The sequence below is a fragment of the Pinus tabuliformis genome, chromosome J (genome assembly GCF_031772625.1).
Source record: "Pinus tabuliformis cultivar Carrire ecotype Pingquan chromosome J, CPIR1, whole genome shotgun sequence".
In the NCBI taxonomy this organism is placed as follows: domain Eukaryota; kingdom Viridiplantae; phylum Streptophyta; class Pinopsida; order Pinales; family Pinaceae; genus Pinus; species Pinus tabuliformis.
The window spans coordinates 1,549,226,137-1,549,298,225 of NC_142295.1; positions in this window are offsets into that span (position 1 = coordinate 1,549,226,137).

The window sequence follows — 72,089 nt, forward strand, 5'->3', positions numbered from 1 at the left end:
AATAATAATAATAATAATATATATATATATATATATATATTAATTTAAAAAAATTACCCTAGTATATTATTATTAATAATATTATTCATTTTATTCATATATTAGAAAATTTACCCTGGACTAATATTATTAATAGTATTAATTTGAAATTAATATAATAATATTAACTTGGAGTTAATATAATAATATTGCAACTAAAAAATAAAATAAAATAATAATAATAATAATTAATATATATATATATATAATTAATTATTAATAAATAAATAAATAAATAAAATAGAATAAAATAAGAAAAAAGTTACCCTAGTCTATTATTAAATTATTAATATTTATTTGAGAAGTTAATAATTATGGTAATAAATTGAACCATGGTCTCTTTAATGATTATATTTTTGAATAATTTATCGAACCTTGACCCCTTCCCCCTAGGCCCTAGTCTAATCTAGCCATTAAGGGTCTTTTTAACTTTTGCTCGTTCATATAGCCATTGAAGGACTTGCATGTTCTATTTAACGGATCGCTCAGAATTATTCCTCAACTTGTCTTGATGATGAACCACACAAGTTGGTTCGAAACGCGTAGACAAATGATTCTCTATGTGATTTTGCTGAAATCATTCTTACAATCAAATATGGATGATAGAAGTCTAAACTCTTTAACATTACTTCAATTCAAACCTCTTCAAACACATGATATTTTATCATTTAAAGAGTTCAGGCTTCTGTGATCCATATCAAGTTTGTGAGAGATTCTTCGGCTAAAATCACATGGAATACCATTTGTCGACGTGTTTCGAACCAACTAGTGTGGTTCATCGTCAGGACAAGATGAAGAAACAGATCCAGCTAAGCATGTTAAATAGTACGAGCAGAGCCTCCAACGGCTAACTTGACCAACGGCTAGTTTGACTCAAGGACCGGGGTCAAAATTATTTAATAATATAGTTAGAATACCTAAGATCAATATCTTAAAAAAATATATAAAATATATATACATATATATATTTTTAATGGGTAAAAAATATTATAAAAATTATAAAAAAATTAGTATTTTATCCTATCATTTTGAAATGAGCATTTTATTTTATTAATATAAAGTACATGACATCTCCGAGCCAAGCACAGTCATTTCACTATTTGCCTCAAGTAGAATTGACTTGAGATTGCCTAAAATGTAATATTTATAGTCGTTGACAAAACTCAAGTCCGTATGGATGCTCTCATATATGATGCTAGTTGGCAAATTAGGTAAATGTGTGATGTTGACTTATGAGAAGCTTTCCCACTGGCAAAGTGGAATTGGACGTTCGATGAATTGGCAGACTGCAGGTCACTATTATAACCTTAGGTTAATATATTTTTATTTCTGATAAATAATTTTTAACCTGGATAAAAATAATCATGACATTCTATTTAATCAATTAAAAAATTTTAATAAATTTTTAAGAAAATAATATATATATATATATATATATATATTAAAAACATTATAAAACTCTAATAAAATGATTGAATTTATAGAAGTAATTAAAAGTCAAATAAATTTCACTGTAAATTAATAACAATTTATATGCCTTTGGCACGTATGACAATGAATTGATGCAATATCTATTTTTTAACCTAAGTTGTCATAAACATTAATAAAATTTAGTTATCTCAGATTTTATGTTTGTGTGATTCATGATATATTGTTCAAATTTTCTGGAAAAATCACATCGAGAACAAAAGGTCCACGCGTTGGGAACTCAAATCTAGATTCATCATCAAGACCAGGATGAGGGGAAAGACTACTTGACAGAAATATATAAATCTCATAGATGAAACTGTAAATTCCCAACGGTTAAATAAAACATGTGAATGTTACAAGATCAAAATCAAATCATTTAATTTTTATTTTTATTTTAGTCTAAATTATTTTGAATTTATAAATTTAAAAATAGATTCTAACAAATTTTATATTATAATTTATATATAAATATAATAATAATAATAATAATAATATTAATAAATTAATTTAATTAGATTCTAATTTTAATTATTAACCAATTTCATTTAAAAAAATAAAAAATAATATATATATATATATATATATATCTATATATATATATATATATAGATAGATATTATCATATATAAAATCAAGATATAAAAATATATTTATATATATCAAATAAATAAATAAAATGATAGATTTTACAAAAAAGTAAAAATAAATATGCTAACAAGGGAGAGAAGAAAGAGAAAGGACCTACGAGCTGTTTAACTTCCATCTATCGTCCCTAAAAATTGAGTAAGGCATGGTTGATATGACTTCAATAAAGTTTAATAATTAATATACTTTTAAAATAATTTGAACATAATTAATAGGAATAGACTTTGGTAAGTTTGTTATATTTTTAAATAAAGGTAAGGATTAGGGTGAGAAATTATGATGTTAAATTTTAGTAATTGGTATCAAAGTGAGATACATGTTTTTAATTAAGGTGTAGATAATGATCTCAGTATAATTAGTATAGGACTTTAGTATATTTAGTACGTAAAAGGTATAATTAATGTATAATAATTTTTAGATGGAAAAAAAGAGTTGAAAGTGTTTTTACATTTCACATAGTTGAGTTAATATTGTTTAGCATTTTTAAAAGAGGAAAAGGCTTTCATGAGTACAGAATAACTAAGGCAATGGCCAATAGAGTAGGTTTTCAAAAAATGTGTGATACGATGAAAATTTTTGAAAGGGGGTATTTTTAGGTTACAACATACTAGAAAATTACTAAAAGCAAAAAATGCAAAAGACATACGCAAAAAATGGCCAATTTTTTTTTATAGGCACTCCACTCTCTTTGTAACCCTTGTGCTACGTCCATAAGAATCATGCATGGGGCTAATCACACAAATAATATAACACATACACAACAAGATATCTATATCTTGCAACATAGCCATTATTCATTTTTCATATGTGGATTTTTTCGAATGTTGCTCAAAGAGTTGTTTGCTAGTAAATATCAATGGTCTTCCCTCTTGCATGAGTATGACTCTTATGCCTTTATAAAAGGCATCACAATCTAAAACAAAGATCATAGTGAAGTTTCATGAAGCGAATACTATGGTTATACACAACATTATTCAAATCCTAGAAGCTCTTATCTATATCTTCGTTCCAACTAAAAACATTATTTTTAAGGCGATTAGGGGAGCTACAATCTTACAATATTTATTAATGAAATTTTTATAGTAACTAGTGAGACCAAAAGAATCTTGTAAACTCTCAAGAGTTTTGGGATGTGACATGTCCTTCATTTCTTCAATTTTCTTTGAGCCCAAATGTACACCATCATGAATGATTTGTAAATTGTGATGGATATTCCACTGGATAGTTCATCACAACATATCTAATAAAATATATTTAAAAATCTTAGATCTACACTATTACAATTTTATGTCTCTTTAGATTTATAGGTATGTAGATTACTATTAATAGTGTATGTATGCGAATTAAATTTTTGTAGAAAATAGAGAACAGAAAATAAAATATTTCACACATGTTTCGCATAAGATATGACCTGGGAAATCCTTTTGGGAGAAAAACTCAGTTAGAAGGTGAGGCTGCTCTGCACTCTTTCATTGAATAAAAAATGTCTGTGAGTACAAATAAGTATGTCATGTGGTATGTGGGGTATTATAGTGCAAAAATCCTCTTTGTGTGCTCTATCTCCTTTCCCTCTCAGAGCTTTTACCAGCTATGGAATAAATGCACTCAAAAGAATGGAACCCCTTTTCCTCCTGAGAGCTCGGTTATAACACAACCTGATAGCCTATTAGTGGTTAGGTTTGACTACCTCAAATTTTAACTCATGTTACAATATAGACTCATCCATATTTATGTAGGAACAACATGAAATACAAATTTGAACAAAAACACAAAGCTATAGCAAAAATTGGACTGCAATTCATTAATAACAAAATAATGAAAATTGCTTACATGCAAAATGGAAATAAACTAGGTCGGGCGATGGTAGCTTATCTCTGAGAAGAGATGCGGCAGCTACATTCCTCTGAGCTATGCTACAATGAGGTCGAAAGGCCCTTTTATTATTGAGAAACAAGGGAAAACTACAAAAATACAAAAACCTAACCCTAGGAGATGAAGTGTCAAAAGTTTGTAGGCCCCGTTGGAGTTAGTTGGTACACCAACTTCCCAAAATCGTAACTTTGGCATATGATCTATGTTTGATGCATACAATACCTCGTTAGAAAGATCTATCCAAGGAATACAACTTTCAACGGCAAACCTTGCCACAAGATATTTATGTTCCTATGTTCCAAAAAAATGTCGTTTAGGGCCTCAAAATGACTCCAAAAGTTTAGGACCCGGAAAATTGCCAAAAATAGTAAATTGTGCTACAATTAAGTAAACTGAAAGATACAGTGTTGGGGGTCTAAGTGGAACAGGAAGGTGGTCGCCAAAATCCACTTGGATCAATGGTCCCCATTGTGTTCAGTGCCTCTATGAGGTGGGAAAATTTCTGTTGAACTTGGTACATGGTGAGCCACTTGCCCTAGTGCAAGAGTTGGCTAGCTTTGACAACTCGATACAGTTGGATTCTCTGTTTGTGAGTGTTGTTGATTTCTGTGTCCATGATCTGATTATATATGTCATGTTCAATGTAGTCCGAGTTGAGCTCTGTTGGTTTCAACTGCTCAACAATGTCTTATGTGTCCAATAATGGTGGAAAGTATGGCTGAAGGCGGTCCACATTGAATACGAGGTGCAAGCCAAGGAATGGGGGTATACTAGCTCAAAATTGTTGTCTTCCACAACCTTGGTGATGGTCAAAGGCCCATATCAAAGTGGTCGAATCTTACGATGAGCTCCAATGAGATGCTCTTTCTATATATGTAACCAAACATCATCGCGCACCTGAAACTTATAGGGCACACGGTGTTGATCATGTCATTGTTTGTATTTTGGCACTGAATTTCTCGAAGATGTCATGAACTTGTTGGAAGATGTGTTGAATGTGCTCAATAAACCTGGTGGATTTATCAGCTTCGGACTAAACATGGGCAGATTATTCCTATGTAGTTGCAAAAGTTAGAGCAACATCAAGGGGACATAATGTTGAAATCCCGGGCCCACTTCAAAGGGGTTGTCGCCAATCAATCTATGAAGAAATCTATTATAGTTGCGTTGCACATAGGGAAGGCTCTCATCCCATGTCCGCGGATTCTTAGAGTTGTACATGCGTAGTATGTGCACAATCATCTTTTTGACGACCTCTATCTAACCATCAGTTTGGGGGTGGAATGCAGTGGATTTGGTGAGCTTGGTGTCCAAAAATTACCAAGTGCTCATCCAAAATGTGCTTAGGAACCTGTTATCCTAATCTAATATAATGGTATGCAGGATCCCAAAATGTACCCACACTCGTTTAAAGAAGAGTTTGTCATTGGCATTTTTTGTGATAATCTTCTTACAGGAAACAAATATGGCCATGTTAGAAAATTTGTCGACGATGAAAAATATACAGCCATTGCCATGCTTGGTAGAAGGAAGGCTAGACATATAGTCCATGGAGATGGATTCCTAGGGCCAAATAGGAGTAGGCAGGAGTATACAAGCCTTGCTTCTTAATATTTGGATTAGTGATGGCACAGGCAGTGCAGGACCTGATGTATTTTTCAACATCCCATCGAATATTTTGAAAATAAAAACAATTTTGCAGTACAACCACAATTTTATCCACATTAAAGTGTCCAACGATCTAACGATAGTGTGCCTCCCAAATAAACTTGGAACTCTCGCTTGAAGGAACACAAAGGTGGCCCTGGTAGCATAATAATGCATCCTGGAGGTGCAAGTTTGGAAATTTCTTTCCATCCACAAGCATTTGATATGTGGTGGTAAACTCTACATCATTTTTATATAGTTGTGGCCATCCAGAGTTCTCGTGGCCATAAGAGTTGAGAATAATGGTTAGTGCTACAACTAGTGGCTGACTGAGGAAATATGCAACATGATTGGTGTTGCCCTTGTATTTAATATTCAAATGGAATTGTTTCAAATATGTGGACCACTTATGATGGCAATCATTCTGAAACTTCCCTTGGGTCTATATAAACTACATGGGTCAGTGATCTGTGTGGATGATCATCTCCTTCTCCAGAATGTAATGTTTCCATTGTTGGCAAGCTTGCACGATGGAATACATATCCTTATCATAGGTGGGGTATTTTCAAATTGTTTCAAAAAGTGTCTCACTGTGATAGGCCATTAGATGCCCTTGATGGGTGAGAAAAACACCAATAGCATGGTCAGAGGCATTTTGTCTCGATTTCAAATCGTGGTTGTAGGTCTAACAATGTGAGCACTGACTCAGAGCAGAGGCAATGCTTTATCTCAACAAATGCCTTTTGTTGGGACTTGGACCAAAAAAGTTTTCTTTCACTCTGCCCTTGGTAACTTGACTCAAAGGCCAAGTGATATGAGAGAATCCCAACACAAACCTCCAATAAAAATTGGCACAACCCAAAAAGTTATGAAGCTCTGTTAGAGTGGTCGAGGTTGGCCAATCTCAAATGACTTGGATCTTAGCCGAATCCACATGCATTCCTTGATCATCAATGATGTAACCCAGATATTAGACCTAGATCATGCTAAAGGTGCATTTCACCAAGTTGGCACATATTTTGTGTTGCCATAGGGTTTGAAGGACTTGTCGAATGTGTTGCAAGTGCTCTTCCCAACTCTTGTTGAATATGAGGATGTTGTCTAGATATACAACCATGAATGAGTTGGTAAAGGGTCACAATATGTCATCCATTAGCCTCATAAAAGTTGCAGGGGAATTTGTCAACCTAAAAGGCATGACCAACCACTTAAAAAGGTCCTCCTTGGATTTGAAGGTGGTCTTCCATACATCCATGGGTTATATTGTAACTTGGTGATAACTAGACTTTAAATTGATATTGTTGAAATACTTGGCCCCTTTTAGCTGGTCAATAAGGTCATCAATCCTTGGGATTGGATATCTATTCCTGACAATGATTTATTTAAGGCCCGATAATCAATGCAGAGTCTCTAGGTCCCATCCTTCTTTTGGACAACTATAATCGGGCACCCAAAAGGTGAGGAACTTGGTTAGATATGCCCTTTTTGCACCAACTCCTATATATGTCATTTGATTTCTTCATTTCTGTAATATAGTGGCAATATATCATCCCATTGGGTAGAGGTGCTTACGGAGTTAGATAGGTCAAATGCTTGACTTGACAGTGTGAAGGTACCCCTGTGGTAAAGGATAAGATGTACTTGTATTCTTCCACAAACTTATGCACTTGCTTCTGCCTCATGGTGGAACCCTTCACGAGGGCCATGGATGTGGCCATGATCTTCCCCTTACTTTAAGAACGAATAAAAAATTTCTTGGTTTAGCAAGATGATCTCATTGCATTGCTTAAAAGAGATCAAAGAGATGGTGAGGCCTCGACTCATACAAAACATGATAATTCCACAAGTATGGTTGGCCTAATAATATATCATAAACTTCAAGAGGGGCAACATCACACAATACCTCATCCGTGAATGGTTTGATGTTGTAGGGAAGTCAACATTGCTAGTTGAAACGAAAATATCATCCTTGGTGGAGCCACCTGATGGTGTATGGTTTTGGGTGTTGTGTGGTTGAGAGGCCCAACCGCTTAATGAACTCTTCTAAGATGAGGTTCTTTTGGCTCCTGTTGTCAACAATGAACTGTAGCGGAGACCCCTTCACACACATCTATCAGTGGAAGAGACACTCACCTTCCTCTGGATCTTCGGGATCAATATTTAGGGTCTTGGTGGTGGCAACGGTGGTGCAGGGCTCAAAATCAATATTTTTCTTCCCTTTTTTTATTCACTTTGTCGAGTTTTGACTTAGAGTTGAAACATGCATCTGACTTCGAAGCCTTCAGCTTGATCACTAGTGACTACATGGCTCGACACTCATGTTGTGAGGATCTCTTATGGAACTCACACAACTTTCCTGCATCATGTGTCACCCCACCTTGGATTTGTACTTTATTTTGCAATTTGGGGGCGCCTTGCCCTTGCTTCAGATTTGCATATCCAAAGTCTCAATTCTTCTATGTAAATTTTTGCTCGATCTTGACAATGTATCGATAGATGGCCCCAAGTGAGGAGATGTCCAGGAACTCCATCTCGATTCTCATTCTGTATGTATTTTTGTAGATAGTTGTAATACTTGAGTACTAGATGTTGTTCATAATCCTTGATACCCAACTTCATGCAAACTATATGAAAAATATTTGCGAACTCTAGCACGTTTTGGTCCCTTCCCTGCCATAGTGTGGTCCATTTTAGGTAGTTATCTTCATAGCTCCTGACAGGGTAATATTGTTCCTCGATGGTGTCTCAGAAAGAATTCCAAGTGGGCGTAGTTGAAAATAGTGAGGGTTCCCTCTCATCCCTCTACTCACAGTATGTTTCCCACCAATCCTTGACGCGCGGGGGGGGGGGGGGGCACTTTGAGGAGTTCAAAAGTAATTTTTTTATTATTGGAAAAATAATGAATCGAAAAATGTCCTTTCAACATATTTAACTATTTATCTACAACATATACATATATTTGGGCTTCAAATATGGGAATTTCAAAGATGAATTATACCTTAAAGGGAGTGGTGCCTCAAGGGTGGTTGTTGGATGAAGATGCATTTCCTATGTGCATCCGTCGAAGGATATGGGAAAAGTTATCCATAATCATGTTCCTTTGTCGCTCGAGGGGTTCTTCGAGCAATATTTAGAAAGTATATCCTACTCCCTTGTCTTTATTTTCTTCCTCCATGGGAGGTTGTTGGGGTCAGTGAGGCCGTTCTTGCAAATATTTAACTAGCTCAAGCCCTAACTCCTTATACCCTGACCTCCTTGGGGACATGCATAGAAAAATAGAGAAATAAAAGACCATTTTTATACCACTGATCCATATTTATGTAGGAACTAAATGAAATATAGATTTAAATAGAAACACAAAACTACAACGAAAACTGAACTTCAATTCATTAATAACAAAATACTAAAAATTGTTTACATGTAGAATGGAAATAAACTAGCTCAGGTGATGGTAGTTTATCTCTGAGAAGAGATGTGGTGGCTACATGCCTATGAACCATGTTACAATGAAGCTCAAATTTCCTCTTATTATTGAGAAACAATGGAAAACCCCAAACATCCAAAAACCTAACACTAGGAGATGAAGCGCTAAAAGTTTGTTGGCCCCTTTGGGCTTGGTTGGTACACCAACTTGCCAGGGTTGTAACTTTGGCATATGATCTTTGTTTTAAGCGTACGATGTATTGTTAGAAATATCTATATGAGTACTACAACTTTCAATTACAAAACCTGCCACAAACTGCGGGTTTGCCCATTTTCCAAAAAAATGTCATTGAGGGCCTCAAAACGACTATGAAGTTTAGGACCTGAAAAACTACCAAAAATAATAAATTGTGCTACAATTAAGGAAACTGAAAGAAAAAGTGTTATGGGTTCAAGTCAAATAGGATGGTTGCCACTAATATCCACCTAGCTAGAAGTTGAGGCTGCTCTGCTCTCTTTCTTTGAATAAAAAATGTCTACGAGTACAAAGAAGTATGCCATGTAGATTGTGGACTACTACGATGTACAAATCCTGTTTTTGTGCTCTATTTCATTTCCCTATCAACTCTTTTTCTTAGCTATGGAACAAATGCACTCAAAAGAATGGAACCTCTTTTCCTCTTAGTAGCCCAGTGATAACACAACGTGATAGCCTACTAGTGGTTAGGTTTGACTACTTCAACTCTTAACTAGAGTTACAATATACACTCTTCTAGAATATTCTACATCATAATCACGTGGCTATCCCATTTTTCTTTAATAATGGGGGTTGACTGTAGAAATTCCTTGTAGATTCAAACTACAAATTGTAATATGCTAAAACAATTGACTTGAATCTACTCTACTCATCAGTGTAAAAAATAAAAGATTGATGAAATCACGAAGCATAAAAGAGAAAGATTTTTTTTTTGATAGGTAAGCACCCATGGGAATTTGAACCAGCGACCTATCGCAAGGAGTGCCTTAACAGTGCACCCATTCACCGTCAATCCAAAGCCCCGTGGGCATAAAAGAGAAAGAATTTAATCACACATAACACAATAATTTTCCGGGAAAGCCATAACTAAAAACCCCTACTATATGTATATTGCATTAATCAGAAAATATGAGAATATTACAATTATTTTCTCAATCCAGAGCAACTTATGCACTATCTCTATCTATCTCACTACTTCCCAGACAAGCTCAAGCCAATACTTAGCAATTTTTCTGCCTGCCAAGCTCCTATTTCCTTGCATAGTTTCCTTGGGAATTAGCCCATATTTAATTGGAAAAATTACTCAATTATGAATTGCGCAATCCTTATAGCCCTTCCTCTGATTACATGCGCCACCTATAGAATTTAGATGATTATACAATTGATAGTACACTGTCCTTGAACTCCAAACTCAACTGGGTCTTTCTTTGATATGACATGGATGAGTTAATTATGAGTGAATATTCAATTTACTGGTTGATCACTACAGGTTACACCCCACCACTGGATCTCCCACTAATTCCTCCATAAGTTGGAACTAGTTTGGCTGAATTTAACTCTGTGAAATTGAATTAAATAATTACAACTCAAAATAAACCCAACCTAGGCTCCTAAAAAGTAGGGGATACTCTACATGAATCAAGTTAGACCCTCAACTCGAATTTACTGAGCCAACTAAGTCAAATTAACTTAGTTAACTATTACAACTTATCATGAGCTGTGGAATTACAATTTAATTCAAGGACATAATTAAATTAGGATTTTCTTGTTTCATTTTCAACACTCCCTCTCAACAATAAAGGGATTATCTGCTACGCTAATCCCACCTCTATGAAACTCGAATTTGCATCTTGACAATGCCTTTGTCAAAATATCTGTATCTTGTTATCGGGAAAACTAGTGTCTACTCAGAGCTGCTAGTCCCACTAAGACGGGTAGCTATCTTAGAAACAAACAGATTAAATTTACTTGTGCTTTCCTTTATGAGAGATAGATGAGAGAGAAGCATAGAGCACCAACCTTAGTCTTTTGCTAGTCTCCTTGCTTGTTTCCTCTCTCCTTTGATAGAGCTTTCACAACTCCTTCCTCACTTGTCTCGCTTCAAAGAACACCTGTAGAGCCAAGGTAGCAAAATACCATCAAAGCATAGAGATCTATAACCATAAATAACATAGGATTAGATGTACATTAACCATATAAATGCATACATAAACAAGATTAAGAGATATAAAAGCATATGGAGGAAAACTCAAATAGCTTTATTGATAGAAGTAGTAGAAGAGAGGATTACAACCAGGCTATTTGATCCAACATCATCCTCCCAGCATGAAAGCCCTCTTCACTTCATACAAAGCAAGATCACCCAACAATGTCTTGAAAGAGAAACCAACAACACTTCCTTGCAAATTACAAAATTCCAGCCTTTGGATCTCTTGCATGAGGGATCCATATATAGATGTTTATAGGGGAGTGAGTCAACTTCTGGGATTTTGATTAGTGTCATTTCACTGATAGTTCTTGGTTCCACTTGGAGATTTCAGATCTCTTACTCATCCTTGGGTGAATTCGGAGAGGCAAGTGTCATATGAGCAGTTTCTAGAAGATTCTCTAGGTTTCCACCTAGCACACTGCTTCTGCCATTTGTCCGCTCTCACTCATCGCACCCTACAGAAGGGCTTTCTAGTATGCATCTCACCCCCCGTGTGTAATAGGTGAAATGCATCGCACCCTATGCATGGAGCAGTTTGTATGGTCCTGTTTTGACAAGTTCTGAGTAGTTTTTCATGGAGAAATTCTGGGAGATGGTGTAATCATCTAACCTTGTTCCTTTAGGGTATGAAACAACACTTTTAGGGGTTTATAAGCCCTTGGTTTATGGAGATATGTGATTGGGGTTGTAGTGCCCAAATATGTCTATAATAGTTGCCCCCTAAATCATGAGGTTGTAAATCCTTTTGATGTCGGGTGAAATGCTTTATAATGAGGATCTGAGGTTTTTCAAACTAGAAGGTGACCTGAAATAAGATATAATACAATACATTATCTTCACAATATTTTCATGATCTAGCTAAGGCAGGTATTCCCATGCTCAGCTTTATAAATTCATATTCATGTACATAAGACAGACAATCGTCTGTGTGGCAGACTGATGATTCTGGTAGAGACATCATCCTTTAGTTTGGATGATTATCTGTGCAGCTGTGATGTACATTTGATGTCTTTATCTTCCTGAATATATCGCAGCCTGGATGGATGAAACTAGATTCGGTGTCTTCAATCTCATTCAATCTTCGCCCGAAGTACAAGTCGATCCATGTGAGAAGATGTTTTGATGTCGAACATTGAAAGACATTGCCTGATTATCAGCCAATGATGTAAGCTATTAACAGGCGCGAGAGGAATCTTCAATAATGATGATGACTCTCAAGGTAATGCAGTACAATTCACGTGGTTTGAATACATGAGTTGATGTCGAACACCATGTAAAATCTTTCGGTCGAAGGCCATTGATGTAAACCTGTCGCCGGAGTGAGAAACTTGCCATTGAGGCATGCAAGCTTCAAAGTACTAAAAGGGTTGTTCCTAAGTCAACTTCTTGGATAATGAGCTGATGTCGACAAGAAGTGACCCGTCGTAGGAGGGCCTTAATGAATCCCACATATATGACACGGAACAAAGCAAATGATTTTGTGGAGGTGAAAATGATCTGATGATACAAGGTTCAGGGTGGCAGTCATGAAAAATGGAAACTGAAGGTATTGCAGCGGATGAGACGTTAGCTAGGTTGGTGAATTCTCTGAGCGACTTCTCTTGAACATACCCGTGACATTGAAATGGATTGGTAGCATTAACCCCAAGGTGGATGGTATGGTGGACCAATGGTGATATGACCAGTGAACAGAATAACCCAACCCGACTCAATCATGGTGATGGAGTGAAAGTGACATGTTCAAGAGGGACCTGCTACCAATGAAGCTATTCAAGTTTTCTTCCCCTTTTTCCCCAGTAATTACTGACCAGTACCTCTTTATTTTTTTCAAGCTTAAGGAGGATAACATATGCTTTTTCTATAATTTGCCCTTCGGGCAAACCTGTCGCTATGTTTTAACGAGCCTAGAGATAGTGAAACTCGCTCTTGTCTACATGGACAAGTTTTTCGCTATTGTTTTAACGAGTTTAATGATAAAGATAACTTGGTCCTTTTTAATTTTAGAGAGTCTAAAAAGGGACATAAAGGCAACTCTAGTGGTCCTTTTTCGTAATATAATCCCTTAAGTCCAAAAAAGTGTAAAATAATATGAAAGGGATGACTTTTCAATAGTTTTAATGAGTCGAACAAGACAAGCGCTCGATATTTTTGTGTAATAATTCCTCAGGTCCAAAAAGATTAAAATCTAGAGGAGGGATGGCACTTCATATCACTTTAACAAGCTGGAGAGGCCAATTTCTCGGCAATTGGCCTCTCCAGCTTGTTAATTTTTTATTTTTATTTTTTATTTATTTATTTATTTTTTATATTTTTTTTTATCTGTATTTTATTTTATTTTTGTTTTTATTTATTTATTTATTTTTATTTTTATTTATTTTATTATTATTATTATTATTATTATTATTATTATTTATTTATACTCTTTAATTCTCTCATTTCTTATAACTTATTAGGTATTTTGGTACTAATTTTCTTTTAATTTTTAATAATCCCTCTAAATACTCACCCTTTCAATTATTTTTATATATTTTATGCATATAAGTTATTATAAGGTCCTTTATATAACTAATTTTCCAATTAATTTCTATCAACTTATACTTTTTAAATAATTTTCTAACTAACCTAGCATCCCTTTGGATATTACTTTATTTCATTCTAATATTATAATGCCCTTTATGTAACTAATTAACTTATAATTTTTAATAATTCTTTTAATAAAATTAATTTATATATTTATTCATTTTATTCATATATTATAAGGTCCTGGTTTTCCTTTAAATTCTAATTAACTTATTATTTTTATAATATTTTTTGAACTAATACCCATTAATTTTTTTTATATATTTATTGATCCCTGAGATTGCTAATTAAATTAATAAAATAATTTTGACCCCGGTCCTAGAGTCAAACTAGCCGTTGGTCAAGATAGCCGTTGGAGGCTCTGCTCAGACTATTTAACTTGCTAGGCTGGATCTGTTTCTTCAACTTGTCCTGACGATGAACCACACTAGTTGGTTCGAAACGCGTCGACAAATGGTTTTCCATGTGATTTATGCCGAAAAATCTCTCACAAACTTGATATGGATCACAGAAGCCTGAACTCTATAATATTTTCATATTTTATGAGTCAGATGAAAAGAGCTTAAAGGAGACTCATTTTTTGAGGAACAAGTGATTTTTTGGATAGCAACTGGTTCCAGGTAAAGTTTGGAACATTCAAATTACAGCAGTGTAAGGAGGGTGGCTAATAGAATCATTCGTCGTAGCTGTTCCTCAAAAGGGTAAACAATCAAATGGAGGAGTATAATCGGCTAAAAAAGAGTGGAAGTGATGGTAAGAACACGACCAAGGTTTAAAAGCTGATAGTCATGTGATAAAAATGGTTATTTACCGGAGGTAGGGTTCATTTTAATGAGCTTGAACTCTATGGAAACATTTGCTCATTGCTAGTTTATTTTTTAACGAGCTTGAACTTCGCGTAAAACTGCTCATGGCGAGGTTTATTTTCTAACGAGCTTGAACTTTGTGTAAAACTGCTCATGACAGTCGTATAATAAGGATGTCTCGTTAGTAGGTTCATTTTTTAGGGAGCTTTCCCCATGCTCTTTTTGCACGCAAGCTAGGAATGACCAACTACTGTCCTAAGGGTTAAAGAACTACTAAGGTTAGGTAGGATAGTCTCTCGGCGAGAAACAATCTCCTTTGCTTTGCCATTTCTGTTGGTCCTGGAAAAGGTGAATGGTGGATCAGACCAATCACCTAACTTAAGCAGTTGAAGTTAGTAAAAATATGGGGTTAGAGTTACACTGGCTGCTTTTCACTTACATACAAAAAGGTTTGCATGCCCCCAGGTATAAAGTAGAGTTTGCAGGTCACCATATGGAAGTTCTCGCATTAACGAGATTGTTCCATCCGCGTCGCAGATGAAACCTTCCTTGGCGATGTCCATCGAAATGGACAAAGGTGACTGTTGTTAGTCCCAATCACATAACCTTTAACGGGGGAATCTTTTTCCAGTCCAAATTAATTTTCCTAAATGGACAGGGGTATCAGAATAATCATATTCCTACACGGAAACCTATCTTATATTTGGGGTTTTCCTGCCGAAGCAGACCAGGGCGCATGCCTCCTGGTTTTCAATCACGATCACCGAATCACTCGCGATCATCAGGTGGACAGACTGGAGATTGATTAGACATTCCTTGTTCAAAAAGACCAGTTAGGGATGGCATTTGACTAATAGCTGTGTTTGAACCAGGGAATGAAAGCTGGTCAACTAGGTGGACCACTCTGCCTTCATGTGGAAAACACATCACTCGGAAGAGTGAGGAAACGATAGCTCCCATACTATAAATGTAGTCACGCCCAAGGAGTAGATTGTAATCTAGAGGTCCTTGGACTACCATCACGTTCAGATAAACGGTTTTCCTTCTCAAAGTTATAGGCAAATTTGGAAGGATCCCTAATGGTCGACTGGTTCCTTTGTTGAAGCCTGTCAGATTTCGAATCTCAGGCAGAAGCGATGGTGAACCAAGCGCTTTCCAAGCAGTTGAGGAAAGGATACTCACAAAAGCCCCTTCATCTATAATAGTACTAAACATGATCATTCTGTAAGCTTGTATTATGATTCGGAATGGTACATTAGATGGTAGGCGGGGTCTGCCTAGAAGATTCCAATTGAAGGAAATGACTAGATTTCTTGGAGGTGGGACCGAATAAACGGCCAGATACATCTCTAACGAACTTCCTTCCTGCGGTAAAGGAATGGGTAGATTGCCCCCATGTTCATTGAAGTCTGTGTTTATGAAAAGAATTTGAATGGTGTCGTTCTCATTCTCTTTAGTGACAGTATCATCTGAAGGTGGGTCCTCTGAAGACAAGATTGGGTCGACTGCCATCTCGACCTGTTGACTTTGGTCCGGTGTGGACTTAGAGGGTCTATCTTCAATGATAGGTGCTTCGACCAACAACAATGGTGTGTCAGTCAGATTTTCAACTAGTGATGGAGTCAGCAAGAGTTTCTTCTATCCAGGAGGAAGTCGCTGCAGTGATGCAGGATGGTTATCCAAGACTCTTTTAGCTTCGTCTAAGTGGGGACAACGGTGGAGGGCATGATCACCTTCACATAGTCTACAAGGGAATTTGGATCTTCCTTTTTGTCCATTGACTCCGTTTTCACTAGTTGATGGTGTGCTTTCAACATGATTGTTAGCGGTCGAAGACACCAGATTGTGCAAGTGGGGAGACCAGTCCCTCAAGATCCGTGGCATGCATGGAAAATCTTGATGATAATGGTCTCCCTTGCAAATGACACATGGAGATTTAGGTTTGGATTGTGCAGTGTGTGGATTTTCACCAGACGATGCATGGTTGCTCCTTTTCACCATTGGCTTCTTCTTCTTCTCCTTCCCTTTCTTCTTCTTCTCAGTTGCTTGGTTTTTAGTGTTACTAGCTTCACCAAGCGAAGAGGAAGAGGGAGAGGGAGAAACAAACAAAGTAGAAGGTGGGGGAGAAACTTCAGTATCATCTGGTTGATAATTTGATTACTGAGGAATTGTGGTGTTTTGAACGACAGAGGTCGAGAAAAGCCATACATGTAGGCCAATTGTGAGTCCTAGAAGGGACAACGTGGCCATGTGTGGAGCACCAACATCCCCCCAAGAGGAGAAGGGACTAGGATTTCCCCCAAGGGGAAATCCTTGATTGGTAGACTCCATTTCTCAACCTAAAGACCAACGAGGGAATAGTGACGTTATTTCAATTAAAATAAATTTTATGACGCTTTGACACAACTTGATTTTTCAATTTTTAAGAGTCGAGAAAAAGCTAAAGATGACTCTAGTCGCCTTTGATTTTTAATGAGCCTGAAGTGACAAGTGCTCAGATGGACCTTTTCTTTTAAGGAGTCTGAAAAGGAACGAAAGTGACTACTCTGGAAATCTAGACAGAGGGATTACCAAACCAATCACAAAACTGCAGAATACTTTTTATGGTACAGCAGTCAATCTTCTCGAATGCTGTGTTCAGTGCATTGTGATCGATAGGGTGGTAGACACGGCTTCCTAAGGATAAAGATTGTAGCCTATTGTAGTCTCCTAATATATACTCGACAGTATGTGGGAGGACAAGTCCATACTGGCACTTGTCGTCTCAAAGAGGAGGAATCACCCAACCTACGATGAAAGTGATAGTTACCAAGCTTTACGATGTTGGAATACGTCTCTAGCCTAGACTTCTAAATGTTGTACTTTAGGTTCCAAAGCGTGTTTATGTTAATTGAGGTTTATTTTACAATTGATCCTTCTTAAGAAGTTTGCCTTTAAGGTTCACCGCGTGATGTAGATATACAATTCCTAAATATGCAATCTAAGATGATAAACAATCATTTATTTTCTTTTTGCAATGAAAATCCTAGCTACTAAGGAAAGAGAAATGAAATTCTTTCAACATAGAGCAGAGAGCACACACTAGATGCACTTTTCCTAAATCAACTTCAGCATGCAGTCTTAATGAAAATGCACATGCATGTATTGTTTTTCAGTTTCCTTAATGTGAAAATGAAAAAAAGAAAACAAAGTATAGATCTGAACTATCTTCTTTCAAAGCAACAGTACTAACAATTTTCTTTTCAAAAAACGAAAGTAAAGCCAAGACGACACTTTGTGATTTCGAATTCAAAATTTCTTTCAACACTTGAAATACTAATGATTCAAATCAAATACAATGGAAAAAGTGTAATCGACTGTCTAAAAGAGGAATTCTTTGTAATACTCTTTTTCTTGATTGAAAATGACACTTGTGACACTTTCAAATCAAAAGACAACAATTAGATTAAGCTACTATTTGCACAAGAGAACTATAAATGACAAAAAATACATAAAAAAAATTCAAAATTCTTTATCGAAGGTGGCTGAGTAATGCAAAGGAAGATGGTTTCAATAGAGATATACTGATCACAGACAACAAAAATACTGAATAAAGCTGAAGACAATGAAGAAAAAACCAAAATCTGGAGGCAGAAACAACCTCATCTGATCATCGCACCTGTAACATAAGGAAATAGGGATGCATCTCACCTACAACACACGAGAGGTGCGATGCATCCAGACTACCAAGAAGAGACAGTGCGATGGTCCAGGGACGAGACTGAGCTTGATTTTTGCTCACAGTTTGCAGCTAAGCTCATGGATTTAGGCTGAGCTAATGATTGTCAGTAAACACAAGGTATAGGGGCTGATCTAATGAGGTTATTTGAGCTACCACTAGGGCACTTAGGATGTTTGCAAGCAAGATGTTTAGTCCATAAACCAACCCAGAGATTGACTGAAGCAGCGTTGATCTACTTTGCAGTTGCATAGCAAAAGTAGTTCGAAGGCTAGCTAGCTTAACTTTAGGCTCTGTCTATGGCTTATAAAGCAAACAACAGTAACGAAACAAACAAACTATTCGCTCCCCAGTGGAGTCGCCATTTTGTTATTAGGAAAACTAGTGTCTATTCAAAACTGCTAGTCCCACTGAGACGGGTAGCTATCTTAGAAACAAACAGATTAAAGTTACTTGTGTTTTACTTTATGAGAGATAGATGAGAGAGAAGCATAGAGCACCAACCTTAGTCTTTCGCTAGTCTCCTTGCTTGTTTCCTCTCTATTTTAATAGAGATTTCGCCACTCCTTCCTCACTTGTCCCACTTCAAAGAACACCTGTAGAGCCAAGGCAGCAAAATACCATCAAAGCATAGAGATCTATAACCATAAATAGTGTAGGATCAGATGTACATTAACCATATAAATGCATACATAAACAAGATTCAGAGATATACAAGCATATGGAGGAAAACTCAAATAGATTTATTGATAGAAGTAGTAGAAGAGAGGATTACAACCAGGCTATCTGATCCAGCATCATCCTCCCAGCATGAAAACTCTCTTCACCTCATACAAAGCAAAATCACCCAACAATGTCTTCGAAGAGAAACCAACAACACTTTCTTGCAAATTACATAATTCCAGCCTTTGGATCTCTTGGATGAGGGATCCATATATAGATTTTTATAGGGGAGTGAGTCAGCTTCTAGGATTTTGATTAGTGTCATTTCAGTGATAGTTCTTGGTTCCACTTGGAGATTTCAGATCTCTTACTCATCCCTGGGCGAATTCAGAGAGGCAAGTGTCATATGAGCAGTTTCTAGAAGATTCTCTGGGTTTCCACCTAACACACTGCTTTTGCCATTTGTCTGTTCTCGCTCATCGCACCCTACGGAAGGGCTTTCCAGTATGCATCGTACCCCCCATGTGTAATAGGTGAGATGCATCGCACCCTATGCATGGAGCAGTCTGTATGGTCCTGTTTTGACCAGTTCTGAGTAGTTTTTCATGGAGAACTTCTGGGAGATGATGTAATCAGCTGACCTTGTTTCTTTAGGGTATGAAACAACACTTTTAGGGGTTTAGAAGCCCTTGGTTTATGGACATATGTGATTGAGGTTGTAGTGCCCAAATATGTCTATAACACATCTTTCTCCTCTATAGGAATGTACACCAACATGATTCTCCTTTGCACACAATCTCGTAGATGTTGATATGCTTGGATTGATCATGAAAAATTGGATACTCATAGAGTTTCATACAACTTTGATTGTCACAATAAACCATTTTAGGATCCATCTGTTGACCAAATAACCCATCATATCTTTCTCATCCATATAGCTTCACAAGTTGCTTGACTACCAACCTTGTACTTTACTTTTGTTGAACTGAGTGCAACTGATCTCTACTTCTTGTTGTACTAAGAAACTGTTGTTGGCCCAATACTAAAGATTCTCCCTGTTGTGCTCTTCCCGTCGAATGGACTCCCTGTCCAATCTACATTTGTGAAGCCTTAAAGCTTCACTCCCTTTGTCTGTTTGTACCAAAGACCAAACTAAGTGGTGCCTCTAAGGTATCTCAACACATGTTTAGCTTCCTTTCAATAAATTTTGGTTGGTTTAACCAATGATGACTTGACTAATCTGGTTAACTACAAAACACATGTCCGGTTGTGTGTTCACCAAATACATAAGTGAACCCACAAGCTGTCTATAAATAGTAGTCTCCACTACTTCAGCTAAAGTAGCATCTTCCTTCCTCTAATTACCGACTAAAGGAGTCTCCATGGGTTTTCTGCGCTCCATGTGGAACTTCTTCAGTATCTCGTTGGCATACTTTCCCTGAGAGACAAACAATTCTGATCTCCTTGTCATACTTCCATACCAAGAAAGTAATGCATGAGCCCTAGGTCCTTCATCTCGAATTCTCTTGCAAGATCCTCTTTGTAAGATTTTATCATCTTCTCATCAATTGTTAGAATCAAATCATCGACATATAATACAATAATCAACAATTTAACTTCAACCACAACATGGTAAAGGTTCACAACTGCTTCACTTTTGGTGAATCCCAACCTGGTGAAATAGTTGGCAATACTGGTGTACTAAGCACGAGGTGTTTGTTTTAGTCCATACAACGCTCACTTGAGCCTCCACACATGCGTCTCTTTGTTGAAGGTCTCAAAACCTTCCAAATGCTCAATATACACCTCTTCATCAATCATACCATTGAGGAATATCATCTTCACATCCATCGGATGTGTCTTCCGTCCCATCTGCGCTGGAAATGCTAGAATATATCTGATTGAAGAGTACCTTACTACTGGAGCAAAGGTCTCATCGTAATCAATTCCCTCCACCTGAGAGAACCCTCTGGCCGTAAATTTGGCCTTGTGTTTCTCCGCACTCCCATTTGTTGCTTGCTTTACCTTGTAAAGCCATATAGAACTCACCACTAACTTGTTTGTTGGTCTTGGGAACACTTCCCAAACATTGTTTCTGATAATGGAGTCATACTCCTCAACCATGGCATCAACCCATACTGGTTGCTAAACTACTTCCTTAAATGAGGATGGATCAACCTCTACACTCTCGCTTATCATATCCATGTATCTAGTGTACTGATCTAGTGACCTCCTCTACCTGCGTTGTGATGTGGGTGCTCCCACATTCTCTCTAGCATCATGCATCAATCTGTCAGCCTCTCTGGTGCACTTCCTTCCATCTCTAGAAGTCTCTTCATGAGTGGGTGCTTCCACTCTCTGCTCCTCTACATGTGGTTGCTCCACATCACCTTGAGTTTCCTCCTTTAGAGTTAAAATCTCCTCATCTGCATGTAACTGAAGCTCCCTCTCAAGGGAACATCTCATGGCCTTCTCTTCATCTAACTTCACATCTCTATGAACCACTGTCATCCTGTTGGATGGCAGATACACTTGATAGTTGTGAGGTGTATAATTGTACCCCATAAATATTCCCAATGTAGTTGTTGGCTCTAGATTTTTCCATTCATCCTTGGTAACATGACAGTAGACTAATGAACCAAATATCCTAAAGTGTGCGACATCTGGTTTCTTACCTGAAAATTCTTCTTCTAGTCTACTCATCCTGAGAATTCAATGCGGGATTCTGTTCGGCAAATAAATAGTTGTGTTGCATGCTTCAACCCACAAGTGCAACGGTAGGCCCTAATCATGTATAATCTCCCATGAAGCTCCCACAATACTTATGTTCTTCCTTTCAGCCACCCCATTTTGTGTTGGGTTATAAGGTGCTATTAACTCCCGTCGAATGCCTTCTGATGCATAGAAGTTCTTGAATTCATTCAACAAATATTCTCCACTGTTATCACTTCTGAGAGGTTTAACTTTCCTGCCAGTATCTTTCTCGACAAGTGCTTTAAATTCACAAAATTTAGTGAATGTTTGGTATTTCTTCTACATGAAGAAAATCCAACGCTTATGAGAAAATTCATCAAACAATATTACATAATACATGTGCTTGGTCATGGATGTTGTCGATAACAATTCACATACATATGAGTAAAATCTATCAAGGATCGCTTGTGCTCAACTATATTTATCATGAAAGGAAGCTTTGGTGTACTTCCCCAATGTGTACCCTTTTCATGTGTCTCTCTACTCTAGTGTAACCTTGGGAAGTCTTGTAGAAATTCGCTGCGTGATCTTCAAACCTCTGTGGTGCAAGTGACCCAATATTCTATGCCACAACTCACCGATGTATCATCTTTGCACCTTCTCTTCTTTTGTGCTCAAATCACACGATATTCTACATTCAATTCATATAGGTTCTTCACTCGAACACTGATTCGCTTCACCTATCTAGAGGCTATGTGATGAAGGAAATTCTTTCCCTTGCTAAATATCACATCGTAGCCATGATCCTCCAACATGGAAATTGCAACCAAATTCTTCTTCAAACCCGGAACGCACATGACATATTTTAATGTGAGAGGGGAACTAAACTCCCTTTTAAAGGTAACAATATTGATGACGATCACGCTATACCTCCCATCATCTCCCATCTCGATGTGCATATGGAGGTCCTTCTCCTCCAAGTCACTAAAGAACTCTTTGTTTTCGAGTATATGGAATGAGGCTCTACTATCCAAGTACCACAAATTACCCATCAATGATGTCACCATGCAAGCAATGAGGGTGAAATCCAACTTGAATTGTGAAGCAAGAGCTTCACCTACTGCTCCTCTCAAGGGATTGTTACTAGAATTCTTGCACGGACACTTTATAACATAGTGTCCCAGGTCATGACAGTGAAAACATTTAATCTTCGACATGTCCTTCATCTTGCCGCCCTGACTCAAAATTTGATTTGGAATGGGATGAATTCCCCTTATGTTTCTTCCCCTTTCTAGCTAAGGCACATTTCTCCTCATCATCATTCTTGGATGAGGATCCATCTCTGGTGTTTCGCAAAATGTCTTATTTTACCAAGTCGGACCACAAACGCTCCCACTCTGCTAGCTTCTCCCTCCCCTTAATTAAGTCTTGGTAGCTATGCTAGCTCTTGGGAAGGCCTAGAAGTGTTAGGCTCACCATATCATCTTCAGCAACCATAACACCAACACTTCCAATCTCATCCTGACAGTAGGTGAACTTGGTCAAGTACTTCAGTATTGTGTCGCCTTTTTCCATCTTGATCTTTCTGAGCTTGTCCTTCAATGCCAACTTCTTATGGTCACTGTTGTTTTGAAACAGGTCTATCAAGGCCTTCCACATTGCAAATGGATTTTCCTTACTGTGGTGGTTTGAGACAATATGATATCGAACTCCTTCTAGGATAATCCTCCTTGCCTTTGCCACAAATTTTCTCCACTCTTCCAGATCTTGAGCATCAGTTGGCTCAGGAATATCTTTTTCTAGGAATTCCTTAAGTATGTTATGATCCAACACTGCCTCCATTCTGTCCTTTCAAGAAATATAGTTCAAACTACCCTAAACGGAATATTTGAGTCTCAATTCGTAGAATGACATCCTATTGGATCTGAAGTATGATACTGCAAATTCGATTTCTACCCCAAAATACAAACTCATATTCTCCTCTTCTATAGTGATTTCAGCTCTCATACCATATATAAATTCCTTGCAGATTCAAATTATATATTGTAATATGCTAAAACAATTGACTTGAATCTACTATACTCATTAGCGGAAACAATAAATTATCAATGAAATCACGAAGCATAAAAGAGAAAGAATTCAATCACACAACACAATAATTTTCTAGGGAAATCCACAGCTAAAAACCCATGTTATCTGTATATTGCATTAATCAGAAAATATGATAAGATTACAATGTTTTTCTCAAGCCCGAGCAACCTCTTCACTATCTCTATCTATCTCATTGCTTCCCAGACAAGCTCAAGCCAATACTTACCCAATTATTCTTCCTACGAAACTCCTATTTCCTTGTGCATTTTCCTTGGGAATTATTCCATATTTAATGGGGAAATTACTCAGTTATGAAGTGCACAATCCTCATAGGCCTTCCTTTGATTGCATGCACGACCTGTACAATTCAGACGATTATACAACTAATAGTACATTGTGTTGTAACATATTTTGGTACACTGAAAATTACAAATTTTTAGTGAGAAATTGCCAATTTCTTTCTTGGCCAAATGCTAAGATATATGCTGATTAAATACTTTTGAATGATTTATAAATTACTTTTTATAATAATAATTTTAATTTTAAAATAATCATATTTTTATAAAAATATAATGGTATATTTTTATGGAAATATCTATTTAAAGTTAAAAGTTATGTTATAAAAAATTATTTGGGTCAAGCCTAAACGTAAAACCAAGTTAAAAAATCAAATCCTATGGCCCACCCACACTTAACTATTTAACTCCCCTGTTTTCCCATGCCTCAGATATGGCACATTAAATCCAAGGGTTATTAATATATTTTGGACCCTATCTCTTCGAAATTTAACCAAAAGGGGGATCCAAAAAGGATGTTTTTACCTTACACTTTTGCCACATGTCATCTCCTTTTTCACTCTGCACCCCCCTTCCTCAACCACTTCCTACCTACCCCTCTCTAAAAACAGTTTTCCCTATTACATTTCAATCTTATAATGATTGAGAGGAAGGTTCATGGTTATGTTGGATTAATCGAATTTTTCTGGAGTTAGAGCTTGGGTTCTTCACAAGCTTGGATGATATATTATGAAAATATTTTACAGGTGAAATTCATTTATCAATTACAAGTGCATGTAAAATAAATTTACAGCTACAGGTGAAATGAATTCCCGGGTGCAAGAAAATGAATTTACAAGAGAAAATAAAGGGAGACTTTTGCAATCATATGTTTATGAAACTAATGTACAAGTGAGAAAAATGAGATTCATGTAAATACATTTTACCATGGGAGGCTGAGGTAAAAGAGGTGTAGGTGAAATAAATTTACAACTACATTGTGAAATGAATTTACTGGTGCACGGGAAATAAATTTTACAGGTACATGTGAATTTGAATTTACTAGTGCATGTGAATTGAGGTTACACATGAAAGTAAATGGAGGATAAGTGAAAATGAGTTTTTATAGAGAAGGAAAAACAACACATGGTTTTGGTAGTATAAGAGAAGGAAAAACAACACATGCTTTTGGGAATACAAGAGAATGAACAACACCACATAATTTAAAATGAGTGGATGAATTTATTTTAAAATTATTTGAAAAGATATTTCATTTAGTAAATTCATGAAAATAGAAAAATATAAAATTCATTTACAGAATATTTGAAAACATTTATAAAATATTTCCTTCCAAATATTTTATGACATTGGTGAAGCATTATCAAAAGGTGACATAAAGTCATTCCAATCATATCTTCAGCGACAACTTCACAAACCCTAGACTTTAAGGCACAAAATTATCAATTGTAAGACAAATGGCTGAATCAACAACTCTAGATTTCAAGGGCATGGATATATTATCATTCAGAAGACACCTAGCAACAGAAGATCAACAGATTGAGGATCATTCTGCATATTTTCAATAGCCATTCAACTAATTTCCAGATATCAAGGCACAATACTTTCAAACAGTTCCAAATTTCTAGTAGAGTATCAAGGGATTGTTTTATTTTTAGTATATCACTTAGGATATTATTCCAAAAATATTGTAACAATTTAGGAGAAGTTTAGTCTATATATTCCATCATTTGTAATAAACAGGGGTTGGATTTTGATGCCAAAACCTTTCAGCTCTATAAAACGTCTATTATAGAATTCCTAATCAAAGCCTACTGACTCCAGTTTATGAAAGAATTTTTGTTTCTAGTATGTTTTTCTAGTGTTTCCATAACTTGTTTTCTGCACATGTTCAAAGTATTATAGGAGATTTGGTTAAGAATAGATTGAGTTTCAATGTCTTTGAAATCCCTTGCAAATTTATAATCGTTTAAAGAGATTAGTATATTTGATTTTTTGTCTGAGGTAGCTCTTCTTTGAACTGGTTATTGTTTGTCCTTCTATCTTCTCCTGAATGTGTTTTGTTGGGTTGTAGAAGTATTCTACACGCATCCAATTTTTCCTGGTTAATTAAGTATTATGTCTGACTCCTTAATTATCAGGAATCCCCTTATATTCTTCTTTCAAATTATTTAAAAGTTAATCTCTTTTGTCAGGCTGGAAGCTGACACTTTGAGAAAGGACTTTGCAAGAGAGAGATCTATTCATGAACAAGAATCGTGCAATCATTAGCAACCACCCCATTAAATACTAATTTGGCCATTGTGCTTCATAGGTTGTTGTTCAATGATAAGTGAACAACGTTAAACAAAGCCTCGTAACAATTGAGGGATCCTCCTCTAGTTCAAGGGCCATCTTGATCCTAAAGACTGGTCGAGTTGGTTTCCTGGCATAGCTTTTGTAGCCAAGGACTGCCTATGAGAAACACGTACAACATTTGGTGTCATTGCCAGGGACCGAAGTAATGAAGAGATCTTTCTCCAGAGAATGATAAAGATTAAATCTATTCCTTGTTGGTGAATAAGGAGTAGGAATTTATTATTGGTTGCATTGCTTTCACCTGGTGACTCCACTTTGTCATATGGCAATTCCACTGGGTTACCGATCCCACTGTTTCAAGACCTCAGCTACACAAGGCTCATTGATAGTTGCAGACAACAAAATATGTTTTTTCCTCTTAGCCATGACTAGAAATCTAATATTTGCACAGATGATGTAGCTCCCAAAGTTCACTTGTGAGTATAAGTCTTCTATGGAATTTGAATTTTATATTGTATATATTTTTCAGATTTGCAGTTGCTGGCAACGTGGTTTGCCAATAAATCCACTCCTCACTTGGTTACATTGGAAAGCAGATTACACCTAAAAGTGTAAAGTTTTTCAATTCAGTTAGATAGAGGTGTATGGGATTGATTAGTTATTTTCAGATTCAGTGTGCAGTGAAGCAACCATTGTTTCAGTTATGTTTCAAGTTTGCAGTATCAAGTTTGGTTTGGTTGAGTGCAATGACTTCCAATGGATTAAAAGGAGTAAAATTATTGTTGATTAACTAATTGAATCCTTAGCCTGATGAATTAGGCACTCTTGTGCTTATTTTAATTTGCAGTTGTAATTCTTTCACTTCAACAGATTTTAGTTTTTAGATTTCAATGTGAAAGAGTCTCTGGATTAGTGTAGGCAATATAGTTTCCATTCACAATTGCGGGTTTACCATGCAGTAGCAAAGTGTTCAAATGACAGGATTGATCCATGAGGATTGGTTATATTTTTATATAAGGGAATATGAATGGTTGATGGTTTTATGGTATGACTCCATGCCCAATGGATAAGGCAGCTGGTCTACTAGTTCTATGCATCCCACAGGGGAAGCAATCCCCATTGGAGCCGATGTTGTAACATATTTTGGTACACTGAAAATTACAAATTTTCAGTGACAAATTGTCAATATCTTTCTTGGCCAAATGCTAAGATATATGTTGATTAAATACTTTTAAATGATTTATAATTTCTTTTACTTTTCTTTTTTAGCTTTTGAATGATTTATAAATTCTTTTTTATAATAATAATTTTAATTTTAAAATAATCATATCTTTATAAAAATATAAAGGTATATATTTTATGGAAATATCTATTTAAAGTTAAAAGTTATGTTATAAAAAATTATTTGGGTCAAGCCTAAGTCAAGTCCTATGGCCCACCCGACACTTAACTATTTAAACTCCCCTATTTTCCCATGCGTAGAGATATGGGCACATTAAATCCAAGGGTTGACATTATATTTCGGACCCATCTCTTCCACCATATAACCAAAGAAGGGGTCTGAAAAGGATGTTTTTACCTTCTTTTACACGTGTCATTTCCTTTTTCAGTCCACACCCCCACTTTCTAAACCACTTCCTACCTACCCCCTCTGAAAACCATTTTCCCTATTACATTTAAAACTTATAATGATTAGCGGGAAGGTTCATGGTTCCGTTGGATTAATCGAATTTTTCTGGAGTTAGAGCTTGCATTCTTCACAAGCTTGGATGATATATTATGAAAATATTTTACAGGTGAATTTCATTTATCAATTACAGGTGCACGTAAAATAAATTTACAGTGGTGAAATGAATTATTAATTACAGGTGCACATAAAATAAATTTACATTGGTGAAATGAATTCCCCAGTGCAAGAAAATGAATTTACAACAGAAAATAAAGGGGAAACTTTTGCAATCATATGTTTATGAAACTAAGGTGTGAGAAAAAATGAGATTCATGTAAATATATTTTACGATGGGAGGCAGGGTAAAAGAGGTGTAGGTGAAATAAATTTACAACTACATGGTGAAACGAATTTACTGGTGAAGGGGAAATGAAATTTACAGGTACATGTGAATTTGAATTTACTAGTGCATGTGAATTGAGGTTACATATGAAAGTAAATGGAGGATAAGTGAAAATGATTTTTTACAAACAACACATGGTTTTGAGAATACAAGAGAAGGAAAAAAACACATTTTTTTGGGAATACAAGAGTAGGAAAACAACACATAATTTCTGTAGGAATTTACAGGGTAAGTTCCTCAGAAAGAACACCAAAAGGACACCGCTCACAACCAGATCACAGATCAATACACCAGTATTTTTGACGTGGTTAAAACCCTCAAAGAGGGAAACAGTCCACGGCCTGCGCCAACGTGGCTACTACAGGCAATTTATTAATCAAAGAATGAAAATTTACATAAGCTTCTCTCATGCACGGATTACCCGAACAATGACCCTCCATGCGCTTTAAATAGAACTCATGGACCAATCGGGTGTCAAGCCACGGATCAAGTGTCGGTAATATCGAGGAGAGAATGAACCGTCGGATCACTACATATCGTGACCGTCGGATTGTAAGTTACAATATGTACAACGGTAAAGAAACACACTTTACCTAACTATATACCTAACTCTAAACTAGACCAAGTTGTACTTAACTATTTCCTATGTGTCGGAATATCCTAACATCCCCCCTTAAGAACAACTTGGGATAGGATTGAAGGATTTACAAATATGACACAATAGGAGAAGGAAGGAGGCACTAGAGCCTATCCCCCCTTAGTGACAACTTCCTGAACTCCAAGCATATATCGAAGTTTAGTGAACTTCGCCTCTGTGAGAGCTTTTGTGAAGATGTCTGCAACCTGATCATCTGTTGAACAATATTGCACTTCAAGAACATGGTCATGAATGAGCTTTCTGACGAAGTGCATGTGTAGTTCAATGTGTTTGCTGCGCTGATGCTGGACTGGATCTTTGAATAGCTTAATGGCACTTTTATTATCACACCAAAGTGTGGTTGGATGCTGCTGCTCAAAGCCAAACTCTGATAGGATCTGACGAAGCCACAAGGCTTCCTTACTAGCTTCCACGACACCACGATACTCTGCTTCTGCTGACGAAAGAGAAATGGCAGCCTGTTTCTTACAAGCCCATGTAATAGGTCCTGAACCAAGAGTGAAGACATAACCGGCAGTAGACTTTCGATCATCAGGGTCACCAGCCCAATCAGAATCAGTGAAACCGACTAATAGAGGAGCTGCTTTGGCACTGTAATGAATCCCAAACTGTACTGTACCTCGAACATAACGAAGTATTCTTTTAGCTGCTTTCCAATGACTTTCACGGGGGTTTTGCATAAAACGAGCAACAAGGCCAACAGCAAAGGAAAGGTCAGGACGAGTATGGGTTAAATACAAGAGTTTTCCTACAAGTTGACGGTATAAGGTAGCATCAACTTCAGGAGAAGTACAAGAGACTGAAAGTTTGACTCCAGACTGAAAGGGAGAAGGGGCTGGCTTACAGTCTTCCATGTGAAAATGATGAAGAATATCACAAGCATACTTGGACTGGGAAAGGAAAATACCCTCCTTGGATTGCAAGACTTGAAGACCGAGAAAATAGTGTAAGTGTCCTAAGTCTGTCATTTCAAATTTCTTTTTAAGGCTGGACTTCACATGGTTTATAAGGTTGGGATCACTACCAGTAAGAATAAGATCATCAACATAAAGAACAAGGATGATAAGAGAGTTTCCCACTTTCTTGGTGTAGACAGTATTGTCAGAATAACACCTAGAAAAGCCAGATTCTAAAAGAAAGCTATCCATTTTGGCATACCAAGCCCGAGGAGCTTGCTTGGAGTCTGTTTGGATGAAGCCAATGGGTTGTTCCATATAGATTTCTTCCTGCAAGTCCCCATGCAAGAAGGCAGATTTAACATCCATCTGATGGACTTCCCATTTTAAAGAGGCAGCAAGGGAAAGAACAAGGCGGATAGAGTTCATTTTGGCAACAGGGGAGAAGGTTTCAGTGTAGTCAATGCCTTCAACCTGTGAAAATCCCTTAGCAACAAGACGAGCTTTATGTTTATCAACTTTCCCATTTGGTCCATACTTGGTTCTGTAAACCCATTTACATCTAACAAGTTTGCGTCCCTTTGGTAGAGGAACAAGATTCCATGTATCATTTGCCAATAATGAATGATATTCTTCATTCATAGCTGCTTCCCAATGTGGATGGCCTGAAGCTTCTGCAAAAGTGTCAGGATCATGATTTACTGGAGCTTGAGCCAGTAAAGAAGAGGCTCTTTCAAACTGAGAACGTGTACGTCGCTGATCTGTAGGATCACCAGCAAGATCACCTGCTGCATCCCGAGTAGCACGGACCCATCTTGGAAGTTGAGGATCCTGAGAAGGTGGGGGAGGATTATCATCCTCACTTTCATCATCTGAAGAAGAAATGTTTTCAAAAGTAGAAGAGATAGGAAGAGGTGGCACATCCACCGGACTAGGCTCGCAGGCCGATTTATTTTCATCAAATTTTACATCTCTTCTAATGATAACATTTTTGGACTTAAATGGAATAAGTCTATAACCTTTTACATCTTCAGAATACCCAACAAAAGTGCATTTCTCACTCTTAGTTTCTAAAGATTTATGCTTTTCATCTGGAATATGGGCCCATGCTTCACTTCCAAAAACACGAAAGTGACTTACATTTGGTTTAATGGAACTCCAAGCTTCTTCTGGAGTGATATTCTCTAGAACCTTAGTAGGAGTGCGATTGATTATATAATTTGCACAATTAATTGCTTCGGCCCAAAAACTAAGACTGAGTCCTTTAGATTGCAGCATACAATTAGCCATTTCCTTTAAGGTGTGATTTTTTCTTTCAGCTACACCATTTTGTTGTGGAGTGTATGGAACAGTATGTTGCATTTGAATTCCATTTTCGGTGCAAAAGTTGATGAATGTGTTTTTAACATATTCTCCACCATTATCAGTTCTTAGCTTAAGAATTTGATGTCCAGATTGTTTTTCAACAAAGGCTTTGAAGGCCAAAAATGTGTTAAATACTTCGCTCTTGAGTTTTAAGAAGTATACCCAAGTGCGTCTGGAGAAATCATCAATGAAAGTTAACAAATACTTGCAGCCAGAGAATGAAGCAACAGGAAGAGGACCACATAAATCACTGTGCACAAGCTGTAAAGGGGCTGAGGCGTGCCAAGAGGCACGTTTGTCAAAACTGTCCCGATGATGTTTTCCGAGTACACATCCGGAACAAACACCATCTCTGCAAGATACCATAGGAAGACCTGTCACCATATTTTCTTTACATAGATGCTGAAGGGAGCGATAGTTTAAGTGACCAAATCACTCATGCCCAAGTTTGCTCACTTCATCATTATGAGCAACAAATACTGAGGGAAGATTTGATGACCCAAAGTTGTGAAACTTATACAACCTTGTGGAATCATCAGCAATACCAGTAGCTAGAATCTGTTTAGGATCTCTTAGATCCTTGATTACAACATCATGAGGTGAAAATTCAAAAATTTTACCTTCACCTGAATGAGTTATCTGATATACAGATAGAAGGTTGCAGGATAATGTTGGAACACATAATACATCATTAAACTGACCATTGTCTAGATGAACAGTTCCAATCCCGACAACATTAAGAGATCTATCATCACCAACATATATATTTTTGGTGTTACAATCATTTAAAGAAGAAAACATGGCTTGGTTTTTGGCCATGTGATAAGAGGCTCCAGAATCAATGAGCCACTCATGAGAAGGAGAGGAAGAAGATACATTTAATGCATAACCAGACTGAGATGATTGACAACGACATGCAGAAAGTGCCATTCCGGAAGTTGAAGTTGAAGTAGGCTCCACATGGATGTTATGTTTCTTCATTGCAGCTTCCAAGGCTTCCATCTTCTTAAAGCATTTAGATTCTAAGTGGCCATCTCGATTACAAAAGTTACAATGTCTATCAGTGTTCTTCCATTTGTTTTTATTGGTCTTATCATTTTGCTGAAATGATCTTTCATTTTGAGGCTGAGTTGGTTTAGGACCATTCTTTTGAGGATATGACTTCTTAGGATTCTTTGAATTTGGTTGCTGCTGGGCGGCTAACGCTTTCGTGGAAGAGTTTCCAAGATTAAGAAGACCAAGGTGTAAGAGTTTTTCTTGTTCTCTTATTAAGGAATCACAAAAGGAGTCAAAGGAAGGGGCCTTTAGTCTTTTCCTTGACAAATGAAAGCTTCCCTTGTAGAATGGAAAGTGGAAACAAATACAGAGTAGGCTGGTCCCAACTTAGTAAGGATGGAATAAATAAGGTTACCATCTTCTTTCTTAACCTTAACACCTTCCAAGAGATATCTAAGGGTCTTGAATTTGGACAAGAAATCTTCAATGCAAGAAAAATTATTAGGATCCAAAGTAAGCAACTCATTTTCAAGTTGATGGGCTCTAATTTCATTTTTAATCCCAAAAACTTTAGCGATTTTTTCCAATGCTTCATGAGGAGTCTCAAGTTCTGCAATATGGAATCTAAGATCAGGAGAAATAGACATCCCTATCAAACCACGTGCTTGATCTTGTCTATTTTCCCATTTTGCGGCCTTGTCTTCATCTTTTGGTTTCTTCTCTTGGTTTGTGGCTATTCTGTAGAGACCTTTACTTCTAAGTAAATCTTCCATGTAGGCTATCCATTGGAAGTAGTTAGTGCTGTCAAGAATGACTTGGCATGGACTTTCCATTTAAAAAAAAAAAAACTGAAGCTGAAGGTGCTGAAAGTAAGTGTTCCAATGGATAGATCTCGAAAAATTAGGCTGTTTTAAAAAAAACGGCTCTGAAAAAGGCTTCCGGATGAAGAAGTTATGGCTTTTTGAAAAACAAATTGTTGAAGTTGTTGGCAAAGTGCACGAATGTGTGGGAATGAAAAAAAAATCCGCCCCCACAAAATGGAGACTTGAACCCAAGACCTCTACTCTCTTAAAATAGCTTTGAACCAATTGATCTATACAAAAAATTTGAGAGAGAGAGAGAGAGAGAGAGGGGGGGGCCTCGGTTTGCGTGCTTGCCTTGAGAAAGCTCTTTTTCCCTACAAAACACAAAACACAAAACGAATATGCAAAGAAAAACGAACCTTGTGGCTCGAAGTTAGCTTTAGCCAAAAAAACTAGATATTTAAAAAAAAAAAATCTCAAAGTTAGCTTTAGCCGAAAAACTAAATATTTTTCTCAATGTTTCTGATTTTCCGAGATCACACTAAGGTGCAGGGAAAAGAGCATACGCATGAGAAAAATCTTTCCTTTCTGTTTCTGATTTGCCCAGATCGCACAGAGTCGCAAGGCAAAGAGCATACACAGAAATGAAAGGTATAGATCCGGTTTAAAAAAAAGGGTAAATAAACCGAAACCGAAATAAGCAGAGAGAAAATAACAGTAAACTGCAAAAACATTGTATACCTCCCGATCTGAAAAATGACGCAGCTAGGGTTACCGGAAACCTTTTCGCGTGAAACGAAAGGGGTTCCTCACTGGAACAGATGCTCCGAACGCAACAGAGCAGTCCTCTCGGCCCGAAAGCAGTCAGAAACAGCAGATCTAGGAAACGACAGCCGCATGCAGTTCTACCGGCTTCAGATTTGGATCACCAACGGACGCGGCCCTCAAATAGCTCCGATACCATGTAGGAATTTACAGGGTAAGTTCCTCAGAAAGAACACCAAAAGGACACCGCTCACAACCAGATCACATATCAATACACCAGTATTTTTGAGGTGGTTAAAACCCTCAAAGAGGGAAACAGTCCACGGCCTGCGCCAACGTGGCTACTACAGGCAATTTATTAATCAAAGAATGAAAATTTACATAAGCTTCTCTCATGCACGGATTACCTGAACAATGACCCTCCATGCGCTTTAAATAGAACTCATGGACCAATCGGGTGTCAAGCCACGGATCAAGTGTCGGTAATACCGAGGAGAGAATGAACCGTCGGATCACTACATATCGTGACCGTCGGATTGTAAGTTACAATATGTACAACGGTAAAGAAACACACTTTACCTAACTCTATACCTAACTCTAAACTAGACAAAGTTGTACTTAACTATTTCCTATGTGTCGGAATATCTTAACAATTTCAAATGAGTGGAAGAATTTATTTAATAAAATTATTTGAAGAGATATTTTCTAAATTTCATTTAGTAAATTCATGAAAATAGAAAAATATAAAATTCATTTATAGAATATTTGAAAACATTTATAAAATATTTCCTTCCAAATATTTTATGACATTGGTGAAGCATTGTCAAAAAGTGACATAAAATCATTCCAAGTAGATCTTCAACGACAACTTCACAAACCCCAGATTTTAAGGCACAAAATTATCAATTGAAAGACAAATGGCAGAATTAGTAGCTCTAGATTTCAAGGGCATGGAGATATCAACATTCAGAAGACACCTAGCAGTAGAAGATCAACATATTAAGGATCATTCTGTAGATTTTCAGTAGTCATTCAACTAATTTCCAGATATCAAGGCACAATACTTTCAAACAATTCCAAATTTCTAGCAGAGTATCCAGGGATTGTTTTATTTTTAGTATATTTCTTAGGATATTATTCCATAAATATTGTAACAATTTAGGAGAAGTTTATTCTATATATTCCATCATTTGTAATAAACAGGGGTTGGCTTTTGATGCCAAAACCTTTCAGCTCTGTAAAACTTCTGTTATAGAATTCCTAATCAAAGCCTTCTCACTCTAGTTTATGAAAGAATTTGTGTTTCTAGTATGTTTTTCTAGTGTTCCCGTAACTTGTTTTCTGCACATGTTCAAAGTATTATCAAAGATATGGGTAAGAATAGATTGAGTTTCAATCTATCTGAAATCTCCTACAAATTTATAATTGTTTAAAGAGATTAGTATATTGGACTGTCTGTCTGAGGTAGATCTTCTTTGAACTGATTATTGTTTGTTCCTCTATCTTCTCCTAAATGTGTTTTGTTGTGTTGTAGAAGTATTCTACACGCATCCAATTTTTCCTGGTTAATTAAGTATTCTTTCTAACTCCTTAATTATCAGGAATCCCCTTATATTCTTCTTTGAAATTCTTTAAAAGTTAAGCTCTTCTGTCAGGTGTTATCACCCAGGTTGTTCCCTTTGAATCCCAAGGCAATACGGCCGGGGTAACCACTAACCAATCTTTGGAATACAGTTTCTAGCCCAACTGTAATCAGAGAGGGCTCTCTCTTTATGGTTTGTCTCTTTTTTGAGAAGAATTTTAGGCTAGTTATGATGCTCGAGGTTTGTTTTGGACTTGGTTGGGTGATGGTTTCAATCAAGATGTATATGTGTTCACTAATATGTTCTAGGCCATTGGGCATGGAGTCAGTGGTCCTTCGGTAGTTTGGTGCGCTGTGTTAATACAGTAGTGATGCTGCAGAGCTGGATAACTGTCTGAGAAACAATGCTTTGAAATTGTGATTAAGTGTGATGTGTCCAGTTCATGAAAGGCAGTTAAGGATCTTCCAATAAACTGATATGCTAAAGAAGTGAGAGTGTCATTTAGAAGCAGTGAAGAATTTCTAGACAACATTCACATTATAGAATTAATAAAAAAGCATGAGCATTTAAGAATTCATGTCCATAGTTAATTCTAAAGAAAAACATTTACAACAGTAAAAATTGAGCACAAGGTGTAACCAAACAATTCATGCACTATTCTTTTTCTTTACTGCTAGTCAGTGAAACATGAGTATGATTTAATAAACATAGGAAAACAAACAGAGATTAAGGAAAACTTATTATTTCATCAGACAGCACAAGAATTCTGCAACAGCACTTAAGTCATCAGCAAGACATCAAAGTTCCAGGAAATCACTGAGCTGGTCCAGCCCTTTGTATTAGACAATCTGAAAGTGTACAATAGATTTGCCTCAGAGTGAAAATCACCAACCCCTTATACATTACTAAGGGGGGTATATATACAAAATTTACATGAAAAATATCAAGGAAATGAGTTAATGGCTCATTGATGTTATGCCAACTCCTGGAGCGTTGTAGCTGAGAAAGTTAATGCTGTAATAACTCTTCGGTGCTTTAGCTGTCAAAATGGTCAGAGATTGTTGACTTGGTGGCTGTTGGAGTCGGCTGAGGATACGCTGTCAAAGATATGCGTTTTTTCTTATCCTTTGGGCTAGCTGTCGTTGTACATGTGCTGAGTCACTTTTCAGCTGCCTTAAATGCTAACCTTTTCCTGCTGTTTGTCTTCTAGTGAGCTGGAGATGGCAGTGACCGAGCAACTGAGGCTACCGTGGCAAAATTTGAAGCATTGCCTGCCACCAATCTTCCTTAGGCATTTGATGTCTTCGAATCTTAATTAAAGTTTCATCGACCTCTGTATACCTGTAAAAATTAGGAGGAATTTCAAAAAGGTGCTTCACCTCACTCTTAATAAAAAACAGGGCTTCAAGTTTATTATATAAGCTCTGTCCTGTTGGAGGCCTTGTTTCCTGAGAGGTACTGCCAGATGCAGTGATTTGGTTTTCAATATAAGCTGCCATCCTGTTAGCAAATTGATCTCGGGAGATCAGCTTTCCTGTACCGCTTAGTAGGCTGGGCAGTCCTTTTTCTTGTAGTGCTGCCATCTTGTGTTGGTACTCATGCACCTCAGCCTGTATTTCAAAGCACTTTCTCTCCACAGTCTGTACATAATTCCTGAGAGTGAGTACTTTCTTGGCTGTGACGACAGCCTCTGTTCTGTTGACTATGCCAATGGCTGCCAGTTCCTCCTTTTCTTGCCTATTCAAAAAATCTATCATTCTGTTGGCCTGTTCAGGCTTGTCTCCCAATGTTGTTTTGGCCCTCTAAATCTCTGTTTGTGCTTGGCCAATTAAATCCATCTGCTCATGTATAGTCTTGATACACCTCCATTGTTGAGTGATGGATTGGCCAATTTTGGCCCATAGAATTCTTTTTATCTCAGCCATGGCACTCTCCAGATTTAGCTCTTTCTCCAAGGCTTTTATCTTTTCTTTTAGAGCCTTTATTTCTCTGCCTTGCTTTGCTATGGTCACTTTTGATTTGTCATACTTGGCATCCAGCTCTGCCAATTTTTCCTTGGCCTTTTTTATCTCATTTGCCTGAAGCTCCATCTCTTTGATGGCCTTAGTCAATTCTTCTACACTTGTGCCGGAATCTTGAGCTGCTGTTGTTGCTGCTGCTTCTGTTGCAGGGGCCACTGCTGCCTCTGTAGTTGTTGCAGTGGTTGAAGTTGTTGGAGGAGCTTGGGATGTAGATTCTCCCTGTTTATCTTGTAAGGCTCCTTCAAGCTCTTTCTCCAAGTCGAGGACCTTTTGGTTTAGCTGCATTATGAGGTCCAGTTGCTCATCAACCTGCTTTTCCTTTTTTAGCTCTGCTATTTGAGGGTGCTCTGTGGGCTACAGCTTTAACCTCTTCTTCAATGCATTGAGGTCATCTTCTTTTTTCTTCATAAGGGCATTTACACCCTTTGGATCCTTAGGATCATGTCCCAGGTCGATAATAATGTCCTCAAGTGATTTTATTCTGTTATCTTTGGCTAGGGAGGACATTCTCTCAAAATCCAACTGAGTGTTGGTATTTTTTAGTGATTCCCTCAGCTCATGGGCCATGGTTGCCCTGTCTACCAAGGTTGCATAGACCATTTCTCCTGCCTGCTTATGGAGTTCAATTTGGTCCATGGGATGGATGTCCTTGGCTAGGACCTCCACCCTTGTCTTTATATAATCTGCCCCTGATTTTGGATCGGGCACTGTAGGTTTGAAATGGCTGAGGATGATTTTCTCCTCTTGAATGTCATATACAGACATTAGCCTTTCTTTCTGGGCTGGTGTGGCATTTAAAAATTGTTTGTAGACTTCCACCCTCAGCAAGTCATTCTGTGCCTTAATTTGCTTGAAAGAAGCCTTAGTGCTTTTGGGCTTCTTGCTCTGCTGAGAGGAGGAGGACACCTCCAAACCAAGTTGTAATCCTTGCTCCTGCTGAAAGGAGCTCGTACTTGTATGTTGGCTGCCCTCCCTGTCTTTCCTTGCACTGTCAAGGATTTCTTCAGTGATGTCTTCTATCTCCGGGGAGTCGGCCCTTTGCCTTTTGGCTTGAGGTTGATGGGAGGATCCACTAGCAGGAGTGGACTCTTCTCTGTCTCTTTTTGTACCCCTCTCCTCCTGTGCTGGGGTCTCCATAATTGGAGCTGTTTGTGACTCAGTTTGTGGAGGGGGAGTCTGCTCTTGTGGCTGCTCTTGTAGCTGCTCACTTGAAGGGGCAGGCTTTTCTTTCACGGTTTCTTCTTCAACACCCATTATTCCTTTCCCTTTGTCTATTCCTGGTGCTGCTGTAGACGGTGCTTGTGTGGCTGGTGCTGTTCTTGAGGCCGAGGTCCCTTCTCCTGCTGAATGCGGTCTTTTGAAGGGTACCTGCTGCACAGAATCTAGGTCAAGAGTCTTTTCCAGTTCTCTGACATTCTTTAACATTGTCTCTTCTTCAGTTAATTTTTCAACTAAAGTATCCTGCTGCCATTCTCGCTGGTTGGCATATTTTTCAATATGTGGGTATTTACAATGCCTATAACCTAGAAGCCTGTACTTGATTCTTCTAGCAGTAATGAAGCCTTCGGGGTCATAAGGGACCCACCGAAAACTATATGACAGCTTGTATTTGTCTTTGAGGATTAGGTCGGCATCTTCCCATCCTTCTTTCTTATTCATGATGAAGGGGCCGACCTGGTGTTTGAACTTGAGGTGGGCTTTCTTCTTGGAGCTGTGGAAGTGAGTGAGGTCAGACTGAATCAACTGCCTGTAATACTCCAAGGCAAATATCCTCATAGGCACATATTTTGGGAGCCTATATGGACAGAGCTCACAGCCATAGACTCTGATGACTGTATGATTCTCATATAGGTACCAATCACCTATTTTGTAATTTTTGGAAAGCTGCAGAGCTTTCTGTATCTCAGTTGATATTCTGGGAGGAGGGGACCTCATCAATAGGCAAGAGACAGGGTATACAAATTGGTCAACAAACTCACAATAGGAATAGCGTGAAGTTTGGACTTGGTGATAGACAGATGTCCAGAAGATAACAGATCTTCTTTCCCCTTTATAGTCCATCTTTTTGATGTAGCATGGAAAAGCCCCAGACTGATAGTACATAAAAAGGTGGTAGATATAGGATGAGTACTTGAAGACACCCTGTCTGTCTACTTTGCACAACTGATCATGAATCTTGTTAGCTATGAACTTGGCAAAGTTATATTTGCAGGCAGGGGGTTGGCCTGGGTTGTAAGCAGCTAGCAATACCAGCATTGTTTCATCCACATGCTCACTGGTTCTGTATCCCAACACATAAGCAATCATGTCTAGCAACATTCTGCCTACCTCAGTAAAATAGACATCCAAGTAGGGAGGAGGCCCTGCAGGCTGACATTCAGGTTTCACAAATGTCCTGGTGACCTTCTGAATATCCTCACTGGTCATCTTGGCACCAGTGTCCAGCAGATAATTCATGGAAAAGGGGAACAACAGCTCAGTTTGATCAAAGTGGAGCATCTTATTGATAGTTTCAGGATTGATGTGAAAGAGGATGCTCCCAGATGGAGACTTAATGGCTCTTTGCTGCACATCATAGTTTTCAACACATAGGTGAATGATCTCAGGAAAAACATTTACAGAGGGGAGATAGTAGTATGGCAGGTTTGACTCCCATATCCCATATGTATCATGACCATTCAGGTAGTCCTCTCTCAATTGCCTGAAGGTCTGCAGAAAGTCCCTGTTACCCACAAAGTCTTCAATGAGGTAGTCCTTGTCAGCAAGAGGCAAGGACTCCAGGTCTTTATTTGGTGGATTTAATGGAGCAACATTGAGGGCTGAGGGTGCAGGAGCAGCCATTATGCAGTTTGAATTTAGCTGAGGTGATTACAATGGTTTGCAAGGTTCCTCAAAGATTTGAGTGACAGGCGTAACAGACAATACTTGAAATTCTCCTCAAAGTTGAAAAGGCAGGCTTGGCAGACTTGTTTTTTTCTGTTTGCTGGTAAATTCACAGGGATTGTGAATTTATGAGGATGATTGCAGAGGGTGAGCGGGCTTCAATTTGGCGACATGCAGACTTGGGTCTCCACCCGGCAAAAGGGAACAATGCCGGGCAAGTTCGGGGCAGAAATTGTAACCTTCGACCGTGAATTATCGTTTTAATACAGAATTGTCGGGGCGAAAGGTAATGCAGGTAAATTTGATGGCAAATTTAGTGACAAACAGTGTGCAGTTTAGGATTTAAATGATTCTTATGGGGAATTCACATAGAAATGGTATGCACAGGGGTGAAACAGGGAATTTGTGGTGAATACCTGGAGAACATGCACGGAACGCCTTCGGGCCGAACGGGGGAGCTCATTGCGGCTGAATTTCCCACTTATAGCGGCCGCAATATTAAAATTGGATGGCTGGAGGTAATTTCGCGGCAACAGGTCGACAGTAGCAGCGTCTTTTTCGCATGAAAATGACCGCAAACGGCTAGTTTGGGCATTAATAACGACAAATTTGGGCAAAAAGGGTCATTGGCGCTTTTTCCGCCAATGACGTCAGCATGACGTCATGGCGGGCCCGGTACGGAGGGTGACATGGACGCTGACGTGGAGGCCAGCGTGGTTGGATGCGGTGGCAGACATAAGCGGTGGCGGGCCTACGTGGAGGGCCACGGGGCGCGGGGGCGGGCGGAGTGGCATGACGTCATAGTGACGTGAGCGATGACGTGTGGGAGGCGCGGTTTCGGGAAGGCGGTAAGCAGTCTCCCCGCACCGCTTTTGGTGATAGGCAGTATCGGGGAGGGGGGCTCCGAACAACCCCAGCGCCTGCCACGCGTCCAGGGTATGGCGCCCAATACCACCCTTCCCCGGACGTTAAAGGGAGGCAGGTCGGGGAGCGAGATTGACCGCCCACCGTTGGATCGGGGGCGGCAGAGATCGGACGGCTGGCGTGTACTGTCGTCGGTCGCGCAGCTCTGGGCCGGGTCCCGCCCGGCCATTAAAATATTTCATTTAATAATTATGCGTGGGACCATAGGTTTAAGGATTTTTGTGGGTTTTTTGGGATTTTTGGGTTAATCTTTAGGAAAAAGAGGTTAAAAGTGGGTTTTAGCAGAGGGAAAGGGGTTTTTTATGGAATTTTTTGAACAGAGGGAAGGTGAGGGCTTAGGGGGAGGTTATCACTCCAACCAGAGGTTAGAGCAATCCCATGATAGGGTTGACCATAGTCCCTGGTGGACTAATGTCTCCCTTAGACAAACTTATTTAGCTATAGTGCTAAAAAGGGAGGATATTTATACAATGCTTGGGATTTATACACCATGGTGTTATAATAGTAGGGGGAAGGGAAACATAAGGGATTTTAGTGTAGATACAGTAAGTAGTTAGTACTGGGGGGGAAATAAGAGTGGGAAATGGTGTTTACTAAGTTTTTTGGGACTTAAACTTAGTTAGGAAGTAGATCAAAATAAAAAGAAATTTAGACAAGAAATGTGGCTCTTAAAGAACCAAGAACCCACATAAGACCTTGAATTCTTTCATGAAAGCAACTGGTGAAGGGATGTTAGTAATGAATGTGAAAGGGGAGAAAGGAAGTTAGATATGCTCCTTTACTTTGCTGCAACATGATGGAGAAAAGGACCTTCTCTATCCACTGATATTCCTTTGAAACAGGTTACCAGACACTCAATTGAGAGGAATGACATTTCTGCAACCCCATCTGCTTACCCATCTATTTACCTAGCATTTTTTGTCTCTTCATGAAGGGTGCACTTAGACTTGCAGACCCTTATGTGCCTTTTCTTTTCTCTTGGCTTTTCTTTTGATTTTCTATCTAGAACTACCCTTATTGCTTCCAAGGTCCCAGATTAAGCAGTTGGGAACCTTACTTCTCTACCTAAGCTACTTGTCTGCCAAGATTAAATAGTTTGGACAAACTTCTTTCTCTATTCTACAACAGAAAATTAAAACATGGCATGATCCAGATTAGGCTGTTGAACCACCCATCAAAATTGAGTCAACATCAAGCTAGGTACACATGGTTTCTTTTGGAAATATGGGATCTTTGCATCATCAAAGCATATTTGGACCTTTGTTTGCCAATCATGAAATATGAAACCTATTGGTATAGGTAGCTAACAGTGGCTCCACATGGGGATGGTTTTTCCATCTGAAAGACCAAGAACAGCAGGTCAGAAAGCCTTGGCCCTTGATCTGTTATCACCAAAATTTGAAAATTCTCTCTTTGTATTTCAAAACTAGAGGCTATTACCTCTGTGAAATTTCTGGGATGTAAAGCCCCTTTTCTGCTTATTTGTAGTGACTTCTTAAACTGAACTACTTATCTGCTGAAAAAAAATATATACAGCTGATTATGTACAGGGGAGAACTTATGCTGCACTCATGGATGGTAGTCAAAATAGTGCTTTAACATCCTGCCATTCACAGGACCTTCACCTAAGTCAGTGCCATCAAAATTTTGCAAAAAATAAGTGTTATTTCCCTGTAGTGCTTGTATGACAAAAGGACCTCTCCAAAGGGAGTCAAATTTGCCATGCTTACCCTTATCTTCTCTTCTTGAATCCCACTTGAGGACTTTGTCTCCAATGTTGAAATCCTCTGCCTTGGTCCTTCTGTCAAAGGCTTTCTTTAACTTTTCTTGTAAAACTTGCACTCTGTTGTAAACTTGGTCTCTAGTTTGCTGCAAACATATTATTTGATTGATCCTTCTTTGCATGTCATTGGGCTCAGCTTGACTTTCTTGAAGTAATTTCATAACAGGGACCCCTAGTGATGAAGGAAATTTGGCTTCTAATCCATAAACTAACTCATATGGGCTGATCCCAATTGATCTCTTGGTTGTTAGTCTATCTGCCCACAAGGCATTTACAAGCTTCTTATGCCAATTCTTCTTATTTTCTTCCAACACCTTCTTTATGATGTTTACAAGGCTTTTATTTGATGATTCAGCAAGGCCATTTCCTTGGGGATAGTATGCAGTAGAATGGCCCAAGGTAATGTGAAATTTGTGGTAGAAATTCACCATCTTCTTAGATCTGAAGGCAGCATCATTGTCTGTTATTATTTTATCAGGACAACCAAATCTAGAAAGAATATTAGTCTCAAGGAACTGAATGATAGTGGAATCGTTTGCTTGTCTGCATGGAACAGCTTCAATCCATTTAGTAAAGTAGTCTGTAGCTGTTAGAATCCATCTATGCTGGCCTGAAGATGAGGGATGAATTTCCCCAATGAAATCCAAGCCCCATTGTTGAAAAGGTCTCTCTGTTGCAATAGGCCTCAAAGGAAGTGGCAGTAACTTTCTCTTTCCCTCAAATACTTGACATTTATGACATGAGGTGGTAAATTTCTTGACATCAGAGAAAACAGTGGGCCAATAGTAACCAGCCCCGAGTATTTTATCCACGGTGGACTTCCAATACAAGTGTCCACCACAGTCACCTGCATGAAATACTTTGGTGACATTGTTAGTCTCATTCTCAATCAAGCAGTTTAAGAGTATACCCTCATGATTTTTCCAAAGCAAATTGCCATCCATTACACAAAATTTTGAAGCTTTCATTTTTAGGAATCTACACTTAGTTCTGGACAATCCTGGTGGAGCACACAGGTTTTGTAACACATAACATATATCAGAATACCAAGGGGATTGTTCAAAGGCTACATTGATCTTTGGAGTCGCCAGCTCCGCTTCATTGTCCAGCTGGTTTATGTCTAAGGCTTGGAAGTTTGCTTTTGTCATTAGTTTGGCCAAACCTTGCCCTTTTATTAGTTTTGTAGGTTTTATCTCAATATCAAATTCCAAAATGTTGGCAATCCACTTTCCTCTTCTGCCCTCTAAATTTTCTTGAGTGAGTATGTCTTTTACAATGGGACTTGGCACATAAGCTATAACATGGGAATAAAGGATATAAATCCTAAAGTCTTTAATGGCCTTGACCAAAGCATAAGCTTGTTTCTCCATGATCTGATATTTCAGAGGTGCATCTCTAAGAGCTCTACTAAAGAAAGCAATGGGTTTCTCATTTCCTTGGTCATCTTTCTGTAACAAAACTGCAGCAATAGTATGCTGGGAGGCAAAAGAGAAAATGATAAATTCCCTGTCAAATTGAGGATTTGTTAAGACTGGAGTTTGGGTAAGGGCCAATTTTATGCCTTCAAAGGCTTGATTTGCTTCTACTGTCCATTTCACTTTTGAATCCTTTTTTAGCATGTTGTTCAATAATCTGATCAGTTCTGCTAAGTTTGGGATAAACCTTCTTAAGAAATTAATCTTCCCTAAGAAGGCTTGCAATTCTTTGATGTTTCTTGGGTGGGGCATTTGCAAGATAGCTTGTATCCTGTCTGGGTCAATTCTGATGCCATCCTTTGAAATGATATGTCCTAAGAGCTTTCCTTCTTCCAAACCAAATAGAGACTTCTTTGGGTTCAAGGAAGTTCCATATTTCCTACATGTTAGGAAGATCTGTCTCAAATGTTTCAAATGTTCTTGGTCTGATTTTGAGAAAGGTGTGAGGTCATCCAAATAAATAACAAGGAAGTCATGAATCTCTTTGGCAAAAGCAATATCCATTGCTCTTTGAAATGTTGCCCCTGCATTCTTCAATCCAAAAGGAATTTTTACATATTTGAAAGTTCCCCATGGGGTTGTGAATGCAGTTTTGTCTTGATCATCAGGGTGCACTAGGATTTGATTAAAACTTGAGAATCCATCAAGTAGTGAGATCCTTGATGCTCCTACCACTCTTTGGAGAATGTGATCCATCTTAGGTAAGGGATAATTGTCTTTGAGGGACACTTGATTTAGGTTTCTAAGATCAACACAAAGTCTTATTTCACCAGTTTTCTTTCTTGTAGGTAACAAATTTGAGATCCAATCAGAAAACCTGATTGGTGCTATGATACCAGCCTTAAACATTTTTTGTACCTCTTTCTCAATTGCAGGGAGGAGCATAGGGCTTATTCTTCTCAATTTTTGCTTAAATGGCTTTTGATTTGGCTTGAGAGGGATTGTGTGTTGGATAACAGAGGTGTCATAGGATTTTAAGTCCTCATAACTCCATGCAAAGACATCCTGGAACTCTTTGAAAAGGTCAATGTATTTGGGCTTCTGATCAGGAGGTAGGGATGCAGACAATTTTATTATCTTGGGCTTTTCCATGGTTCCAATGTTGCATTCTTCAATGGCAGAGTTAAGGGGCTGCATTTTTGGTTTTCTAGGGACATCATTTGAATCAAAAATATCCTCTAGTGGAGTTAGGCCTGTTGGAAGAAAATTGTCTTTCAATTGTATCACTTCAGCTTCAGCATCAGCCACTTCTTCACAACTGATTTGTTGAATTTCTTGTATGTTGTCTTTGTTGAAAATTGTTGAATGTAGGATTTGGTTAGCTGTTTTAGTTGATAATGGCTTATGGCTCTGTTGATCAGGTATTTGTGATTGACTTGCTCTCTCAGTGTCAATATTTAGTCCTGCAAATTCTTGTTGCAAGGTCAAGAAATTATTTATTTGTGCATCATCTTCAAATACTTGCCAGTCCTTGACATTGTTTGGGACAGAAGGTCTGTGTTTTACCTCAGCTGTAAAGCAATGGTGGGGCTCAAAAGGTAGCTTGCAGGTACTTGCAAATGTGGCCAGGCTATGAGCATGCAGGTTATGGGTTCTGGGAATCTTGGTAATCTGAAATTCAGTGAAGGACTGTAGTAGTTCAGCAGTAGCAGATCTATAAGATCTCAGTCTTTTGTCATTAGTAACGAAATTTCCCTTTACTTGTTGGATAATCAAGTCTGAATCTCCCATAATTGAAACCTTTATGGCTTGTAAGGATTTTACTAGCTTAAGGCCTAGCAAGAGAGCTTCATATTCTGCCATATTGTTGGTGCATCTGAAGTTTAACCTGTAGGATCGGCCCTCTGCATGACTATTTTGTTTATTATGTATCCAAACCCCAGCGCCTGCCCCTAATTTATTGACTGACCCATCAAATTATAGAAACCATAGGATCTCTTTTTCTAGGGGAGATTTAATAACTTCTCTGTGATCTGGGATTGTGAGTTGAAGTTCTGGGTTTTCATTTATTTTGTCTTTTAGGACAGTTTCATCACTTGTTTGGATCAGCTTTATTTCTAGGGCAGCAGCTTGTTCATTAATGTTCTGATTTTGTTTGAGTGTTTTGGTTTCAACATCATTATTTGTAAGACCTGTATTGTCATTGAAAAGAATGTATGAGTCTATGTCAGAATGGACAGCATATATGGGAAAGTTTTCAGGTTTTTCTTCACTGCTGACCATGTATTTCATAAGTGACTCTCTATATAACCTCTTGGGTTGACCAAAGACTGAGATGGTTGCATATGACATGTCTAGTTGTAGGGAACCTTGGAGTTTAGCCCCCCATGACCTTGATAACAGCATCCCATATTTAGGTGGGATATCAGCAACCACAACATCCATGAGAATTGTATTATTTGGGTACTGAACAAGGGACACACATAAGTCTTTTATCAAGCCTAGACACTTGACTTGGCTGGAGTCAAATGAGAATAGGTCCTTATATGGTCTTGTAATATCTAGATTCAATATTTCCATGACTGATTTAGGCATCAAGTTGTGAGAGGCACCTGAGTCAAACATTGCATTGTGTAGTATCTTGTCATGAACATGCAAACTGACATAAAAAGGTAAGATACCTGCAACGGTTGTTTTTCCATCAACTTCTTGACCGAAAAGCAATTCTGGGGTGTCATTTAACACATTTACATTATCTTTATTACGAGTTAGCTGAAGGGACTTCTTGATTTGTTGTCTATAAATGTCATGCTTGGCTAGTTCTGAAAGAGGAACAGCTACCTTCAATTTGCCAATTTCAGCTTCTAAGTCAAAGGGTCTTTCAGATTGGATCTTGGTGTTGTGGGTGGCAGCCTTTTCCTTGTTCACTAGGTTTTCTTCTCGATTCTTATCTTGATCTTGAAGCTTGTCCTTGTTACTGACCTCTTGAGAAGTGTTACTTGGATTGGGCTGCAAGGGTGATGTGGCCATAGGCTGTTGTTCAGTTATTTCCTCAACTATTACCTCATCTGTGATTGGACCAGTTTTGTCACTTGGTTCTGTGACAATGGATTTCTTAGGCTGCGGAGTGTCCTTTGTCTTGTCAGGCTGTGTCACATTTATAGTTCTGCTTCTTAGCTTGTATTGCTTATGAACTTCATAAACAGCTGTGTCATATCCTTGTTTAAAGTCAAATGACTCACCTGACCTGGTTTGGCATTGCTGAATGTCATCATCCTTATGATCCTCTTGACTTAGAAAAACTTGCTGCTCATCATTCAGGTCCATCAGGTTAATGTGGGTGTCATCTGTTTGTTCATCCGAAGTGGATGCCTCAGTATAGTTTTCCTGGAAAGGAGGTCTTATGTCTGGGTCAGAACCGGTCTTGCCAACGTTTGGGTTTTGATTTCTCCTAAAATTTGGATTCCTGTTAGGGTTATTTTGTGGTGCATCCCATGATGACTTTCTCTCAACTGATTCTACTCTGTCCCCCAATCTCTTCATACCAGTGAGTATTGCATCCAGTTTTTGATCAAAGGCTGAGGGTTCTTCTTTGAAGGTGGTTCTCTTTTCTAATCTTGCCCTGTTTCTTTTGGCAATCAGGTTAGCCTCCACTGTGACAGCAACCTTTTGGGCTTCTTCAAGGGTTTCGGGCGCCCTTTCTTTTAATTGATATGCCATATCAGGGTCAAAACCATCAGGAAATTTGTACAAGGCTAAATCAGGGGGAGGTCTTAAATTCTGTGGTATTGCGTTATATACATTATTGAATCTTGCACAATACTCCAAAACGGTCTCTTGAGGACCTCGTTTGATTGTGTCATATTCACCAAGTATGTGCAAGGGATCTTTCTTCTTCTCCCATCTATTAGTAAAGGCTTGATAAAGGTCATCAGGAGTTGTGATGGTATTTGCAGCTAGTGATCTAAACCAAGTTCTCACATCCCCTGTGAGGCTCTGAACAAAGATTCTCATTCTCACACTGTCATCATCTATTTCATAATTCTCAAAATGGTCTTGCATCCTTCTGGCATGCTGAATTGCTGTGAAAGGGCCAGTGGAGTCAAAATATGAGATCTTGGATTGATAGTCCTGAGGTAGAGCTGGAGCATTGGCAGGTAACTGCAGGGGTGCATATCTATTAGCCATATTTGCAGGATTTAAAGGGTTAACAGGGATAACTGGGATAGCATGAATGAATGGTACAACAGGGGTAGTGGGAAAGGTGGAAACTAGAGTGTTGGTCAAGGGAATATGTGCAGTGGATGGAGGTGTGAAAGGAGGGCTTTGAGATGTGGATGGTGAACTGAGGGAATCAAGGGTAGACCGAAATAGAACCTTGATCGGAGTTGGAACAGGGTTTGGATGAGCTGTCTCAGGACTTGAGTCAGCAAGGGTCTCCTGTTCCCGCTGCTTCCTAATGATCTTGGGGATTGTATTAGGATTTTCAAAAATAGCTGGTGGATTGGGGTCAGCGTTTGACCTAGTGTGTCTAGTTTCCCTTTTAGGAGCCAGCTTCTGAACTTGTTTTTGATATTTTAGGATATTTTTAGAACTGTTTCAAGGGACTGCTCAAACCTTTAGAACCACTATCTATAGACAGACAACAGTTGAAAAATAAGATGTTCCCCAGTGGAGTCGCCAATTATGTTATCACCCAGGTTGTTCCCTTTGACTCCCAAGGGAATACGGCCGGGGTAACCACTAACCAATCTTTGGAATATAGTTTCTAGCCCAACTGTAATCAGAGAGGGCTCTCTCTTTATGGTTTGTCTCTGTTTTGAGAAGAATTTTAGGCTAGTTATGATGCTCGAGGTTTGTTTTGGACTTGGTTGGGTGATGGTTTCAATCAAGATGTATATGTGTTCACTAATATGTTCTAGGCCATTGGGCATGGAGTCAGTGGTCCTTCGGTAGTTTGGTGCGCTGTGTTAATACAGTAGTGATGCTGCAGAGCTGGATAACTGTCTGAGAAACAATGCTTTGAAATTGTGATTAAGTGTGATGTGTCCAGTTCATGAAAGGCAGTTAAGGATCTTCCAATAAACTGATATGCTAAAGAAGTGAGAGTGTCATTTAGAAGCAGTGAAGAATTTCTAGACAACATTCACATCATAGAATTAATAAAAAAACATGAGCATTTAAGAATTCATGTCCATAGTTAATTCTGAAGAAAAACATTTACAGCAGTAAAAATTGAGCACAAGGTGTAACCAGACAATTCATGCACTATTCTTTTTCTTTACTGCTAGTCAGTGAAACATGAGTATGATTTAATAAACATAGGAAAACAAACAGAGATTAAGGAAAACTTATTATTTCATCAGACAACACAAGAATTCTGCAACAACACTTAAGTCATCAGCAAGACATCAAAGTTCCAGGAAATCACTGAGCTGGTCCAGCCCTTTGTATTAGACAATCTGAAAGTGTACAATAGATTTGCCTCAGAGTGAAAATCACCAACCCCTTATACATTACTAAGGGGGGTATATATACAAAATTTACATGAAAAATATCAAGGAAATGAGTTAATGGCGCATTGATGTTATGCCAACTCCTGGAGCGTTGTAGCTGAGAAAGTTAATGCTGTAATAACTCTTCAGTGCTTTAGCTGTCAAAATGGTCAGAGATTGTTGACTTGGTCGCTGTTGGAGTCGGCTGAGGATACGCTGTCAACGATATGCGTTTTTTCTTATCCTTTGGGCTAGCTGTCGTTGTACATGTGCTGAGTCACTTTTCAGCTGCCTTAAATGCTAACCTTTTCCTGCTGTTTGTCTTCTAGTGAGCTGGAGATGGCAGTGACCGAGCAACTGAGGCTACCGTGGCAAAATTTGAAGCATTGCCTGCCACCAATCTTCCTTAGGCATTTGATGTCTTAGAATCTTAATTAAAGTTTCATCGGCCTCTGTATACCTGTAAAAATTAGGAGGAATTTCAAAAAGGTGCTTCACCTCACTCTCAATAAAAAACAGGCCTTCAAGTTTATTATATAAGCTCTGTCCTGTTGGAGGCCCTGTTTCCTGAGAGGTACTGCTAGATGCAGTGATTTGGTTTTCAATATAAGCTGCCATCCTGTTAGCAAATTGATCTCGGGAGATCAGCTTTCCTGTACCGCTTAGTAGGCTGGGCAGTCCTTTTGCTTGTAGTGCTGCCATCTTGTGTTGGCACTCATGCACCTCAACCTGTATTTCAAAGCACTTTCTCTTCACAGTCTGTACATAATTCCTGAGAGTGAGTACTTTCTTGGCTGTGAGGACGGCCTCTGTTCTGTTGACTATGCCAATGGATGCCAGTTCCTCCTTTTCTTGCCTATTCAAGAAATCTATCATTCTGTTGGCCTGTTCAGGCTTGTCTCCCAGTGTTGTTTTGGCCCTCTGAATCTCTGTTTGTGCTTGGCCAATTAAATCCATCTGCTCATGTATAATCTTGATTGACCTCCATTGTTGAGTGATGGATTGGCCAATTTTGGCCCATAGAATTCTTTTTATCTCAGCCATGGCAATCTCCAGATTTAGCTCTTTCTCTAAGGCTTTTATCTTTTCTTTTAGAGCCTTTATTTCTCTGCCTTGCTCTGCTACGGTCAGTTTTGATTTGTTATACTTGGCATCTAGCTCTGCCAATTTTTCCTTGGCCTTTTTTATCTCATTTGCCTGGAGCTCCATCTCTTTGATGGCCTTAGTCAATTCTTCTACACTTGTGCTAGAATCTGGAGCTGCTGTTGTTACTGCTGCTTCTGTTGCAAGGGCCACTGCTGCCTCTGTAGTTGTTGCAGTGGTTGAAGTTGTTGGAGGAGCTTGGGATGTAGATTCTCCCTATTTATCTTGTAAGGCTCCTTCAAGCTCTTTCTCCAAGTCGAGGACCTTTTGGTTTAGTTGCATTATGAGGTCCAGTTGCTCATCAACCTGCTTTTCCTTTTGTAGCTCTGCTGTTTGAGGGTGCTCTGTGGGCTGCAGCTTTAACCTCTTCTTCAATGCATTGAGGTCATCTTCTTTTTTCTTCATAAGGGCCTTTACACCCTTTGGATCCTTAGGATCATGTCCGAGGTCGATAATAATGTCCTCAAGTGATTTTATTCTGTTATCTTTGGCCAGGGAGGACATTCTCTCAAAATCCAACTGAGTGTTGGTATTTTTTAGTGTTTCCTTCAGCTCATGGGCCATGGTTGCCCTGTCTACCAAGGTTGCATAGACCATTTCTCCTGCCTGCTTATGGAGTTCAATTTGGTCCATGGGATGGATGTCCTTGGCTAGGACCTCCACCCTTGTCTTTATATAATCTGCCCCTGATTTTGGATCGGGCATTGTAGGTTTGAAATGGCTGAGGATGATTTTCTCCTCTTGAATGTCATATACAGACATTAGCCTTTCTTTCTAGGCTGGTGTGGCATTTAAAAATTGTTTGTAGACTTCCACCCTCAGCAAGTCATTCTGTGCCTTAATTTGCTTGAAAGAAGCCTTAGTGCTTTTGGGCTTCTTGCTCTGCTGAGAGGAGGAGGACACCTCCAAACCAAGTTGTAATCCTTGCTCCTGCTGAAAGGAGCTCGTACCTGTATGCTGGCTGCACTCTATGTCTTTCCTTGCACTGTCAAGGATTTCTTCAGTGATGTCTTCTACCTCTGGGGAGTCAGCCCTTTACCTTTTGGCCTGAGGTTGATGGGAGGATCCACTAGCAGGAGTGGACTCTTCTCTGTCTCTTTTTGTACCCCTCTCCTCCTGTGCTGGGGTCTGCATAATTGGAGCTGTTTGTGACTCAGTTTGTGGAGGGGGAGTCTGCTCTTGTGGCTGCTCTTGTAGCTGCTCACTTGAAGGGGCAGGCTTTTCTTTCACGGTTTCTTCTTCAGCACCCATTATTCCTTTCCATTTGTCTGTTCCTGGTGTTGCTGTAGACGGTGCTTGTGTGGCTGGTGTTGTTCTTGAGGCCGAGGTCCCTTCTCCTGCTGAATGCGGTCTTTTGAAGGGTACCTGCTGCACAAAATCTAGGTCAAGAGTCTTTTCCAGTTCTCTGACATTCTTTAACATTGTCTCTTCTTCAGTTAATTTTTCAACTAAAGTATCCTGCTGCCATTCTCGCTAGTTGGCATATTTTTCAATATGTGGGTATTTACAATGCCTATAACCTAGAAGCCTGTACTTGATTCTTCTAGCAGTAATGAAGCCTTCGGGGTCATAAGGGACCCACCGAAAACTATATGACAGCTTGTATTTGTCTTTGAGGATTAGGTCGGCATCTTCCCATCCTTCTTTCTTATTCATGATGAAGGGGCCCACCTGGTGTTTGAAATTGAGGTGGGCTTTCTTCTTGGAGCTGTGGAAGTGAGTGAGGTCAGACTGAATCAACTGCCTGTAATACTCCAAGGCAAATATCCTCATAGGCACATATTTTGGGAGCCTGTATGAACAGAGCTCACAGCCATAGACTCTGATGACTGTATGATTATCATATAGGTACCAATCACCTATTTTGTAATTTTTGGAAAGCTGCAGAGCTTTCTGTATCTCAGTTGATATTCTGGGAGGAGGGGACCTCAGCAATAGGCAAGAGACAGGGTATACAAATTGGTCAACAAACTCACAATAGGAATAGGGTGAAGTTTGGACTTGGTGATAGACAGATGTCCAGAAGATAACAGATCTTCTTTCCCCTTTATAGTCCAACTTTTTGATGTAGCATGGAAAAGCCTCAGACTGATAGTACATAAAAAGGTGGTAGATATAGGATGAGTACTTGAAGACACCCTGTCTGTCTACTTTGCACAGCTGATCATGAATCTTGTTAGCTATGAACTTGGCAAAGTTATATTTGCGGGCAGGGGGTTGGCCTGGGCTGTAAGCAGCTAGCAATACCAGCATTGTTTCATCCACATGCTCACTGGTTCTGTATCCCAACACATAAGCAATCATGTCTAGCAACATTCTGCCTACATCAGTAAAATAGATATCCAAGTAGGGAGGAGTTCCTGCAGGCTGACATTCAGGTTTCACAAATGTCCTGGTGACCTTCTGAATATCCTCACTGGTCATCTTGGCACCAGTGTCCAGCAGATAATTCATGGAAAAGGGGAACAACAGCTCAGTTTGATCAAAGTGGAGCATCTTATTGATAGTTTCAGGATTGATGTGAAAGAGGATGCTCCCAGATGGAGACTTAATGGCTCTTTGCTGCACATCATAGTTTTCAGCACATAGGCGAATGATCTCAGGAAAAACATTTACAGAGGGGAGACAATAGTATGGCAGGTTTGACTCCCATATCCCATATGTATCATGACCATTCAGGTAGTCCTCTCTCAATTGCCTGAAGGTCTGCAGAAAGTCCCTGTTACACACAAAGTCTTCAATGAGGTAGTCCTTGTCAGCAAGAGGCAAGGACTCCAGGTCTTTATTTGGTGGATTTAATGGAGCAACACTGAGGGCTGAGGGTGCAGGAGCAGCCATTATGCAGTTTGAATTTAAATGAGGTGATTACAATGGTTTGCAAGGTTCCTCAAAGATTTGAGTGACAGGCTTAACAGACAATACTTGAAATTCTCCTCAAAGTTGAAAAGGCAGGCTTGGCAGACTTGTTTTTTCTGTTTGCTGGTAAATTCACAGGGATTGTGAATTTATGAGGATGATTGCAGAGGGTGAGCGGGCTTCAATTTGGCGACATGCAGACTTGGGTCTCCACCCGGCAAAAGGGAACAATGCCGGGCAAGTTCGGGGCCGAAATTGTAACCTTCGACCGTGAATTATCGTTTTAATACAGAATTGTCGGGGCGAAAGGTAATGCAGGTAAATTTGATGGCAAATTTAGTGACAAACAGTGTGCAGTTTAGGATTTAAATGATTCTTATGGGGAATTCACATAGAAATGGTATGCACAGGGGCGAAACAGGGAATTTGCGGTGAATACCTAGAGAACATGCACGGAACGCCTTCAGGCCGAACGGGGGAGCTCACTGCGGCTGAATTTCCCACTTATAGCGGCCGCAATCTTCAAATTGGATGGCTGGAGGTAATTTCGCGGCAACAGGTCGACAGTAGCAGCGTCTTTTTCGCATGAAAATGACCGCAAACGGCTAGTTTGGGTGTTAATAACGGAAAATTTGGGCAAAAAGGGTCATTGGCGCTTTTTCCGCCAATGACGTCAGCATGACGTCACGGCGGGCCCGGTACGGAGGGTGACGTGGACGCTGACGTGGAGGCCAGCGTGGCTGGATGCGGTGGCAGACATATGCGGTGGCGGGCCTACGTGGAGGGCCACGGGGCGCGGGGGCGGGCGGAGTGGCATGACGTCATAGTGACGTGAGCGATGACGTGTGGGAGGCGCGGTTTCGGGAAGGCGGTAAGCGGTCTCCCCGCACCGCTTTTGGTGATAGGCGGTATCGGGGAGGGGGGCTCCGAACAACCCCAGTGCCTGCCACGCGTCCAGGGTACGACGCCCAATACCGCCCTTCCCCGGATGTTAAAGGGAGGCAGGTCGGGGAGCGAGATTGACCGCCCACCGTTGGATCGGGGGCGGCAGAGATCGGACGACTGGCGGGTACTGTCGTCGGTCGCGCAGCTCTGGGCCGGGTCCCGCCCGGCCATTAAAATATTTCATTTAATAATTATGCGAGGGACCATAGGTTTAAGGATTTTTGTGGGTTTTTTCGGATTTTTGGGTTAATCTTTAGGAAAAAGAGGTTAAAAGTGGGTTTTAGCAGAGGGAAAGGGATTTTTTATGGAATTTTTTGAACAGAGGGAAGGTGAGGGCTTAGGGGGAGGTTATCACTCCAACCAGAGGTTAGAGCAATCCCATGACAGGGTTGACCATAGTCCCTGGTGGACTAATGTCTCCCTTAGACAAACTTATTTAGCTATAGTGCTAAAAAGGGAGGATATTTATACAATGCTTGGGATTTATACACCATGGTGTTATAATAGTAGGGGGAAGGGAAACATAAGGGATTTTAGTGTAGATACAGTAAGTAGTTAGTACTGGGGGGGAAATAAGAGTGGGAAATGGTGTTTACTAAGTTTTTTGGGACTTAAACTTAGTTAGGAAGTAGATCAAAATAAAAAGAAATTTAGACAAGAAATGTGGCTCTTAAAGAACCAAGAACCCACATAAGACCTTGAATTCTTTCATGAAAGCAACTGGTGAAGGGATGTTAGTAATGAATGTGAAAGGGGAGAAAGGAAGTTAGACATGCTCCTTTACTTTGCTGCAACATGATGGAGAAAAGGACCTTCTCTATCCACTGATATTCCTTTGAAACAGGTTACCAGACACTCAATTGAGAGGAATGACATTTCTGCAACCCCATCTACTTACCCATCTATTTACCTAGCATTTTTTGTCTCTTCATGAAGGGTGCACTTAGACTTGCAGACCCTTATGTGCCTTTTCTTTTCTCTTGGCTTTTCTTTTGATTTTCTATCTAGAACTACCCTTATTGCTTCCAAGGTCCCAGATTAAGTAGTTGGGAACCTTACTTCTCTACCTAAGCTACTTGTCTGCCAAGATTAAACAGTTTGGACAGACTTCTTTCTCTATTCTACAACAGAAAATTAAAACATGGCATGATCCAGATTAGGCTGTTGAACCACCCATCAAAATTGAGTCAACATCAAGCTAGGTACACATGTTTTCTCTTGGAAATATGGGATCTTTGCATCATCAAAGCAGAGCATATTTGGACCTTTGTTTGCCAATCATGAAATATGAAACCTATTGGTATAGGTAGCTAACATCAGGCTGGAAGTTGACACTTTTAGAAAGGACTCTGCAAGAGAGATATTTATTCATGAACATGAATTGTGCAATCATTAACAACCACCCCATTAAATCCTAAATCCAGCAATTGTGCTTCATAGGCTGTTGTTCAGTGATAAGTGAACAACGTTAAAAAAAAATCCTCGTAACAATTGAGGAAACCCCCTCTGGTTCAAGGGCCAACTTGATCCTAAAGACTGATCAAGTTGGTTTCATGGCATATTTTTTGCATCCAAGGACTCCCTATGGGAAACACATACAACACATTGTCCCTAAACTCCAATCTCAATTGGGTCTCTTTGATCTGACATGCATGAGTTAAATATGAGGGAATATTCAATTTATTGGTTGATCCCTAAGGATACACCCCACTACTACAGGTTACACCCCACTGCTAGATCTCCCACTAATTCCTCCATCAGTTGGAACTAGTTTAGCTGACTTTAACTCAATTAAATTGAATTAAGTTATTACAACTCAAAATAAACTCAACTTGGTCTCCTAAAAAGTAGGAGATACTCTACATGACTCAAATTAGATCTTCAACTCGAATTAACTGAGCCAATTACATCAAATTAACATAGTTAACTATTAAACGTTGTCATAAGATGTGGAATTACAATTTAATTCCTAATTTAATTCAAGGAAAAAATTAAATTAGGATTTTCTTGTTGTATTTTCAACACTGACTTGGAATCCTCTTGAATTATGGTGGTGAAAACAAGAAGGTCAAATTTTGAGTGGCATAAATTTTGCATATGTACTCAGATTGACATGATTATTGCACTGTTGGAAAGGTCTCCGTGTGCAGGATAGGAAAAAAGGTGTTTCTTTATAGAAACAAAGTTTTACCCCCAAAAAAAGTGTTTGATGCCTCAAAATGCTCCCGAAATTTTTCATGTCCCAATTTACCAAACTAGGTCCCACTAGTAAAAATGGTCTTAAGAGTTGATTCCTCCACCTTTTCCACTCTAGAAACATCAAGATGGATTCCAAATAATATAATGATCCAATATGGATCACACCTCCCCATTTTCAGAGGATTTTGGTCCCCAAAAGCTTCTACTAAATGAGATGACGAATTTTTCCCTCCACCTTCTCTCAAGTGTACTATTTAGCTTTACTTGGAAGTTGTACGTTCAACCCAATCTTTGAAAGGTCATGCTATTGTTGTCTTGTAGTTTTGGACCTATTTTGAAAAACTATATCTTTTTTCAACTCTGCATGAGCATCTAAAGCCAAATCCTTCATAGAAGGTAGGACCTATTCCTCTTCTTGATCTAGAAAGGAAGGCTTATAGAGTTTCAGATTCTGTACATTCACGATTGATTAAATGTGCATATATAATGGTAAATTGAGTCAATAGGAATTATCACCCACTTTTTCTAGTATCTCGAAGGGACCATACCTCAGAGTCTTTAGTTTCCTACCAATTCCCTATAGCCTCTACGTGTTCAACTATATCCATACTTTGTCTCCCACCTTGAATGATTTCTCTATTATATGATGATCATGCATGGCCTTATATTTATCCTATGAATTATGCAGTGGTTCTTGTACTTGTACATGGATATGGCTGATCTTATATATCAACCCTCAAGGAAACTCTTGTAAGATCTTCCCTAACTCCTTGCTACCCATATGCAATGTCCATAGGTGAAGCCGACATATATCCAAAACAAGTTTCAAATGGAGAACTTTTTGATAGAAGTGTGGAGTGCTCTATTGTAACAATGTTGTATATATACTATATTTTCATACTAGGTCTTCAAATTCTTATGGTTATATCCCCTCAAAAGTTGCACCAAAGTCTTGTTGACTAATTATGTTTTCCCATATGTCTATGGATGGAATGATGTAGATCTATTTATCTTTGTGTCCATTTTCTTCCACAATGTATTCCAAAATGCACTGAGAAATCTTGTGCCCTTGTCTAAAATGATGCTCCTTGGTATCCCAAAGTGCACCTAGACTTGTCCAAACAGAAAGTTGTTGTCGCTTTCCCATTGATGGTCTTTTTACAGGGCTTCAAAACACACATCTTGTTGAACATGTCAACTTCCATGAACAAGTAGTCATGTCCCTTCCTGATTGCCGATAAACCTCCCACACAGTCCATGGAAATTCTTTCCTGAGGATGAGTGGGTAAAAGTAAGGGGTTATATATACCTTTTTTCCTATTTCTAGGCTTGTTGGTAAAACAAAGCATGCATATTCTTATGAACCTAGCTACATGCTCTTCCATCTTCAGTGATTACACATGCCTCTGCAAGTTTTCCACTATCTTCCCTACACCAATGTGTGATGCAACCTTGGAGTTGTGAGCCTCTTTAATCAACTACAATCACTTATGTTTACGAACACATAGCTTATCTAGCTTGTAGAGTAACCCATCCTATTGATGGTAGTCAATGGTGTTTTTGCCATGATGCACATGAATCTGACTCTACAACTTCTAACAAACCTCCTTGAATTCCTCATCCTCTAAATATGTCTCTTTGTATGCATCATGGGTGAATGGATCCATGTGCATCAGAGTTCCAAAAGTTGTGATCTTTTGTGTGAGTGGCCTTGAAAGCATGTTGACCACCTTGTTTATGTTTCCCTTCTTGTACTTAATCACTAAATTAAACTGATGTATAAACCCCATCCACTTATATTGTCTGGTTTGTTGCATCTTACTCAAGGCCTCTAGGTACTATAGTGGTTGGTGATCTATGTGGATTACTATCTCATTTCTAACCAGATAGTGCTTCCACTTCTTCATAGCTTACACTAGGGCATAGATCTCCTTGTCATAGGTATGGTAGTTAAGAATTTCCCCATGAAATACTTCAAAGTTGTACATGCAGGCCTTCCTCCATGCATCAAGATCACTCCCATAGCATACCCACTGACAATTGTCTCCACTTCAAAGGGCTGATGCAAATTTTGTAATGCCTAGACTGATACTTGTCTAATCTTTTTATTTAGCTCTTTGAGTGGTTCTTATACCACTCAAAACGAGGCTATGAATTTCCTAAGGTACTATGCTTCCCCAGTGAAACTCCTAACCTCATAAACATTAGTATGCACTGGCCAATTCATGATGGCCTCCATCTTTGTAGGATGTATCTCTAGATATCCTTTAGCTATCACATACCCAAGATACACCAAAGACTGTTGTGCAAACACACACTTCTTAAGACTTACTAGTAGTTAGTGCTTCTTTAATGTCTCCAACATCTACATCAAATATGAGATGTGTTCCTACTAGATAGCATTATATACTAGTATATCATCCAAAAAGACAATAACAAATGAATCTATAAAAGGGCGCAATATATCATTCATTAATCTCATAAACATAGTTGGTGCATTACATAGGTGAAATGACATGATTAAAAACTCATACAAACTTTCTTAGTTTTGAAGGCAGTCTTCTAGGTATCTTCTTCTCTAACTCGAACCTGGTGATATCCAAACCTTGGTACAACTTTGGGAAGTATTTTTCTTGTTGCAATTGATCCAACAGATCATCTATCTAAGGTAGGAGGTACATGTTCTTGAGCGTGATTTTATTCAACCTCTTGTAATCTATACATATATGCCAAGTCTCGTCCTTCTTTGGCACAATGATGATGGGTGACCTACATGATGATGTACTCAATTGAATGACACCCTATTCTAGTATTTGTTGCAACTATTTCTTCACCTCACTTGCTTCTATAACAAACTTCATATACAACCCATTTTTTGGCAATGGGGAGTCTGATAATAGTTGGATCTTGTGCTCCACTTCCCTTTTAGGTGGTAACCCATTAGGCTCTCGAGACACATCCCTATATGTTTGAAACAACTCTTCCATTTATTTTTTTTGTTTCTTAATACACCCCTCCAGGGATGGCTTGCCTCTTACTGACTCTTTTACATACTTATTGTTGGAACTAATCAATTTCTTGGTTTGGTTGGAACTTACTAGCGAAATTTTGACTTGCCTTTGTGCGCATTGATGGTGAATGATTTTCCATCCTTCACGAGTCAATAGTATCTAGATCTCCGCATGAATATTTCATCTTGAATTACATGTAGGGACTTCCGAACGCAACTCCACATACATCAATAGGAACCACATCTAGTTCAACTTCATCAATAAAATCAGCATTGATAGCAAATCTAATTTTGCACTATTTTTTTATATTTAGATATGCATCCTTATTTACCCATCCTAGTGGATATGGGCTTGGATGATTATGAAATTTCAATCCCAATTTATTTACCAACTTTGTGGCAATTAGATTTGCCTGTGATCTTGAGTCAAACATAGCATCAATATTGGTCTTCTTGACTTGTATCTTTATATGGAAGAGTTTGGTCATTTATTTCTCTTCTTATTGTTGAAGGCTACTAGAATCACCTCCTTTTGCACTGGTGTACATGTTGTAATTGTTTCTCCAAGGAAGTTCTTAGCTGCGAAACTGCGCTGAGAAACCAACTCGACCAAACTTTAGGTTCAAGCTGGCCCTTGAACTAAAGGGGGCACCCTCAAGTGTTACGAGACTTTTTAATGTTGTTCATTATCACTAGACAACAACCTATGAAGAACATGGTCAAATTTAGGAATTTTTGTATAAATGGTTACTTCAGGTCTCCAATCCCTAGTTAATAGATAAAGCCCTCTCTTGTAGAGGCCTCATCAAAGTGCCAGCATTAATCTATGACATAATAACATATCTTGGAAGGTTTTGATGGAGGAATGGAGGAGAAATTAAACAATTAAATATCCTCATTGAATATCTAATTATCTAATCAATAATTAGAGCATTTAGAAGGTGGTCTACAAAAAAACATTAATACATTTAAGTATATTATAAAAGAAGCTACCTACTGATTCAAAGGGATCAACAGTGACATATTGTCACCATGATCTACTCAGTAAAGAAAATAACTCTGCAAAGGGATGTTAGAGGGGCTGATACTCAACCCAATCCTTCCCAATGTCCTATACCACCTCAAATATATGTAGAAAATATTATGAAGACACAGGAAAAAACATACATGTATACAAGTTCTGTCATAAAACTGAATCCAAAAACCTTCAATATTAACTCTCTGCAACAACAAACTTTACAAATAAATCTCAGGGTTTTGGCATCAAAAGCTAACCTTTTTACATACAAAATCAAATAATATATAAAACATTACATCAAGCTAACCATGTCTAGATTTATGGAATAAGAATCTAAACAATTCATTAAAAATAAAAGTAATCTATAAATAATTGCAGGAAATTTGGAATTGAGTGAAAGTAGTTTTCCTTGATATATGGAAATTAGTTGAATGATTGTTGAGTCTCCTCCTTTGAATCTTGAACTGCTCAAACGGTATACTAGAAATCTATAGTTTGATTTTGAATTTGCTAATTTAGATGCCCAAAAATATGAAGTTGTTAAAGTTGTCTCCAAAAAATATGCCATTTCTATCAGGTAATTGTCCTTTTATTATTCATAGTCAAAATTGTTCAATATTCATCAAAATTAACGATACCCAAAGCAATGTTTGCTAGGAATCAAACTAGCTTCTCTTAACAATTTGACAATAAATAAAAATTTAAAACTAAGGAATTGCAAGTGGAATCTTGACTGGCTTGTAATTACATCCATAGTAACGTTATGATCGAAATTATGAATAATGCTAGTTAAAAATTTGAGCTTGAAATAGAGACAAAAATTTGCAATGAAATTAGCCTTTAAGCCTAAATCAATCCAATTGCCATTTCTACTGCTTTTCATCCTTGAAAGTCATAGGTTTTTGAATAATTTATGGCATTGATCTTGGAACAACCAATCCAATGATTTTTTCAAGCATTTGTGATCCAATTAAACTTTTTGTAAGAAATTCATCAAAAACAGGTAATAGAGCAGAGTTCCCCATTTCTTGGAAGATGTAGATTCCTTGATATATCTAGTAAATTATCAATTTCCATACAACTAGTAACTTCCCTACTATAAGCATCTGATTTCATATTACTCAAAGGTATATATGGGTTGTAGCTCTCTTAAGCTCTTGAAGTTTGCATCATTTTGTCAATTTGTCTATTGTTGTGGCAACAACCAATGATTTCCTAAGGATGTTGATCTAGAACATCATAATAAAACACTCCACCATTGATACTTTCCCTTGTAGTCATGTATGTATGAGGAACGTTGAAATTTACTTTAGATTCTCCCTCAAACAAAATAGACACCTACTTCTTATAAGAGGCTTGTGAATATTGTGTAAGATTATTTTCAAGGTCAATCATCTGTTGATCTATATCACGCACTCTCTTCCAAATCTATTGCATATTTGAATAAAAAAAAACCTAGGTGACAAGCCATACGTTCCATCTTTCATTCTCACTTCTATAAGTGGGAAATTAAAAACTTCCTATGTCCTAGATCTAGTAAAACTACCATGAATCAAGGTACAAAGATATGTAAAATTTTCCGCTCTAGTAATATTTTAGAACACATTTCGATATCATTCAGTGATCACTTTAGAAGGTGGAATTTCTTTCTAAATAGAATTATTCATTCCAAGATCATTTTCAATTATTCCTTCATCTACCTCTTTCCAACCCTCATTATCATCTCCCGGTTCATCTTCCATCCTTTCCAACCACATGTTTTCTATTGTTTTATTATGAATTGAATACCTAATATATAGGGATTCAATATGATGTTATGGAGCTATACCCAAAAGAATCCTCCTCGAGATTTTCCTCACTCTCAATTGAAGTGAACAAGTTTTGGTATTTTATTTTAAATTACTTTTCATATGCATTAGTTCTATGTGTCTTGAATAGAGTTTCTTAGAAACACTAACACCGCATTTTAGCTCTTTCAAGCTACGCTTCACCACAATTTCATTTTTAGATCCTCCATCAAGCCTAATAATATTATTTTCTACAACATAAATTAATTCCAGGAAATCATCTAGTGCATGGTTGGTATAACAGATCACTAAAAGAGGAATGCACTGGATGTTAGATATGAATATTTTGGCAATGATTAACCTGACCTAGGTTTTCCCAGTTCTAGGAGGCCCCTGAATAATGGTAGTATCTTTGTCAAGACTTGCTTCACGACTTCTATTTGACTTTCATCCAACAAGGAATTCAACCATGGCCATTATTACAAGATATGGACTGTGTTTTTCCCCATAAAAGGTTGGATCTCCGAAAATACAAATTCTAAATTATATGCATCATTCGTTTTCCTTTTGTTAAAATAACTTGGCTCCATGACTTTGGGTTGTAATTATATAAAGTTCTCTAAGAAGGGGAGCTATTTAATTTCTAATCGTTGAAGGAATTTCAAAACATGGGCATAGGCTTTGTTACTGCTCAGACTAGAAGGGGTCCTAAAAAGGGATCCTTGAAGGGTTACTACTAGGCTAAGGGAAACAATGGAATGAGAGCCCATTGTTGCCTCAGCTAAGGCTCCCTACTCTTTACGGATTTTCACTGATGAGAGGAGACCCATTATTGTAAGGATCACGAAATGGATGGACCAATGATAGGGAAAGGGGTGATCCTGTAAGCCTATTCACAAAAGGGGCTCAAATATGTGGCTTGCTTGTCTTGGAAGACAAGATGGAAGGCTCTCTAGGAAGGGCTTGGGGAAAATTTCTAGGGTTAGGTTTTGAGTATGTGTCTTATAAAGGATATCCCTAAGTCCTGTAATTTTTGTGGAGACTTGTGTTCTGAGCTATCTTCGAAGAATTAACCTCGATAGTTCATGGGACCACACAGGACCAAGTGGAACCGAGGTTTGGTCAAGGGGATAGGATTTAGAAACCAATGATATGATTGACCTAATTAGGGAGAGGAAAGGGACTAAGAAATTAATTTTTAATGAAAGGCAATGCAAGGATCCTAGTGATGTTTCTAGCCTAAGGGAAACAAAGGGCAAGAATTGGTCTTTGAGCTAGGGCTTGCGATATCTCAAGATCCCACAGTTGGAATCTTATGAAATTTGGAGGGCTTCTTGAGGAAACACCAATGTAGTTATGTACCAAAAATAAAAGAATTTGGATGGATACATCGTGAGAAAATTGATGCCCTAGGTGACCTAGAGGGTTAGACCTAGAGAAGAGGAAATGGGAGAAGAAAAATAGGTTTAAGGTGATCACCTTTGGGTGTACTAGTACCTAATCCTTTGGGGAGATTGGAGTCAGGTAGAATTATGACTATGGACCCTTGAATTTTCTAGGTCAAGGAGGCCTCACAGACAACTTTGCTTGGCACTATGGCATAAACAAAAGTAGTTTCAAATACTTTATACTTTGTTTTGCAATGTAATTTCTTGTTAAAATGAATTTAATTAATTAAACATCCCTAGGAACATTCATTCACTATACATAGCTCATACATGAAGCATTCACTATACAGAAACAAAATTTCCACAACTTTGCATAAGAGATGCAACAAATAAGCCTTAATATAGAGAAATCCCATCAACAATGTATGTGACAATGTTAAAAAGAAAGAATATAATTAAAATGTACTTACATGTATAAGAATATATCCAATCACCCAAATATTTTCCATCAAGAAGCTCAAAGACATATGAAAATTATCCAAACTTCAAAATTCATTCCATGCTCCAAAAATTTTGTCCTCCAAGAAGGATAATGAAAATATCTAAAGAAATACTAGTTACAAATCCAAGTGATGATGCTAAAATGAATCCTCGCCACTTGTATTTATACACTTCTAATGAGTTTGATTTAGCTACTTGGGCCTACATTAGCCCCTAAAATAAAATAATGTGCAAAACAACAAACTTTTGGTGACAATCTGACCAAACTAGCTCATAAACAAAAGAATAAGCCTCTCAAGAGGTTGAATGATCAGTAATACAAGTCCTTGGGCCTTATAAGAATCCCGATGAAGTCCATAAGTGCCACAATGATGGATAAAACTCCCAAAAGTAGTGGAAAAGGAGTTGGATCATTGTTCTCCAAATAATAAACATGTGGTGCTCCCAATGGGTGTGAGGGCACACAAGTAACCTCATGGGCCTCCAAGTAGGTTGAAGATTCCTGTAGACCATATGTAAGGGATCAAATGATGGTGTAAGTTATGCCACATCATCATACAAGTCCCGTGTCACCTTCCAAGTGTATGGTACAATTCTGCGGTCGATTGGACATGGTGAACTAGGTGCATCTTTCTCATCTAATAGGTGAATCTCGAACAATCTCTGAACATATATGGGGGTCCATGGAGTGTTTTTTATAGCTGTGGAGGTCCATGGATATCAACACACACCCTACACATTCTAATGTATCCCTCGAGATGGTTAGGACCACATATAGGGATACCAAACCAAAAATGGATAGCATCTGTAATCCTGCATAAGATCCAATGCATCCCCTAGCCTTCCAGTACAAAAGGTCATTAAAGGAAATCGAGTTAATGAGATTAAAAACCATGGGTAATAGGTAGGCACTTCATAATGGCATGCCCTTCCATAGTGGGCTTTGGCAAGTGCTAATGTCTCCAAGCTCCAAATGGGGATAACCAAGTATCCTATTAGGTGGTTTCAACATTTAAAGCAGATAATATGTCGAAGGTACATCCTTCAAATGGTGGTGGCATGTAATAAAGAGATGAATGGAGTAGGGAATGAAAAGGGGCATCCCTGGGCCACATGTTTGGGTATTAGGGTAGCTAGAAAAAGGGAAGCCCACACTTGGGTATATAATGTATAGGAGGGAGCAATCATGGTACATGAGGTGCCTTGGCCTTGATTTTTCCACCCATCTTTATATGCCTTTTTCCTTTTATTATTTTTCTTTCATTAATGATTGGGGCTCAAGGGATAAGAGCATGATGTGTAAGGTATAGAAGTGGATACCCCCTTTAGGGTAGGGTAGTTCATTGCCCACCAGGGGTTGGGACAATCATTAGTTCCTAAATGATAAAGGAGGATCATCTAGGGTCTATAGGAACTAGGGTGATGGCCATGATAATGGGGTAGAGCTAATGTATTGGATTTTTCTCATGTGCTAATTTTTTTTGTCTCGACCGTATTTTGCATTTTGTGGTACATTTTCCTGTTGAAAGTGGCCAACTATGCTTTTAATTTTATTTTCAATTGCACCAACCTTCAGGGCATCTTTCGAGGCTAGAAACAAGTTGTGGGCAAGGGGAAGGGGAAGGCTAACCCTATATGGACCCAATGAAGGAATGTGGACCCGGGTGGGGGGAATTATGAATGGGGCTATAATGAGAAGAAAGGAAGTGATATATGTGGATGAGGGAGTGAGACCGCGTAACCAAAATTAGGGTTTCACATGAAGTACCATCCCTAAAGCCTAAAGGTTAGTAAAAGAGATCCCACGGGACTAGGGTCCAAGGTTAACATCCAAAATAGGTCTAGGGGACAAGAGCATAGACCTAGCCCAATATTTTCACCGAATTCCCCCATTAATCCATGCCCAAAATTTTCCATGATAAGTAAACTACACTACTCAATTACCAAATGACAAGGCATACCTTTAGGTTTGGGAGGCCCACCTTCAAACATATGACCATGAAAAATGAGTGAGGGACCACATGGCTGGCTCAGGTGGCAAATAAATTGAACAACGAGCTAGTTGGTGGCTGTAAGGGGTTGTTGGCTGTTAGTTGAGGACCATCTTCTAGAAAAAACAATCTAGGGGTATCACACACAAAATGGTGGGTAACATATAGCTCCAATTGGAACGTGATCTATGAAACAATGGGTGAAGCTACATGAATGGGAGGTCACGAGAACACCATCAAACTCTTGGTACATCGCAGACCTATTACCTCCACATAGATGAAAAACATGGGGCAACATGATTTTGTGGCATCTCATGATCGTAGATGCTTGGATTAGACCCATAAAATCCACTCATAAAAATAAACTTTCAAATGTAGTTTTAAATCTAAATGCAACTAATCTATCATGATTAATATCATGTGACATTAGTTCTAATGCAAAAATCATTATGCAATGCATCCTACCCTAACATGCATATGGTACAAAACTAATACTAAGTGTAATCATAAAGTCAATGCAAACAACATATCATCAAATAAATATAAATATTACAACCTATATGATTACTCATGTAGCCAAATCATATGGATGATAAGGCCAATGGTAGGTAAGAAAATAGAATTCCCACAGATGGATGATCATGTGAGAAGAGGTAAGAAAAGGATGTAATCTAGTCCATAAGATCCTCTCTTATAACCAAAATATAGAGATGTCAATGATTAGGCCATAAACTCTTGATGGATGGAAACCTCGGGCGCATGATGGTCCTTATTATTTATGTCATATTTTATGGACTCTACAGGGTTATTATTAGTAGGAACAAGGGATTGATGAGATGGAGAAACACAAGTAGGTTGAATATGATGATCACACCAGAAAGGGTAGGTTATAGATTGATCATGATTCTGAGGGGGCACCCAAGGAGGAAAATAATATTCAATGAGGGGTTCTTCCTTGGCACTATACTTAGAAATGGGAAAGGGATCAAGGTCACTTTATATTATATGAGAACAAGCACAAGAATCACTCTCAAAATGATGAACAAGGGAAGAAGGAAAAGGGGAGGGTGGAGTGTTATATCCAATAGGTTTATCTTCCCCAAAATCATAATCTAAAGGCTTAGGTGATTTGAATATAGAATAATAAGGAGGAGCCTTATCAATTTTCTTAGTATCATATATTGGGCCTCTCCTAACAGGAAAGTTTATCACTTCCGACTACCCCTCCTTATGCAAGGGAAAATAAAATTTCTCCTTCCCAAGGGTATTAATGGATATGTCATCATAAATAATACTAGAGAGAAAGGGATGACAAATTTTAGCCTCATCCTCCTTGTCAGTGTCTTAAATGTGAGCCTAATAAAATTGAGGACTAACAATTTCCCATTTCTCCTTTTAAATATGGAAGTAATCTCCAATATCATCTTCTAAGGGGAAAATGGGATCACCTTCCTCAAGGTTCTCAAAAGGAGAGTCATCAGGAGTAATATCCTTGAGAAAGGTAAGGTTAGTCTCAACTTCATCCTTCCCAACACATGTGTTCTCAAAATCATCCTTTTCATCATGTGGACCCAAGGAGGACTCGTCTTCCTGCTCATTACTTAGATTCTCAATGTCTTGATGATGGTCAATGAAGGCTTCCTCTTGGATGCTTAATGTGGGGCATACTTGAAAATGTCTAAGAAATCCATCAATGAACTCCTGAATAAATGATATGCTCTTAGGTTCATGATCATGCAACCATGAGTTAAGATCACCGAAAGGTCCCATGAACAAAACATAAGTACATCTTGGTGAACAACCTCCTCTCTTGAAGCATGTGCATTAAATATTTCTACGTGGTCAATTGTGGAGAGTGGATCACCATCAAACACAGGCACCCAACGTACCATCCTTCCCATGACATGATTGTTGAAGAATCTAGGGCATTTAGAAATAAGGTGATTATTCTTAGCATGATAACAATTTGTGAAGTGTTTTTACAATTTTATCTTAGCTTGATCTTCTTGTCATTATTAGTAGGTGTGTTTACTTCATCAAACTACTATAAAAAAACAAAGAGATAAGAACACAAGATGTTTGACATTCTCCCAGGGCCAAAACATCTCCCTCTTGGAGAGGAAAACCCGCAGAAAATTATTCTTATAGAAATTTTGATTGACGAATAACAAGACCATGACCCTTAACCCATCATTGCCACTCCAAGACCAAGACATCAATCCATTTCTCTGTCAGTGTTGAGATCAACATCATCATTGTTGCTATATTGATGTCATCACACTACTGTGGCACCTTTACTGAGATCATCCTTGCTGCTCCTTCACTGAGATCATCATTGATGTATTTTAATTGAGATCACTATTGTTGCAACACTGAGACCTTCGCAATAGTACCACTGAGATAATTACTATACCACCGAGACAATGAGATCACTAAGATATGAGAGTTATATCGAGATCAAAATCATGATCATATAACTACCATGATTACATATATGCCAAGATCAGGACTGTGTATGAGAACGTATCACAGAGATCCCTCCTTATCACAAATATATTACGACTGTGATTACAATAAGCATCAACGTATACGACTGAGATATGAATCATCATATGTTGCGTGTATCTAGAATGTCAATATCATTACAATTGTGATTGAGAGTATGCCAAGAGGGTTTATGTGCTTACTCTGGGATCTGTTAGTGTCAGTCTTTCCAGCCTTCCTACAGTGATCAAATATGCTCTTACAAAGTGGTCTCAGAGTGTCAAGGTCATTTCAAAGAGTCTTCAAGCAAAATTTGGTCACTAGGCATTAGGTCTAGGGTTTGCTTTCACTCCTTCTAAATTTGTCCAAATGTCGGTCCATGTCATCATTCTGCTGAGTTTATCATCATTCATAGGGTTGTCATTATCATGTCAGTGTCTAATGAGTCATTTTACACCTTGTTCATGCTTCAGTTGCGCCTAGGTAAGTTCATTTCCCTCTCCTAGGGTTTTGAAGGCAATTTCTCTTGGATGGACAAATCATCAGCAAAACTTATATCCTGATGTTCATACACCTTCCCCTATCCTTTAAGTACCTTATAAAACACTTTCCATCACTGAGATTCCCCAAATTCTTCATTTTTGCACAAACCCTAGTTTCTCCCCACAACTTGGCAATTTTCTAGGCTAGGCCTGTGTTTTTCCCTTTTGGATCCCTTCCCCTCGCTCGATCTCTGAGATACCACTTTCCCTTGCTTCCTAACATCCCTCCCTACTTCCAAAAATTTCCCCAAGAATTTAGAAGCCCCTTATCCCCTTCATTTCGCTTCATTTCGACAAAATCCCTTGTTCCACACATCGGGATAAGTTTCACTCAAAAGATGTTTCAGAGCAATCAAGATGAATTTTGGAAAACTGAGATAATTTTTGTCCACCACATGCCAAAGAAGAAAAACCTCCTTCACTTTTTACACAGGTGTCATGGTTTTGGAGAAATGTCAAAAATACCGTTGCCTCAGGAGAATCGAATGCACCTCTGAAGTGACCTTGGGAAAATCAAGTTTTCTCCTAGCTTGGTTGGCCAAATGACTTTTTTTATGAGTCAAATGATAACTAGACACAAAGGGATTTCCAATGAGCTATCATGAGCTCAATTTGGAGTTGAGTAAGGCATTCAAAAGTTGACTGCAACAGCACTCTGCCTTGAGGCAACCTCATTTGGCACATTTTGACCAGTCTTGGGAGATTTGATTTTTTACAAGGCAAATGAACTCAAAATTGAACAATTCTAGTTGGGCTGGAAAGTAGACTCAAAGAACTTTCCAACGAGCTATCCTGCGCCCAATTTGGACACCAGGAAGGCCTCCAAAAATCATCTGAAAGTCGCGCTATGCGTAGGGCTCAGGCGCGCTACGCGTCAGGGTTCTGGCTCAACGCGTAGCGCGCCACGCGCTACCCTTAAGTTGGGGAGGTCCAATTCAAGAAAGGTTTGCATTTTTGGATTTGTCATGATGAAATACACCTGCTCAGCCACTGCCAATACATTTCATCAAGTTTTGGGCCCCCAAAAGGTCAAAAAACATGCAAAAAATGACCTCACTGCCCCTTTTTGGACACACAGGAAACAGTCGTGGGAGATTTGATTTTTGGAGGGGCAAATGGCCATCAAATTGAGAAATTCCACTTGGGCTGGAGCGTAGACATCCAGAAATTTCTAGCAAGCCCACTTGTGCCTCATTTGGATGCAGAGAAGTTCTCCAAAAGTGGGTTGAAAGGCGCGCTACGCGTTGAGAAATGGTGCGCTACGCGTTGGGAAAATTTGCCAGTTTTGCACCTTCAGCTCAGGAAAACGCAACATTGACTAGTTTTGACTTTTTGGTGGGATTTTTCATCCTCCTTGATGTAATTGATGTAATTTCATGTTGACATGACATTTATTTACCTATTCTAGAAGATTCATTCATAAAATAGCAAACATTTAATGAATGAATTGGTTTCCTAGCTAATAGAGGCAAGTTGTTTTGACTGCCTAGATTATAGTCCTTTGCTTAGAATTGGTTGAAACAGCTCCTAGGATGATGAGATCGACCCCTAGAGGCTAGGGAATGGGTTGGCATGGTCTATATTATGTATTTTCTCAATCATTTTCAGAGGTTGGAGAGGTTGGACTCTTGAGGGATAAGCTTAGACTGTATTACTCTTTGTATCTCTGCAATTTTGGCAAAGGAAAGACCAGGGTTTTGCAGCACTATTTGGGATTCCTGTGGTGTTTTGTGTTGATGGTGTGCTTCTCTCATGTACTTGTAAGTGTGTTATGTGTATCATTTTCCTACTTCTCTTTCTGCACATTAAGTAAATGAAGTGTTAAGGTAGAATTCATAATTTATATGCTCTGCCTTTAAGTTTGCTTAATATCTATGTTTTCATCTGTCTAAAGAGAACTCTCGAAGGTTTCTTTCTCTCTTTAGCTCCTCACCGGTCATTCCTATCCATTCACTTAAATCAAAGGCATCAAGACAATCTCCTACCTTGCCCCAAAAAGACCTCTGCAAAAACTGTGTCTCATCCCCGCACCCAAAATTGTTGTGCTCAGTTTTCCAACAGAACTCTAAAAATTTAAATTC